The sequence below is a fragment of the Alosa sapidissima genome (genome assembly GCF_018492685.1).
Source record: "Alosa sapidissima isolate fAloSap1 chromosome 19 unlocalized genomic scaffold, fAloSap1.pri SUPER_19_unloc_1, whole genome shotgun sequence".
NCBI classification, from domain to species: Eukaryota; Metazoa; Chordata; class Actinopteri; order Clupeiformes; family Clupeidae; genus Alosa; species Alosa sapidissima.
In genome coordinates, this window is record NW_024582117.1 from 44436 (window position 1) to 116524 (window position 72089).

At 43.0% G+C, this 72089-nt stretch overlaps 2 protein-coding genes and 1 long non-coding RNA gene across 5 annotated transcripts in view; all 3 read right to left on the reverse strand.

Annotated features, from left to right (window-relative positions):
* LOC121700824 overlaps positions 1-5408 on the reverse strand; it is a 9427-nt gene extending 4019 nt beyond the window's left edge. For both annotated transcript variants that reach the window (XR_006027298.1, XM_042084047.1), the window contains exons 1-4: positions 5171-5408; positions 4071-4136; positions 3282-3726; positions 2724-2852 (exon numbers count right to left, since the gene is read on the reverse strand). Coding sequence is in view for 1 of the 2 variants with exons in the window: in XM_042084047.1 (XP_041939981.1) it covers positions 2724-2852; positions 3282-3726; positions 4071-4136 (640 nt within the window). In the remaining variant the exon portion in view is untranslated. The remainder of the gene's footprint in view (positions 1-2723; positions 2853-3281; positions 3727-4070; positions 4137-5170) is intronic.
* Positions 5409-31384: 25976 nt separating this feature from the next.
* LOC121700825 lies at positions 31385-38872 on the reverse strand. Its single transcript, XR_006027299.1, has 3 exons — positions 37618-38872; positions 35629-35694; positions 31385-32070 (listed from the first exon to the last, which is right to left on the reverse strand). It is a non-coding gene; the product is annotated as an uncharacterized LOC121700825 (long non-coding RNA).
* Positions 38873-40686: 1814 nt separating this feature from the next.
* On the reverse strand, positions 40687-45009 carry LOC121700822. Of its 2 annotated transcripts, none has more exons than XM_042084044.1 (5): positions 44956-45009; positions 44349-44464; positions 42396-42658; positions 42153-42301; positions 40687-41660 (listed from the first exon to the last, which is right to left on the reverse strand). In XM_042084044.1, exons 2-5 carry the CDS (start codon positions 44417-44419, stop codon positions 40872-40874), a joined length of 1272 nt encoding a protein of 423 aa, XP_041939978.1. In that variant the 5' UTR covers positions 44420-44464; positions 44956-45009; the 3' UTR covers positions 40687-40871. The 2 variants fall into 2 exon arrangements, with proteins under 2 accessions (XP_041939978.1, XP_041939977.1); XM_042084043.1 differs by lacking the exon at positions 44956-45009 and adding an exon at positions 44641-44921.
* Positions 45010-72089: the final 27080 nt, after the last annotated feature.

Below are 72089 nucleotides of genomic sequence, written 5' to 3' on the forward strand. Positions count from 1 at the left end.
AGGCCATCTCAAATCTGCAGAGCTAAAAGATGCAAAGAACGTGGGTATGGAGAGTTGTCTTATCATGGCAAATAAATCTTTCTGAACTGACATCCAGTATGGAGGTGTGCCACGAATTCCTCGTAAGAACTTGTATCCTTCGTCATTGTGCAATATTTTACTCAATGAGTCGGAGTTCAACAGCATGTCTGGTGATGCATTTTTCAGAGAGAAGTTGCCGCCACCTTTGCGTAATGCCACCGATACACCGGATACAACTTGATGCACCTCTGAAATGTATTGTGCGAAAAAAATGAAGTCTGTGTTCTGTGCAAAACGTCCATCTGCATTGAGAATACGTGTATTCAGGTACCGTGCCAGAGTTATTTTGGACTCTCTTTCATCATGGAATGTAGGTCCACCAGATGGATACAGAACAGGAAAACATTTTGGTTCGTTTGTTTTATCAGACAGCAACCTCACTGGACTGTTACCTTCACCTGGTGCCACATTAAGTATATCCTGAAAATTCTGGTCAATGATCTCTGAACCCAGATCAACAGGTTGTAATGATGTATCTGACAAAAGCCCATTCTGGTCTTTGATATAAGTCAGATCTTCCTCTGCTTGTTCTTCAGGAATATTTTCATCATCACTGTTAGCAGCCGTTTCCTGTTTGGTATTTTCCTGATCAGTGTCATTCAGAGAGTTTACCCATTCATCATTCATGGTTACATCACCATACCACTTATTGTTTGCCATCAAATACTGAAGAGCATTTCTGACACGATCAGTGTGGACATACATGTACTCATAATGACCTTTGAATGTCAATTTCCGTTTCAATTTGACTCGTATCATCTTGTCGTCACATTCATTTCTTGGAAGAATATTGGTCACATCTGTGCTGTTAATAGGAACAGAGACGCAAGGACCATGGCAAGCCCTTTGACGGCCTCGAGGCAAACACAACAGCTTCATAAAGGGAATGTGACGTGCAATAAGATGTTGTTCCAAAGAGTTAAGACATTTCAGTTCTGCTGGAATTTCATCCAAATGCATGTTGTTAACAACACTCTCCTCAGGAAGCTTTTCTGCGAGTATTTTCCGATTACAAGTATAGCAAATCCACAATTTGTTTGATGGGCTATCAGACAAATGGCATCCCTGCTCGCATTCAGGATCACACACATGTAGATATTGCAATGTTATGCATCTATTAGCCAGTGCAGCAACTTCTGCTCCTTTTTTTTCATAACAATGACTTCTACACTCGACCACCTGCTTCCTGAATAGTAAACGATGACATACTGAGCATACATATTCAGGACCACAACTGACCTCCTGACGGAAATAACGAATTGCAAAGTCTATGTCTTTCTGGTTTTTTTTCCACTTTGCATAACTTTTACAACTCCGTTTTATTTTATTTGCACGGGTGTTTTTGTTTTCTCTGTATGTTTTCTTGTTGTCCTCTTTGATTTTGTTCTGAAAAATAATGTTGTTCTTGTATTTTGTACGACTATAACCACAGACAAGAGTCTGGAATGGCTTGTTGGTCTTATATTTGACTTTGGAGTGATCACGGACAAGAGTCTGGAATGGCTTGTTTGTCTTATATTTGACTTTGGAGTGATCACGGACAAGAGTCTGGAATGGCTTGTTTGTCTTATATTTGACTTTGGAGTGATCACGGACAAGAGTCTGGAATGGCTTGTTTGTCTTATATTTGGCTCTAGAAAGCTTGCGTACCATTGCTTGAAAGACAACATTTGTCCTATATCTCACTTTAGAGCAGTCACGCTTCAATGTCTGATATTTGGGATCAGAAGTATATTTATTCCTAAGACAGGCAAGCTTTTGCTCTCTGTGATCACGGTCATTGTGGTATCTCATGCGTTTCTTAGCATTCACATTGTCTGATTTATCTTCCAACTTCCTTTTTCGTGTTGATCTCAAGTTATCATCAATCTTGACTGGCCGGCATGTTCCCGCACAAGGCTTTCCTACATCTTTGTGTTGTACACATGCAACAACTTCATAATGGTTTCCAGTGTGATTCAAATAGATGCAATTCTCTCGACATGCCTGTGAGTCAATAGGTCTGTGCAGATTCCATCTTCCATCATTAAAAGTAATGATAGTTGTTTGCAAAAAGTCAGCGGCAGCAAAAATATCAATTTCTTTTGCCCATGAACCACAGTAGTAGATTCTTGATTTAGTGACGTAGTCCTGCACAGATGTGTATTCATCCCTCAAATATGTTTCAAATTTGGTGCTGTTTGTCTTAAGGTGTCGCACAACAGCCCGTCTGATTTTCAGATGCTTGTCTTGATTGTGACATATAGTGAAGGCCAGGCTACGGTAAAAACAATTCCCATCTGGCTTTATGCTTTCTGTCTTACAAGGACATCCCATGTCATCAACATCAGTTGTTGCCAATAGGCCTACATCAAAATGTACATTTTGAAGATCTAAACATGTGCACAGTGCATCCTGGTCCTGATGAGTTAAAGGTTTAAACGCCCGTTTCTGAACTCTTACATCACTTATAATGACATCACTTGCTTGCAAATTACACATTAAAGGTTGAAAAGAGTGTTTGGAAGATTCCACATCGACAACAATAACATCATCTATTTCAAAGTAATTTTCTTTAACATCCTTACTGATCACTTGTTTTAAAACATCACTGTAGCATGGTCTGCTGTTTCTATGAGAACTTGTGTCTAGTAGAGGCTTACCCTTCATCACATCGCTGTAGACTGGAAGGCAGTTTGCAGAGCTTGTGGTACAGCTGGATGCATTGTTCATCTGGGTGCTGCCATCAATTACTCTTGCATTGACTCCGGTTAATTCAAAGCGTGGTGTGCCTATACCAAAACATCGTGCAAAGTTGTACAGAAAGGTAAACAGAGACTCTACAGAGCTAAAGTAAGCAACACAACTTGCCTCTTGACCTTTCTGATTAACTTTCCCACTGGCATGTGAATCAATAAAGGCAAACCTGGATCCTTCTTTCACAATAGCACACGTATTAGCACATATAGTTAACAGGCAGGCATCATAACTCAACAATGTTCGCTGTATTGCTACATCAAAAGGCATAGCAACATCACGTAATGCATGGTCATAGTCATCAACATGAACAATACCAGTGAAAGGCTCAGCAAAGTCTATAGTAAAAACACAATTCCACAATCTGTGCCGTCTTGGCAGTTCAGACACTGCAATGTAACCCCTTCCATCAACATGGTCTCTTATTTTACCTTGAGCTCTCATGGACCTGTAAAGGACAGTACCTTGGACCAAAACTTCATCTAAATCTTCAGGTTCCCAGGTCAACACACTCTTTATCTTGCACATCAAAACTGCAGTCAGACTGATGGCTCCACACTGCTTGTTACGTGCATTTCCAAACCGTGCATGACCTTGATGAAAAGACCCCATCAGCACAGATCTCTCTGGAACACAAGGCTCAGTTATACAGACACATTCTTTCACAGAATTTGTAACAGTAGGTTGGTTTGTTGGATATTCAGGCACAATTGTAGGCAAGTTTTGACAAGTTTTGACAGTTTTTGGAAGGTATTGGAGGGTATTGGAAGGTATTGGAGGGTATTGGAAGGTATTGGAAGGTATTGGAAGGTTTTTTGAGATTGGTTGGGCTTCACAAGGACGCCCAACCTTGTCACTGGAACCCAGCTCATCCAGTGCATTTCCCACCAGAGACCTCTTACTCTGCATCTGTAACACAGAAAGCCCATCATAAACAATCAAGTCTAACATACTATATTTCCATAATAATATAATACAGTTGCATTGTAATTATTCAAGTAATTCTAATATACACACACACTTTCAGTACAACAACGCATATATTTGTTTGCATAAAAGCTCTTCAACAACTTCTTAATTTAGACATAGGCTTACAGTCTTTCAAATTAAATCAAATATTCAAATTTTTAGCACCACATTTACAAGAAAGAGAGCAATAAGAATGTGAGGCAACATGTGTTCAACATTACATGATTACTATTAAAATCACACCATCATAACTGTGTGGGAAAAATGAACGGAGGACACCTGACCTCTGTGGACCTCAACTCGGCCTGTCTCTTCTTGGCCGCCATGGACCGCTTATTGGGACGCGGCATCTGCAAAGCACACAGAAAACACATCAGTCCAACATGCTACATTTCCTTAGGTGACACTAATAATTTAAATCAGTTATAATTAACACAAAAGATTTTAAACTCCAACATGGGCATATCTACTAGATTTAAACTCTTAAAGATGTAGGCTAGTTGTTACCTACCATCTTGCACTAAATACTTACTGCACAGCATACTTTCTAGTATGAATACTACTGTAATTATTCCAAATATCAATATAAGCCATTTTTCTGTTATCCATTTGTAATCAGTGGAGTGTACACATTTTCAAATTTCACTACAACTTGTATACTGACTGTATACAACAAATAAAACCCTCAAACTTTTAACACTTACCTTCACCAAACTCAAATCTATCTGGAAAGGATACATGTCTCAATAAAAGATTGTCAGATACATCCTTGGCATTTACAATGAAATAGATAGATACGTTGAACTTTAACACACATGTGTTTTCTAGCCAGTCTTAGAATTTACCAACACATTTTCCCAATCAAACACACTTGAAGAAACAATATCAGTCAACATAAAAACAAGAAGAATAGTTAAAGCAGCACTACAGGGTTCTAATCTAAAACCAACAAACTAGCTAAGCCTAATAAGCACACATAACACCCAACAGAAGTGCCAAGGAAAGATCTGTATATTATGCCTTCAAAATGTGCCGAGTTACTATTAACTCACCTGTGACATTCAATTAAAATACACCAAATAACAATGCTATAGCCTCAGTTAATCTAACAGTTTTACAGTTAGTTCACTGAAAGACATCATTACCAACTCAATGTCAAGTATGCTATACAATACACATGTCTTGTACCAAATGTAACAATTTATTAACTCATTAAAATCCAGCAACATCACTTTTAAAGCAGCTATGATATATAGTCAAACTGTAGAAATAAAAGCATATGCCTAACTTCAATTTAGGTAGGCTACTGCACTCATAATGAGAACACATGATTTGCAAACTCAACAATTCAGAATTCAACTCAAAACATATAACACCAACTTACTTCCACTCCACTTCAAGTCGTCTACTGCTTGTATTCACCAGGACACAAACTATGTAGGTAGGTAGCCTAATCCAAAAAACAGTCCGAGGTCGTAGCACGTTAATGAGTAAGGCAGTGAGGGAATCCTTAGTCCAAATCTGTTGAACAGTCCGATGTCTACTCAAATGAGAGTAATGATTTTCAAAATTCACTATTCGTAGAGAGCAGAAACAAGCAATAACTTGTGGTTCGCACAAGATCACACAACAATTCCGCAGAGACTTTTTTCCGCCGATCACAGCTTAGATACTGTGACTGATTCAATCAGCTGATTTCACTCATCAGCTGCAGGTGCATTGACAGCAGACTGTGCAGATTGGAAGCAGGTGGGGTGGCGAGTGCACAATGCAGAGTGATAGGTAGCAGGACAGATAAAACCTGGCTCAGGATCTAGAAGAGCTGGGTCGGTCTCTGATGTGGACTTGTGAACACATCCTGACGACAGACAATACATTTGGTGACCTTCGACCACTAGGGGCGCTATAATTAGGAAGACTTTCTCGTATTGACACCAAACTTGGTACGTTGACTCGTGAACACATCCTAAAGACCCACAATAAATTTGGTGATTATTTGACCACTAGGGGCGCTATAATTATCAACACTTTCACTTATCGCAACCAAACTTGGTATTTGGACTTGGGACTACATCCTGAGGACACACAATTAATTTGGTGTGCTTTGACCACCAGGGGTGCTATATTTATTAACACTTTCACCAATTGAAACTAAACTTGGTATGTGGAGTCATGACCCCATATTAAGACTGCACAATTATTTTGGTGACCTTTGACCACTAGCAGTGCTATAATTATCAATACTTTGACCAATTTAAACCAAACTTGGTATGTGGACTTAGGACTACATCTTGAGGACACACACTAAATTTGGTGACCTTCTAATCCAGTCCAGTCCAATCCAATCCAATCAAGTCCAATCCAATCCTACCTAACACAACACAGTCAAGTCCAGTCCAGTCCAATCCAATCCAATCTAATCCCAACTCCTGCTCAACTGCTTGGCCCCCACATTGCTGCTTGCAGCTATATTTATTATTATTATTATTATTATTATTACGCTTCCGTCATTGAAGTCAATGGCAGCCCATAGAACCGTCTGGTGAAAAGTTCTGAAATTTGGCACACTGATTGGGGACAGTCTCATGATTAATTTCACCAAGTTTCATACCGGCACCTTGAGCGCTCTAGCGCCACCAACAGGCCAAAGTTGGATGTGCGTTCACACACGTAACTTTTGACCCGTTGATCCGATTGTCAAAAATTAGGTATTGTTAGAATCCTTGGACCAAGCCGAGTTCAACGCACCCTATGACGTCAATTTCCGCCATGATGGATTTTCCGCCATTTTGGATTTCATCAAAAACACTAAAAAGTCTTCAAAGGTCACAAATTTTGTCCGATCGACACCAAATCTGACACACTTGATCTTCAGACCAAGCCTCACAAAAGTTATTCATTTTCGTCTTCGGAACTCAAACCGTTCGCCCGTAACAGCCAATCGAAATATGCGGCGAAGCCGCCAAACAGGAAGTGAGCTCATATCTCAGCAACCCTTGCATGTATCAAAGCCAAACTTGGTGCATGGACTCAGGACCCAATCAGGGGGACGCTCAAGAAATCTGGTGACCTTTGACCTCTAGGGGGCGCTGTAATTAAGAAACATGCCTTTTGGCCTGTAGCTGCTGTTGTGCTTAGAATTAAAACGCACTAGTGGTGTCTGGTAATACTGTTGGAGTTCCTTAGGCCGACCCAGGCCAACTTGTGATGTCATCGTAATTGATTCGGCCGCCATATTGGATTTAATCAAAAACACGTACGAATTTTCGCAGGTCACAAATTTCAGCGGATCCTCACCAAAATTGGCACAGAACATCTTCAGACCATGCCTTATCAGTGCATCGCTTTTTGGAACGATTGACAGTAGCATTCGGCTGTAACAGCCAATCGAAACTTGCGGCGAAGCCGCCAAACAGGAAGTGAGCTCATATCTCAGCAACCCTGCCATGTATCATCACCAAACTTACTACATATATTCATGACCCCATTAGGAGGACGCTCAAGAAATTTGGTGACCTTTGACCTGTAGGGGGTGCTGCAATTAGCAATGTTGCATTTTGATCTGTAGTTGCGATGTGTTTTATCGATCTTTTATTTTTGGATGTGAAACAGATGACAACATATTCCATCCAGTCATTCTAATGCGTGCGTGGTAGGGCGGGGCGGGACGGGGTGGGATGGGCAGGGGTGATTTGGTGGGGGGGCTGGCTGGCGGAGGCGGTGGCAGTACTCAGCCCTGTTTCAGCCCTACAAAATCAGTTATGTTTGATGTGACACTTGTTGAAAGTGTTGATCGCGACTGTCTGCTGAGTTCTATCTTGTCGCCGTGGCTACTCCGGCCTATACTGCTTGGCCCCCTCATTGCTGCTTGCAGCTATATTTGGGGGCCAAGCAGCGAAGCTGCGCGGCAACCCATAGTTTTTGTACCTTTTCTTATTATTATTATTATAATTCCTCTCCTCTGGAAGTCTATGGCAGCCCATAGAACCGTACAGTAAAAAGTTGTGAAATTTGGCACATTCATTCCATACATTCCCATATTCCATTTCACAAATTTTCAAGTCTGAACCCCAGGCAGTCTAGCGCCACCAATGTGTCAAAGTTGGCGTTGCATCCATGCACTTAACTTTTGAACCGTATGTCCAATTTTGAACATCCATATATAGTTGGAACCCCTTGACGGACCTGAGTTCAATGACTCCTATTACGTTACTTTCCGCCATATTGGACCTCCGCCATATTGGATTTCATCAAAACCACTTAAAAGTTTTCATAGGTCACAAACTTCATCCAATTTTCACGAAACTTGACACAGATGATCTTCAGACCATGTCTCATAATTACATTGCCTTTGACACCCATACTCAAAGCTGGTCGCCAGCCACGACCAATCAAAATTGGCGGCGAAGCCGCCAAACAGGAAGTGAACTCAGATCTCGGCAAGGCTTTCACATATCAAAACCAAACTCACTACATGGGCTCAGGACCCAATTAAGAGGAGGCTCAATAAATGTCATGACTTTTGACCTACAGGTGGCGCTATAATTAACAAAACTACGTTTTGGCCTGTATGGGGTGATGTGTTTGAAATTAAAACATATTAGTGATCTCTGTTAATACTTTGGGAGGTCTTTAGGCTGTCACATATCAACTTTTGACATTAACATAATTGATTGGACCGCCATATTGGATTTCATCAAAAACACTTAAAAGTTTTCACAGGTCACAAATTTCATCCAATTTTCACGAAACTTGGCACAGATGATCTTCAGACTATGCCTCACAAACGCATTGCTTTTTGGACCTTTATTCAAAATAAGTCAGCCGTGACGACCAATCGAAATTGGCGGCTAAGCCTCCAAACAGGAAGTGAACTGTTATTTCTGCCAAGCTGTCACGTATCAAAACCAAACTCGGTACATGGGCTCAGGACCCAATTAGGAGAAGGCTCAATAAATTTGCCGACTTTTGACCACTATGGGGGCGCTATAGTCAGAGGAAGTAGGCTCATATCTCAGCAACACTTTCACATATCACAACCAAACTTGGTACATGATCTTGGGACCCCATCCTGAGGACACACAATACATTTGGTGTACTTTGACCACTAGGGGCGCTATAATTAGCAATACTTTCTCGCATCAACCTCAAACTTGGTACGTGGACTCGTGGTCACAACCTGAGGATGCACAATAAATTTGGTGACTTTTGACCACTAGGGGTGCTATAATTAGCAAGACTGTCTCGTATCAACACCAAACTTGGGACGTGGACTCATGAACACATCCTGAATAGCTACAATACATTTGGTGTATTTTGACCACTAGGGAAAACTATGACTTGAATTAGGCTCATATCTTACTAACGCTTTCATGGATTGAAACCAAACTTTGTACATGGACTCAAGACCCAATCCCAATTCAATCCAATCCAATCAACAATCACATGAAGTAGGCCTATATTTCAACAATCCAAATCCAATCCAATCCCAATCCAATCAACAATCACATGAAGTAGCCTCATATCTCAGCAATCCCAATCCAGTCCAATCAAATCTAATCCAGTCCAGTCCAATCCAGTCCAATTCAATTCAATCCAATCCAATCCAATCCAGTCCAGTGCAATCCAATCCAATCCAGTCCAGTCCAATTCAATCCATTCCAATCAACAATCACTTGAAGTAGGCTCATATCTCAGCAATGCCAATCCAATCCAGTCCATTCCAATCCAATCCAGTCCTGTCCAATTCAGTCCAGTCCAATCCCAATCCAATCCAATCCAATCCAGTCCAATTCAATCCAATCCAATCAACAATCACATGAAGTAGGCTTATATCTCAGCAATCCCAATCCAGTCCAATCAAATCTAATCCAGTCCAGTCCAGTCCAATCCAATCCAATCCAATCCAATCCAGTCCAGTACAATCCAATCCAATCAAGTCCAGTCCAATTCAATCCAATCCAATCAATAATCAAATGAAGTAGGCTCATATCTCCGCAATCCCAATCCAATCCAGTCCAGTCCAGTCCATTCCAATCCAATCCAATCCAATCCTGTCCAATTCACTCCAGTCCAATCCCAATCCAATCCAGTCCAATTCAATCCAATCCAATCAACAATCACATGAAGTAGGTTCATATCTCAGCAATCCCAATCCAGTCCAATCAAATCTAATCCAGTCCAGTCCAGTCCAATCCAATCCAGTCCAATCCAATCCAATCCAGTCCAGTCCAGTACAATCCAATCCAGTCCAGTCCAGTCCAGTCCAGTCCAATTCAATCCAATCCAATCAACAATCACATGAAGTAGGCTCATATCTCTGCAATCCCAATCCCAATCCAGTCCAGTCCAATCCAATCCAATTCAATCCAATCCAATCAACAATCACATGAAGTAGGCTCATATCTCAGCAATCCAAATCCAATCCAATCCATTCCATTCCAATCCAATCCTGTCCCATTCAGTCCAGTCCAATCCCAATCCAATCCAGTCCAATTCAATCCAATCCAATCAACAATCACTTGAAGTAGGCTCATATCTCAGCAATCCCAATCCAATCCAATCCAGTCCATTCCAATCCAATCCAGTCCAGTCCTGTCCAATTCAGTCCAGTCCAATCCCAATCCAATCCAATCCAGTCCAATTCAATCCAATCCAATTAAATTCAATCCAATCAACAATCACATCAAGTAGGCTCATATCTCTGCAATCCCAATCCCAATCCAGTCCAGTCCAATCCAATCCAGTCCAGTCCAATTAAATCCAATCCAATCAACAATCACATGAAGTAGGCTCATATCTCTGCAATCCCAATCCCAATCCAGTCCAGTCCAATCCAATCCAGTCCAGTCCAGTCCAGTCCAGTCCAGTCCAATCCAATCCAATCCAATCCAGTCCAATCCCAACTTCTGCTTATTTGCTTGGCCCCCACATTGCTGCTTGCAGCTATATTTATTATTATTATTCCGCCATTAAAGTCAATGGCAGCCCATAGAACCGTCTGGTGAAAAGTTGTGAAATTTGGCACACTGATTAGGGACAGTCCCATGATTAATGTCACCAAGTTTCATGATGGCACCTCAAGCACTCTAGCGCCACCAACAGGCCAAAGTTGGACTTGCGTTCACGCACGTAACTTTTGACCCGTATGGCCGATTGTCAAAAATGAGGTATCGTTGGAATCCTTGGACCAAGCCGAGTTCAACGCAGCCTATGACGTCAATTTCCGCCATGATGGATTTTCCGCCATATTGGATTTCATCAAAAACACTAATAAGTCTTCACAGGTCACAAATTTGGTCCAATCAACACCAAACTTCACAGATATCATCTACAGTCCATGCCCAATTAATGTATTGCTTTTTGTATTCAGAACTAAAACCGCTCGCGCGTTACAGCCAATCGAAGTTTGCGGCGAAGCCGCCAAACAGGAAGTGAGCTCATATCTCAGCAACCCATTCATCTATCATAACCAAACTTAGTACATGGACTCAGGACCCAATCAGGGGGACGCTCAAGAAATCTGGTGACCTTTGACCTCTAGGGGGCGCTGTAATTGAGAAACAGGCCTTTTGGCCTGTAGCTGCTGTTTTGCTTAGAATTAAAACGCACTACTGGTGTCTGGTAATACTGTTGGAGGTCCTTAGGCCGTCCCAAGCCAATTTGTGATGTCATCGTAATTGATTCGGCCGCCATATTGGATTTAATCAAAAACACGTAAAAATTTTCGCAGGTCACAAATTTCGGTGGATCCTCACCAAAATTGGCAGAGATCATCTTCAGACCATGCCTTATCAGTGCATTGCTTACTGGAACAATTGACAGAAGCATTCGGCTGTAACAGCCAATCGAAATTTGCGGCGAAGCCGCCAAACAGGAAGTGAGCTCATATCTCAGCAACCCTTGCATGTATCAAAGCCAAACTGGGTGCATAGACTCAGGACCCAATCAGGGGGACACTCAATAAATCTGGTGACCTTTGACCTCTAGGGGGCGCTGTAATTAAGAAACATGCCTTTTGGCCTGTAGCTGCTGTTGTGTTTGGAATTAAAATGCACTAGTGGTGTCTGTTAATACTGTTGGAGGTCCTTAGGCCGACCCAAGCGAATTTGTGATGTCATAGTAATTGATTCGGCCGCCATATTGGATTTAATCAAAAACACGTACAAGTTTTCACAGGTCACAAATTTGAGCGGATTCTCACCAAAATTGGCAGAGACCATCTTCAGACCATAATCTATCAATATATTGCTTTTTGGAACAATTGGCAAAAGCATTCGCTTGTAACAGTCAATCAAAATTGGTGGCGAAGCCGCCAAACAGGAAGTGAGCTCATATCTCAACAACCCTGCCATGTATCATAACCAAACTTACTATATGGATTCATGACCCCATTAGGAGGACGCTCAAAACATTTGGTGACCTTTGACCTGTAGGAGGTGCTGCAATTAGCAATATTGCATTTTGATGTGTAGTTGCTGATGTGTTTTATCAATCTTTTATTTTTTGATGTGAAACTGATGACAACATGTTCCATCCAATTAATTCTAATGCGTGCGTGCAAGGGCATGGCAGGACGGGGTGGGACGGGCTGGGGTGATTAGGTGGGGGGGCTGGCTGGCGGAGGCGGTGGCAATACTCAGCCCTGTTTCAGCCCTACAAAATCAGCTATGTTTTGATGTGACACTTGTTGCAAGAGTTGATAGCGGGTGTCTGCTGAGTTCTATCTTGTCGCCGTGGCTACTCCGGCCCATTCTGCTTGGCCCCCTCATTGCTGCTTGCAGCTATATTTGGGGGCCAAGCAGCGAAGCTGCGAGGCAACCCATAGTGATTCTATGTTTTCTTCCCTATTATTATTATTACGCTTCCGCCATGGGAGTCTATGGCAGCCCATAGAACCGTATGGTAAAAAGTTGTGAAATTTGGCACACCGATTGTGGACAGGCCCATGATTAATTTCACCAAGTTTCATGTCGGCTCCTCGAGGGCTCTAGCGCCACCAACAGGCCAAAGTTGGACGTGCGTTCACGCACGTAACTTTTGACCTGTTTATCCGATTTTGAAAAATGAGGTACCGTTGGAATCCTTGGACCAAGCAGAGTTCAACGCACCCTATGACGTCATTTTCCGCCATGATGGATTTTCCGCCATTTTGAATTTCATCAAAATCACTTAAAACGTATCAGAGGTCACACATTTTGTCCGATCGACACCAAACTTCATAGATATCATCTACAGACCATGCCTCATTAATGCATTGCTTTTTGTCTTCGGAACTAAAACCGTTCGCGCGTAACAGCCAATCGAAATTTGCGGCGAAGCCGCCAAACAGGAAGTGAGCTCATATCTCAGCAACCCATTGATCTATCATAACCAAACTTATTCCATGGACTCAAGACCCAATCAGGGGGACGCTCAAGAAATTTGGTGACCTTTGACCTCTAGGGGGCGCTGTAATTAAGAAACATGCCTTTTGGCCTGTAGCAGCAGTTGTGCTTAGAATTAAAACCCACTAGTGGTGTCTGGTACTACTGTTGAAGGTCCTTAGGCCGACCCAAGCCAACTTGTGATGTCATCCTAATTGATTCGGCCGCCATATTGGATTAAATCAAAAACACAAAAAAGTTTTGGCAGGTCACAAATTTCATCTGTTCCTCACCAAAATTGGCAGAGACCATCTTCAGACCATGCCTGATGAGTGCATTGCTTTCTGGAACAATTGACAGAAGCTTTGGCCTGTACCAGCCAATCAAAATTTGCGGCGAAGCCGCCAAACAGGAAGTGATTTCATATCTCCGCAACGCTTTCATGTATCAAAACCAAACTTAGTACATGTACCTCAGACCACATCGGGAGGACGCTCAAGAAATTTGGTGACATTTGACCTCTAGGGGGCTCCGTAATTGACAAAAATGCATTTTGGCCAGTAGTTGCTGATGCGCATTATTTTGCAATAGAAGTCAATGGCAGCCCATAGAACCGTCTGGTAAAAAGTTATACAATTTGGCACACTAATTAGGGACAGTCCAATAATTCATTTCACCAAGTTTCATGCCGGCACCTCCAGCGCTCTAGCGCCACCAACAGGCCAAAGTTGGACGTGCGTTCACACACGTAACTTTTGACCTGTTGATCCGATTTTGAAAAATGAGGTACCGTTGGAATCCTTGGACCAAGCCGAGTTCAACGCACCCTATGACGTCATTTTCCGCCATGATGTATTTTCCGCCATTTTGGATTTCATCAAAATCACTTAAAACGTATCAGAGGTCACACATTTTGTCCGATCGACACCAAACTTCATAGATATCATCTACAGACCATGCCTCATTAATGCATTGCTTTTTGTCTTCGGAACTAAAACCGTTCGTGCGTAACAGCCAATCGAAATTTGCGGCGAAGCCGCCAAACAGGAAGTGAGCTCATATCTCAGCAACCCTGCCATGTATCATAACCAAACTTACTACATGGATTCATCACCCCAATAGGAGGACACTCAAAAACTTTGGTGATCTATGATTTGTAGGGGGTGCTGCAATTAGCAATATTGCATTTTGATCTATAGTTGCTGATGTGTTTTATCGATCTTTTATTTTTTGATGTGAAACTGATGACAACATGTTCCATCCAGTTCATTCTAATGCGTGCGTGCAAGGGCGGGGCGTGCCAGGACGGGGTGGGACGGGCAGGGATGATTAGGTGGGGGGCTGGCTGGCGGAGGCAGTGACAATACTCAGCCCTGTTTCAGCCCTACAAAATCAAGTATGTTTTCATATTAAACTTGTTGAAAGTGTTGATGGCGGGTATCTGCTGAATTCAATCTTGTCACCGTGGCTACTCCGGCCTATACTGCTTGGCCCCCTCATTGCTGCTTGCAGCTATATTTATTATTATTATTATTCCGCCATTAAAGTCAATGGCAGCCCATAGAACCGTCTGGTGAAAAGTTGTGAAATTTGGCACACTGATTAGGGACAGTCCCATGATTAATGTCACCAAGTTTCATGATGGCACCTCAAGCACTCTAGCGCCACCAACAGGCCAAAGTTGGACTTGCGTTCACGCACGTAACTTTTGACCCGTATGGCCGATTGTCAAAAATGAGGTATCGTTGGAATCCTTGGACCAAGCCGAGTTCAACGCAGCCTATGACGTCAATTTCCGCCATGATGGATTTTCCGCCATATTGGATTTCATCAAAAACACTAATAAGTCTTCACAGGTCACAAATTTGGTCCAATCGACACCAAACTTCACAGATATCATCTACAGTCCATGCCCCATTAATGTATTGCTTTTTGTATTCAGAACTAAAACCGCTCGCGCGTTACAGCCAATCGAAGTTTGCGGCGAAGCCGCCAAACAGGAAGTGAGCTCATATCTCAGCAACCCATTCATCTATCATAACCAAACTTAGTACATGGACTCAGGACCCAATCAGGGGGACGCTCAAGAAATCTGGTGACCTTTGACCTCTAGGGGGCGCTGTAATTGAGAAACAGGCCTTTTGGCCTGTAGCTGCTGTTGTGCTTAGAATTAAAACGCACTACTGGTGTCTGGTAATACTGTTGGAGGTCCTTAGGCCGTCCCAAGCCAATTTGTGATGTCATCGTAATTGATTCGGCCGCCATATTGGATTTAATCAAAAACACGTAAAAATTTTCGCAGGTCACAAATTTCAGTGGATCCTCACCAAAATTGGCAGAGATCATCTTCGGACCATGCCTTATCAGTGCATTGCTTTCTGGAACAATTTACAGAAGCATTCGGCTGTAACAGCCAATCGAAATTTGCAGCGAAGCCGCCAAACAGGAAGTGAGCTCATATCTCAGCAACCCTTGCATGTATCAAAGCCAAACTGGGTGCATAGATTCAGGACCCAATCAGGGGGACACTCAATAAATCTGGTGACCTTTGACCTCTAGGGGGCGCTGTAATTAAGAAACATGCCTTTTGGCCTGTAGCTGCTGTTGTGTTTGGAATTAAAATGCACTAGTGGTGTCTGGTAATACTGTTGGAGGTCCTTAGGCCGACCCAAGCGAATTTGTGATGTCATAGTAATTGATTCGGCCGCCATATTGGATTTAATCAAAAACACGTACAAGTTTTCACAGGTCACAAATTTCAGCGGATTCTCACCAAAATTGGCAGAGACCATCTTCAGACCATAATCTATCAATATATTGCTTTTTGGAACAATTGGCAAAAGCATTCGCTTGTAACAGTCAATCAAAATTGGTGGCGAAGCCGCCAAACAGGAAGTGAGCTCATATCTCAACAACCCTGCCATGTATCAAAGCCAAACTGGGTGCATGGACTCAGGACCGACTCAGGGGGACACTCAATAAATCTGGTGACCTTTGACCTCTAGGGGGCGCTGTAATGAAGAAACATGCCTTTTGGTCTGTAGCTGCTGTTGTGTTTGGAATTGAAACGTACTAGTGGTGTCTGGTAATACTGTTGGAGGTCCTTAGGCCGACCCAGGCCAACTTGTGATGTCATCGTAATTGATTCGGCTGCCATGTTAGATTTAATCAATAACATCGAAAAGTTTTCACAGGTCGCAAATTTCAGCTGATGTTGGCAGAGACCATCTTCAGACCATGCCTTATCAATACATTACTTTCTGGAACAATTGATGAAAGCATTCGCCTGTAACAGCCAATTGACATTGGTGGCGAAGCCGCCAAACAGGAACTGAGCTGATATCTTAGCAACCCTTTCAGGTATCAAAACAATTCTCGGTACATGGACTAAGGACCCAATTAGAAGGATGCTCAAGAAAAATTTTGACCTTTTGGTTGCTGTAATTAGCAAAAATGCATTTTTCCTTGTAAATATTGATGTGTTTGGAATTACAACTTACTAGGAATGTCTATTAACACATTGAGTACCAATGCAGTATTGCGTTTTTTGTTCCCATGCGTTGAGTGCCAAAAATGCAATATTGTGTTTTTAGCTTTTTTTTATTACAAAAATAAACACTCTAACACACTTTATGTGTTATTTGGGGAACTCTATGATAAATAGAACTGACATATATGACCATCAAAAACTCATGAAAATGCACAATCTGGACATTTTATCAGGACATTAGCTTAAAATTCTGCTTTTGATGGTTGTCGCTTTGGGTTGAATCAGTGACACATGCACGTCAGGTCAAAACCAGGCCATTTTCGTGGGTTTGTCACTAGGTGGCAGTCTCGCCAGGTCACTTCCTGGAAACTTTACAGGCAACACTTCATATTTCATCAAAGATGATAAATCTCCAGGGCAATTCCATGGAAAATTACATTTTTTGTAACATCCATAACGCCAATAAAATGTCATGGTATGGTATGTTATGAATGATTACATGAAATTTGAGCATTTGCTTTTTTTGGCTGAAGAATGTAAATGAGAAAAAAATGCACAAAAAATGAATGTTATCATTCACATCATACAAATGCCAAGGCATTTCACTGGCGTTATTTGTGTGACAAAAAGTCAATTTTTCGTGGAATTGCCCAACTTTAATATGTTTGTTTATTTGTATGGAATTGCCATCCACTAGCCACTGTTTAGCTTGGGATTTCTTAGGAACAGAAGCATGTAGAAATAAACGGTTTGTACAGACTGAGAGCTTAATGTCTTGCCTTTCAAACAAGCTATAGCATGTGTCCATAGCTATAACATAGAATATGCTGTGGCTCTACAAAATTGTCAACAATTATCTAGATTGTTGGCACTCTGGGCCAAAGCTTCCGAAAACAGTGAGGCATTCAAAGTGTTAGTAGCCTACTCTTGAAGTTCCTAAGACTAACGCATACCAACTTGTGACCTCAACATAACTGATCTTGCCACCATCTTAGATTTTGTTCAAAAAAGATTTTGTTTCACAGGTCATAGATTTTGTCTGTTTGTCAAGTTGGCACAGACAATCTTCAGACTGAGCCTTACATATGTCTTGATTTTTGAAGCCATATTCAGAACCGTTCAGAACCGTATTCAGAACTTAGCCAATCAAACAGGAAGTCAGCTCATATCATAGCAACCCTTTCATGTATCAAAACCAAAGGCTGAAGGCTCAAGAAATTTGATGACCTTTCACCTACAGAGGGCACTGCGATTTGCAGAAATGCGTTTTGGCTTGTAAGTCTTCATGTGTTTTCATTTAAACTTTACTGGCTGGCTATTGAAAAAGGTCCTTTGGCTGACACGTGGCAATGTTTGATGTTGATGCAATTTAGGTTGATAACAGTTTTTGTATAAGAATGTAAAACTTGCTGTATTTATTCGTATATTCATTTAAAAAATCACAGAGTACTCAAAGTCTTTTTTGAGTAAATAGAAATATAGGCAAAAACATTTGTACTTTATTAATCACAATTTCATAATAGCATAGCTAGTGATGTGTAATTCAATTTTACATAGATTTTACAATCTTACAATCTCAAAATTTACATAGATTTTACAATCTTACAATCTCAAAATGTAGGCTAGTTAATCCCGGAGTGTACTTAGTCTGTTAACTGTCAGGGTTATGGACTAAAAGTAATTACTGCAGTCATTGATAATCTGCTACATCTCTGTGGTAGACAAAACCATCTTTAAATATGTTTTGTGATCAAAGGTGTCAAACTTTTTTTCATGTGATTCACATCATCATATGTTTTCTATGCTTAATATATTAACATCTTATCATATTTTCTGAATTATTCTGGTTTGTTATTAAAACATTATTAACAATAAGTGTTCCAATTGATTGCATGATGTTATGCAAACAAATACCCTGAAAACTAACCTCCTAGATATAGTATGATAGTATGACATTTTTTTAGAATTATTGTATTCAATTTAAAGGAAGAAATAGAAAGCACTACATAAAACAATCATGGAACAAAAAGCAAAGATGTCCAAAATAGTAAAAAATAAAACTGAGAAAAACATGAAGTCATTAAATCCCCATTACTTCTATTTCCCTTGGATTACTAAACGGTAATTAGATTAGATTCAAAGCCAACGAAGTACAAAGCCAACGAAATGCAGTTTGTGCCTTGCGTCAGAAAAGTGCAATGTTATAAACAAAGTATAGAAAGGTGGGGCATAGGCAGGACAAGAAAGTCCAGTTTAGACAGTAGTATGCAGTTTGTTTACATAAGGTGTTTTATAATAATATAAATTAGATATAAATATGTGCAGTGTATTAGCAGTTACTTTATAAGAACAGAGTAAATAAGGCTATGTGATATGAATAAATATGGCTATGTGATATGAATATATGCTAATAATCTACAGCACAAAGTCAATATTCTTAACCCGGCTTGTCAGCCCTTATTCAGTAGATGGCCCCATGTACAACTCATTGACATTTGTAATGCTGTCCTGTAGTGCTGTTGTAGATTGCCAAGATCAGCTATGAGCCTTAGCAGGTGACAATGTTGGTGTGGGTCCATGAACCTCAAGGCACTCTGACAAGTACAAGTGTGTCTGCACTACCACAACCACCAAGCGAAAAGGAAGATGAGTCTCAGCAGGCTCTCCATCTGGTACACGTGGTTCGATAGGCTGTGTGGCTTGTGAATGTCCATGAGCCTCAACAGTCCTAACCATTGGTGTGTCCCATGGAACAGACGTATGGAGCAGTTGTGTGCATACCCATGGCAGTGGTCACACCACAGCTTTGAAACATCTGAGAAGGTATATTTTTTGAAACTGGGCAAACATTATCTGTAAGGTAATTTTAGAGCAGTTGTAAATTTACAATAAAGGTATACATTATTTTGTCCTACAGGTTTAAGAAAGCAAAATGTCTATTCATTAACAGTGTATAAAACGTAGGTTACATCCTACTAAAATATCCTCAACAGGCCCTGTGTTTGGTGCAGGTCACTCGGAAGGCTGCGTAGTCAACGGATGTCCGTGCTATTGCTGGCGGATGTCTGTGATCAGCAGCAGGACTGGTGCAGGTCACTCGGAAGGATGCATGGCTGGCAGATGTATGTGATCCACAACAGGACTGGTGCAGGTCACTCGGAAGGCTGTGAGGCTGGTAGATGTCTGTGATCCTCAACAGGCCCTGTGTCTGGTGCAGGTCACTTGGAAGGCTGCGTTGCTGGCGGATGTCTGTGATCAGCAGCAGGACTGGTGCAGGTCACTCGGAAGGATGCATGGCTGGCAGATGTATGTGATCCACAACAGGACTGGTGCAGGTCACTCGGAAGGCTGTGAGGCTGGTAGATGTCTGTAATCCTCAACAGGCCCTGTGTCTGGTGCAGGTCACTCGGAAGAGTGCGTTGCTGGCGGATGTGACCGGTGCTGTTCATTGGGAAGGCTACGTTGCTGGCGGATGTCTGTGATCCGCAGCAGGACTGGTGCAGGTCACTCAAAAGGCTACGTTGCTGGTGGATGTCTGCAGCAGGCCCTGTGTCTGGTGCAGGTCACTTGGAAGGCTGCATGGCTGGCAGATGTCTGTCATCCGCAGCAGGCTTTGTGACTGGTGCAGTTCATTGGGAAGGCTACGTTGCTGGTGGGTGTCCGTGATCCGCAGCAGGACTGGTGCAGGCCAATCAGAAGGGTGGAAGGATGTTGCTGTCTTTTTTTTTTTTATCCAAATGGTATTCTTCTGAATGTTTCCTCTCAATTTGCCCCCTTTACACATCAGCTGCCTCCAGAACGCGTGTTTACTCACATGCTTCTCTGATTGCATTGCTGTCCATGGCATTCATGTCATTCAAATGTCCTAGTGCTGGTGGCAACTCCACCAATAAAACTGAGAAAATGCAAAAACATGTAGTCATTAAAGCCCTAATTACTTCTATTTCCCTTGTATTACTAAATGGTTCTATAATAATCTACAGCACAAAGTCAATCTTCTTAACTGGGCTTGTCCACCCTTAGTCAGTAAATGGCCACATCTACAGCTCATTGTCCTTTGTAACGCTGTCCTGTAGTGCTGTTGTAGATTGCGAAGATTAGGTGCATGAGCCTCAGCAGGTCACAAGGCAGGTGAGGGTACATAAGCCTCAACAGGCACTGTGACAAGTAAAAGCCCCTCTGCACCACCACAACCACCAATGGAAAAGGAGGATGAGTCTCAGCAGGCTCTCCATCTGGTACAGGTGGTTCAATAGGCTGTGTGGCTTGTGCATGTCCATGAGCCTCAGCTGTCCTCACGATTGGTGTGTCTGATGGACAAGTTCTGTGCACACCTGTGGTAGTGGTCACACCACAACTCTGAAGCATCTCAGCAAGTATATTCTTTGAAACCTAGTCAAACATTGGGAAGGCTGCGTTGCTGGCAGATGTCCGTGATCCTCAACAGGCACTGTGTCTGGTGCAGGCCGCTCGGAAGGCTGCGATGCTGGCGGATGTCCGTGATCCGCAGCAGGTCTGGTGCAGGCCACTCGGAAGGCTGCGATGCAGGCGGATGTCCGTGATCCGCAGCAGGAATGGTGCAGGCCACTCGGAAGGCTGCGTTGCTGGCGGATGTCCGTGATCCGCAGCAGGACTGGTGCAGGCCACTCGGAAGGCTGCGATGCAGGCGGATGTCCGTGATCCGCAGCAGGACCGGTGCAGGCCACTCGGAAGGCTGCGTTGCTGGCGGATGTCCGTGATCCGCAGCAGGACCGGTGCAGGCCACTCAGAAGGCTGCGATGCTGGCGGATGTCCGTGATCCGCAGCAGGACCGGTGCAGGCCACTCGGAAGGCTGTGAGGCTGGGCCTGGGCCAACATTTTCTGTATAGTCATTTGAGAGCAGACGTACATTTACAATAAAAGTCTACATGCTATACAGAGGTGAAATAAAGCAGCATGTCTTTTTCTTAAAGTTCACATCCTGTCAAATATGGATGAATCAGAATTAGGATGCCTGTCTTTGAAAAAATGTACAGTTAAATATAATAGGTACTCACATAAAGTCAATATGCCAGAAGATCTGATGACAGCATTTTCGACTCCACACCTCTGAAGTGGTTGGTTCAGTTTTGTCACAAAGTAAGACTTCTTACACTCAGTCCATTGTATTGTGGTGGTGAATTGTACAGATCCAGCAGTACATTTTAGCAATATGTTAGTGAAGATTCCATATATACCATTATGAAATGCAATGTATAGAGCATTAGTAACTCTTCTGATATAACATCAATAACTCTTCCTTCTTTTTCCTTCTTTGTAATTATCCATGCCAAAACATACTTCACAATAATTCACAATAATATAACAAAACAAAACAAATTAAAAATAGTTAATGCAATATCAACAAGTAAAGTAACATGTTACACACCATCTAAATTACAATCCTTGGTGTGGTACTTATAGTATTTTAATAAAAATAGTACAGTCACAGCTAAAACAAATCAGTCCCACAAAACCAGGTCCAAATGAAAAACTTAAAACTTGAACAACTTAAAACTTAAACCATTCAATATGTCTTATTTCAAGTAGTTGTACAGGACTAATGGCTGAACATTGTCCTGGGTTGATTAAGTAGCCAACTGAATTGTCCTCACCCAATCTAAAAGTTAGAAACAAAAACAAACTTTCTTCTCTGAATTCTGCATGGCAAAAAATAGCATTTTTTACATAAACAAAATAATTATCTAAAGTCTGTCAATATATTGTCACATTTGTAAATGAAATGATCAACTGATGCGTATTTGAACTACTTTATCAATGCAATTTAGTTTGATTTACCATGTGTATTAGACCCTGTTTACAGAACTGCATACCAAGTGGACAGTGGTAAATATGTAAATGACTTCTAACATGCAGTTTCATCACTCAAACAAAAATGGTAAGGTGTTCAGTTCAATTGGTATGAAAGATATACACAGTGCTAAGATGCACCTGTCAGCCTCGACAGACATAGAAATCACTTCTTAGAACGGCTGTGTAGTCCCACACAGTAGCTGTTGTTGCCGTCTTTTTTTTATTAATCCAAATGGTGTTCTTCTGAATTTGTCCTCTGAATTTGACTCCTTTACACATCACCAGTCTCCAGCAAGCATGTTTACTCACATGCTTGTCTCAGCAGATTGCATTGCTGTCCATGGCTTTCATGTCATTCAAATGCCCTGGTGCTGGTGACAACTCCACCAACCAGAATGTCCTTGGAGAACCTGCCCTTTTCCAAGAAATATTGATGTTGCAGCGAGATGTAGGCTGGGCCTCTGACCTGTGTTAACTTAAAGGCAACAGAACTGATCCCACAGTAAATGACAGAGATTGTCTGTAATCAGCACTATTTAAGTGATCTTGTACATATGGTATCATGACTTTACTGTGCCAAAGCATATGTCATTAAGACAACAATAAGGGTGACGCAGTAACACTTTTTGTGTCACACTACTGTATATGTTGAAAACTGTGAGTTAGCTGCAAATTGGTGGTGATTTGGACACCTTTGATATGCATGATAAACAGCAATGGCATGACTGTCCACTTGGTATAATTCCAACATTCATGAAAATGTTGACCAAAAAAGTTCCCTGTATAGGGGCCATTTTCCAAAAGAAGTTACACTTTTAAGATGCACTTGTTGTTTTCTTCTCTGTTTTTTCACCATTCTTACACAATCTCTAGACAATTCATTCATACACAATTTTTCATTCACTTCATTGAAGATTTAAGGTATTGTTGTCCTTCAACTCAGTGTTGCAATAATAATACCAGTCTTCAACTGACTGTAATATCTGTAAAATAATATGGTTAATTTTATTTTACAGCACTGAAATTGAACAGCTGTGTTTGCTGTTATTGACTGTTATCATCTTAACTGTAATTCACTGATAATGTTAAGGTTCACAATAACGGTAAAGATAAAAAAACATTTATTACGCTATATGTGCTATGTCTGTCCATTCATTATAACTTTAATTTGGACTCTTGTTAGCATTTAAAGCATTACACATAACTTGGTGTAATGGTGGTGTAATACAACCAAAATGAAATAATTTGACAAACATTAACAAGACATATAGCTTAAAATACTTGAGACAATTAAAGAACGATCCACTATCACCTAGATAGTAAATCAGCTGTATTATTTTCTGATATTTACACATTCATCTGTATATCTTTACCGTTATTTGCAACTTCTTTTGGAAAATGGCCCCCATACCCCTCCCATGCCCTGCAAGGAGCCGTCCAGTGTATGCTCTCTCCTTGCCACCACCCACCCACCCAAACCCCACTTAGCGGACGGACTATGGAGTAAACTCATAATGACATCATAACATACCCAGAATATAAATGCCTACCTATTCAAAGACAAATGTCATTAATCACAGAAAACATTACAACAGTGAGATCAGTATCGCTTCATGAAAACTGTAGTATGTCTGCACAACTTCAACAACAACATCTTCTGTGCCTTTAACGTAAACATGATCTATCAATGTACCTTTTTCAGTTGTAGCTGCTTGCACGTGCTGATTGTATCCATGCCATTCCAGTAACTTGAGAATTGTAGAAGATACAAAGATATCCTCATTGAAGTCTCCCATGATGAGTTTCCTCCCTGGATGTTTCTCAAGTTCAAAAATGACCTGTAATAACTGCTCTCGAAACATGTCAATCTTATAAGAGCTGGGCCTGTACAACACAGCAGCAGTCATATTTGCATGAGGTATTTCAAAATAAAGACATTCCAAATTGCATCTTTCTGGAATTGACACCTGCACGTCAATGTTTTCTGAACAATACACACCAACTCCACCTCTTTGTTGTTGTTTCAGCGCTGCAAAAGCTGGCTCGGAGTCATCATAACAGTTCCCCCTCGGATTGTGTTTGAAGACGTATCCTGGAAGTTGCGGCTCTTCATCAGTGTCTACATTGAGCCACGTCTCTGTTAAGCAAATACAGTCAGCATTCATAAGGGCTTTATGAGATTGAACATCCTGAATGTGAGCATTCAAACTCTGCACATTGTGAAGTGCTACTGTGCACACAGGGTTCATGTTGGATGAAACAGACATTCCAAAGTTAAACTCAGGCAAGCTTTTCATAGCGGAATCTACTTTGTTATCACAAAATATGGCAGATTCTTTGAAGTCCTCAATTATCAGCCCACCAAGAGTTCTCACGCGACTCAACGCAACATATGCTTGCCCTGGAGCAAAGATCTTCTTGAGTGACACAACAGCCCTTTCAACAGTAAGCCCTTGACATTTATGTACAGTTACTGACCAGGCCAGGCTAATCGGCAGTTGCCTTCGTACTCCACCATTATTAGCCACTTGTTCCTCTTGCACTTCCACTATCGTTGAACGTTCGGAAACCCTTTTTGCTTTTGACCTCTGGATCTTTCCTACATTAGGGTCTTCAAACTCCACGTGGATAGCTGCAGGCATGTCATCGTCTTGTTGACTTTGAATAATGTCCACTACAGTGCCACATGCTCCGTTGACAAGGCCATCAGACACATCTATGTTTTTCTTCAACATGACCCTTGCTCCAACACCCAACGAAACACATTTAGGCAAGCAAGAGTTGAAAACTTTTGTGTGAAAGCCAACTTTCCGTTCCATTCTTCCAGTTTTGGGATTTCGGACAAAGTCTTGAGCACGTATGCTGATTGCGTCTGGGCAGGTCTCTTGCAGTCTCCTCACGTTATATTCATCAACCTCTGCATTTGTAGCATACACATGAATGTCTGTAGATTCCTCACCAGTTTCACGCTGCCTCAGTGTGAGAACATCACAGTCGGTGAGAGGTTCATTCTTTTTACGGACTCTGAGACGATTAAGCATTTCCGCAAATGTTGCATTTTCTTGTCTAACAACTTTAGTCAGTTCTGCAACCTCAAAGTTACTGTCCCACAGGTTGGCTCCTTTGTTTTCAGCAAAAAGAGGTGTGCCTTTCACGGGCTTGAGTTGGAAAAAATCACCCACACAAATCAGGGAAACGTTTGCGAACAAGGAATAATCACCAGTCTGCTTGATTTGACGCAGTCTACCATGAATGTAGGCCAAAAGACGGTGGTCGACCATGGACACTTCATCAATGATCAGAATTTGCAAGCTGCCCATTTTGGTTCGCAAAGAATTGACTTTCTCATCACCTAGTGGTTGATATGGCAGTTTGACATTTGCACCAATGGAGAATGTATTGTGAATTGTTGCAGCACCAATGTTATATGCAGCCACTCCTGTAGGTGCTGTTAGAAGCACAGTGAGATCCTCAGGATTTTCAGCAATCTGTGACAACAGCCTGGTAGATTCGTAATGTATCGCCTTGATTAAATGACTTTTCCCCGTTCCTGCTCCACCAGTAATGAATAATCGCAACGGTTCAGGATTTTGTCCAAACAGTTTCTGCAAACACCACTTACGAACAGCATAGAATATGGCAGACTGTTCTTCATTTAATGATCGTAATAAATGCAATGCATCTTGTCTGGGCATTGACACATGATTTGTTTCCAAAGTGCATGTAGTCTGTGGGTTTGCTGTCAGGTCAGGAATGAGTTTGTCCTCATCACCTTCATCATCTACAACTTTGTCTTTCATCAGATCCAAACAACGAAGACGCTCCCTTTCTGTTTCAGGACATATCTGAGCCCAGGCATCTTCCAAATCAATGTTTTCTTCCAGCAACTGTTTAGCTCTGTCAATCTCATCACTTTCTTTTTCAAATAAAGCTTTGTTGGTATCCACAATCGACTGCACTCTTTGAACATCAACACCACATTTCACTGCACCATTTTTATAGAAATGTTCATATGTATCAAACTGGGGCGGTTTGAGGTGATAGTCTTCATAGTAAGGCAGAAACAGTTGCAGCAACGAATGGAAGTACTTTTCAGGGTTTTTTGTGGGAGAAAATCTGGGATACCTAACAACAGCAGGTTCAGTTCGGGTCCTTCGTTTCACAAAGCCGCAGTTGTTGTTGAGCTGTATTATGTCATGTGAATCTCTTTCAGTCGGAACCTGTGACTTTGATAGAACTCTGTATTCAGAACAAAAACTGGCCAGACATAAATCCTCAAATTGTGCATTCTGGGGTCTGCTCTTATACCTCTCGATCACATTGGTCATCCAAATGCTGCTTTCATCATTACACTGTTGGAATTGGGCTTTACTTTGGAGTATGTGCAATGGTAAACTCATCCTAACAGGATTATCACCAACAGGAATGAACTGTACGTCACGAGAGCATTCTTTCAAGTGCATGTGTGTTAATCGATACACTGCCTCTTGGGCTGAAACTTCTCTGTTGTGTAGGTATACACTTCCAAGCTGTTTGAATGCTGCTTTTGCATCAAGGTTGCCATTCATTGACTCGTCTTGGGCACGTTGTAAGAGCAAACCCATTTCTTGTTCTGCTTTTGTGATGTAGGAAAGTATGTAGACCACAACTGAAAAGGCATCTGTGACATACTGGATATCCATATTGCCTTGCCAAGCACGGAGTAAGTCTTTGTTGTACTGGTTCACCCAAATGTCTACAGGATTTCGTTTCAGGACAATGCTTTTCTTTTTGGAACATATGTTGTACGCCTTTTCAAACAAACCTTGATCTATCCCAAGAGACTCAAAAAATGCATCGGCTGTATCAAAATTCATGTCAGGCATGGTCAACGCAGTTTTAACATTCTTTATTATTGCACTAGCACTTGCATTGTCATCATTGCCATTCAAGTCCTCACAGTTACCGCCTCTTGTGATGAAAGTACAGCTTGATGGTGGCCGTGGGAAATTGAACCTGCACACTGTGTTTTTCTTGCGGCAAGTCTTAGAGTGTCTTGTGCTGTGCCTCTGTACACTGCTCACAACGTCGTAGAGCTCTGCATCTGTTTCTGGTGGCATTTCACAGGTAATGTATGTGTCTATGAACTGTGCCACTTCATCATCACTCTCTTTATCAATCTTGGGAGCATTTTCAACCCAAAAAAGACAGTGGACATGAGGAGAACCACGCTGTTGAAATTCAACACGATAAAAGTAGTCCTTTATTTTCCCTATGGGTTCTGCTGGTGACATGATTACATCACGGAGAAAGCAATGCCATCTGTGATCAAACATTCTTGCCGCTGTCACAGGGTTTCGACGTATGAGTCCACATTTGTTAGACCAGTCAAGATCGTCAACAGACGTCTGTTTACCTTCTATTCTTAGAATAGAGTTCAGCATTTCAGGCCATCTCAAATCTGCAGAGCTAAAAGATGCAAAGAACGTGGGTATGGAGAGTTGTCTTATCATGGCAAATAAATCTTTCTGCACTGACATCCAGTATGGAGGTGTGCCACGAATTCCTCGTAAGAACTTGTATCCTTCATCATTGCGCAATATTTTACCCAAGGAGTCTGAGTTCAACAACATGTCGGGTGATGCGTCTTTCAGAGAGGAGTTGCCGCCACCTTTGCGTAACGCCACTGATACATTAGATACAACTTGATGCACCTCTGATATGTATTGTGCGTAAAAAATGAAGTCTGTGTTCTGTGCAAAACGCCCATCTGCATTCAGAATGCGTGTATTCAGGTAACGTGACAGAGTTATTTTGGACTCTCTTTCATCATGAAATGTAGGTCCACCAGATGGATACAAGACAGGGAAACATTTTGCCTCATTGGTTTTATCGGACAGCAACCTCACTGGACTGTTACCTTCGCCTGGTGCCACATTAAGTATATCCTGAAAATTCTGATCAATGATCTCTGAACCCAGATCGACAGGCTGTAATGATGTATCTGACAAAAGCCCATTCTGGTCTTTGATATAAGTTACGTCTTCCTCTGCTTGCTCTTCAGGAACATTTTCATCATCACTGTTATCAGGTGTTTCCTGTTTGGTACTTTCCTCATGTTGGTCAGTGCCATTCAGAGAATTTACCCATTCGTCATTCATAGTCACATCACCGTACCATTTATTGTTTGCCATCAAATACCTCAGTGCATTTCTGACACGATCAGTGTGGACATACATGTACTCGTAATGACCTTTATATGTCAACTTGCGTTTCAGTTTCACTCTTATCATCTTGTCATCACATTCATTCCTTGGGAGTATATTTGTCACATTTGCGTTATTAACAGGAACAGAGACGCAAGGACCATGGCAAGCTCTCTGGCGGCCTCGAGGCAAACACAACAGCTTCATGAAGGGAATGTGAAGTGCAACGAGATGTTGTTCCAAAGAGTTAAGACATTTAAGGACTGCTGGAATATCATGCAAATGCATGTTGTTGGTAACACTCTCTTCGGGAAGTTTTCCTCCGAGTATTTTACGATGACATGTATGGCAAATCCATAATTTACTTGATGGACTATCAGACAAATGGCATTTCTGCTCACATTCAACATTACACACATGTAAATATTGCAATGTTATGCATCTATTGGCCAATGCAGCCACTTCCGCTCCTTTGCTTTCGTAGCAATACCTTTTACACTCAACCACCTGCTTCCTGAAGAGTAAACGATGACAGACTGCGCATACATATTCAGGACCACGGCTGACCTCCTGACGAAAACGATCAATAGCCAAATAAATGTCTCCCTGTTTCTTCTGCCATGTTGAATAATTCTCACGTCTTTTTTGTATTTTATTTACACGGATGTTTTCATTTTCTTGATACCTCCTCTTATTATGTTTTTTAATTTTGTTCTGGAATCCAATATTTTTCTTGTATTTTGTATGACTGTATTCACGGACAAGATTCTGAAATGGCCTGTTTGTCTTATATTTGGCTTTGGAGTAATCACGCACATAAGACTGGAATGGCCTGTTTGTCTTATATTTGGCTTTGGAGTAATCACGCACATATGTCTGAAATGGCCTGTTCGTCTTATATTTGGCTTTGGAGTAATCACGCACATACGTTTGGAATGGCCTGTTCGTCTTATATTTGGCTTTGGAGTAATCACGCACATAAGTCTGGAATGGCCTGTTCGTCTTATATTTGGCTTTGGAGTAATCACGCACATGAGTCTGGAATGGCCTGTTCGTCTTATATTTGGCTTTGGAGTAATCACGCACATAAGTCTGGAATGGCATGTTCGTCTTATATTTGGCTTTGGAGTAATCACGGACAAGAGTCTGGAATGGCCTGTTCGTCTTATATTTGGCTTTGGAGTACTCACGGACAAGAGTCTGAAAGATCTTGTTTGTCTTATATTTGACACTAGAATACTTGCGTACCATTGCTTGAAAGGAGTCACTTTTCCTATATGTCATTTTAGAGTAGTCGCGCAGCAATTTTTGATATTCAGGATCAGAAGTATACTTATTCCGAACATATGCACGCTTTCTCTCTCTATAATCGCTGTCATTGTGATATCGCTGGCGATCTTTCTTTGCCTTCACATTTTCTGATTCATCGTTCAACTTTCTTTTTCGTGTTGACCTCAACTTGTCATCAATCTTTACAGGCTGACATGTTCCTGCGCAACGTCTTGCATCTTTGTGTTGAACACATGGTACAACTTCATAATGACTGCCAGTGTGATTTAAATAGATGCAATTCTCTCTACATGTGTGTGAGTCTGCAGGTCTGTGCATATTCCATCTTCCATCATTGAAAGTAAAGATAGTTGTTTGCAACAAGTCAGCAGCAGCAAAAATATCAATTTCTTTTGCCCACGAACCACAGTAATATATCCTTGATTTAGTGACATAATCTTGCACAGATGTGTATTCATCCCTCAAATATGTTTCAAATTTGGTGCCGTTTCTCTGAAGGTGTTGCACGACAGCCCGTCTTATTTTCAAATGCTTGTCTTCATTGTGGCATATGCTAAAGGCTAGGCTGCGGTAAAAGCAATTCCCATCAGGTTTTATACTTTTTATCTTACAGGGACATCCCATGTCATCAATATCAGTTGTTGCCATTAGGCCTACATCAACATTTCCATTTTGAAGCTCTAAACGTCTGCACAGTGCATCTTGGTCCTGACAAGTTAAAGGTTTAAAAGCATGTTTGGGAACTCTTATATCACTTATAATGACATCATCATTTGCTTGCACATCACACTGTAAAGGTTGAAAAGACTGTTCGTGCGCACCTGCATCAATAAGAATGACATCGTCTGTTGCAATTGTGTTTCGCTTAACACCCTTACTGGGAACTCGTCTCAAAACGTCACTGAAGAGTGGTCTACAAGCATTTGTGTCTGGTATGGTCTGTGAACATTCTGTGTCACTTGTGAAATTAGCTGCAACTGTAGACGACCCACTTACAACTCGTTCACACACTTTAGGTTTACGCTTCACCACATCGCTGTAGAGTGGACGGCAACTTGCAGAGCTCGTTGAACAGCTGGATGAATCGTCCATCTGAGCGTTGTCATTAGTTACTACTGTGACTCCAGTTACCTCAAACCTTGGTGTGCTTATGCCAAAAGATCGTGCAAAGTCGTAAACATATGTGACCAGGGAGTGTATAGAGCTGAAGTATGAAACACAACTTGTCCTCTCACCTTTCTGGTTGACGTTTCTGTTAACGTGTGAATCAACAAACGCAAACCTTGCTCCTGCATTCACTACAGCACATGTGTTGGCACAAATGGTTAACAAACAAGCATCATTGCTAAACAGCGCCCGCTGCAGTGCTACATCAAAAGGCATGGCAACATCACGTAAAGCATCGTCATAGTCATCAACCTGAATAAATCCAGTGTAAGAATCAGCAAAGTTTATTGAGAAATCACAATTCCACACTTCATATTGTCTAGGCAATTCAGACACAGCAATGTAACCCCTTCCTTGGTCTCTTATTTTACCCTGTGCACTCATTGACCTGTAAAGAACAGTTCCCTTAATCAAAACATCATCAAGATCTCGAGTTTCCCAACTCCACACGTTCTTCATCTTGGACTTCAAAACAGCAGTCAAACTGATGGCACCACACTGCTTGTTGCGCACATTTCCAAACCGTGAATCGCCTTGATGAAAGGACCCCATCAGCACAGATCTCTCTGGGAAGTCAACAGATTCAATCAAACAATCATTAGTAGCATTAGAAGTCAAAGTATTTGACAGTGGGTTTGCAGAGTCATGGCACATATTCAGAGAGTCAGCAGTTTGGCTGAGTTTGAGCAGAGTTTCAGCAGAGTTTGGCTGAGTTTGAGCAGTACGTGAACAGTACGGGAGCAGTACGGGAACAAAGTTGGCGTCCGAAGACTGCGGAGCACTGGCCTTTTTTTTACGAGGTAGCGCTGGCAAAACCTCGGCCCTTGCTTTATTTTTACGAGGTAGCGGTGGCAAAACCTCGGCCCTTGCTTTATTTTTACGAGGTAGCGGTGGCAAAACCTCGGTATCTCGGTCCACTGTAGTCTGTCCTGACTCAGCAACATCAGCCGGCATCTACAACAAAACACATTAGTCAGTCACATGTAATGATACCATGGTTGTTTGACCATTCAACTGTTGCAACAAAAACCCAGCGTAATTGACAATGTCTTTCCACTTCTATGAAAACATGCAATCATTCACATTTGTTATGGTATTTAGCAGACACTTTCATCCAAACATATAATTACACTAATTCATGTAAAATTATAATGACTCAAGTAAAGAATACATGTTGATACAACTTTGCTCAAACTTGCTCAATTTTGGAACGCAGTGGTCTAGAAGGAATGTAAGGCGGGATCATATTATTACGATAAGATGGAGCTGATCCAGTAAAAGCCATATATGTCAATGTCAGGGTTTTGAATGTAATTCTGGCTGCAATAGGAAGCCAATGCAGACAACAAGAAGCATGTGTCCTCTTAGGCTGAGAAAGTATCAGACATGCTGCTGCTGCATTCTGAATCATCTCCAAAGCTTTTACAACACATGCAGGGAGGCCAACTAGAACTGACAGTAGTAGTAGTAGTAGTAGTAGTAGTATGTTTAGAAAGAACCATAGCTCACATTTATACAGTATGCCTTTACAAAAGTTCAATCTATAGAGCTAATAAACCACTTTTTCCATTCACCAAAGTTGGACAACTTGGCCATAGAAAACATTTCTACTGTTTGCATGCCAATAACACAGTCATGACACTATCTAAGTGTAAAGCGTTACAAACAGTGCACCATCCTGAGTCCATTCCTAACATAGCTCCTTCTCTGCATCAAGATTACTGTAACACAAGTGTTTATGGTACAAGAGCCATCACATTACAAAGTACAATGCCTATCCTGGTAACAACCACTACATCGATCTTGAGGTCAGGCCAGCATTTTATAAATCATCTGTGAGGAACTGGACAGCCAACAATGACCCTCCTACCACTGACCATGACCAAGCGATATCTGACCATATCAGTGTTGAATAATCTGTCTCTTGAGTCTCTAAATTCTACATAAAAGAATACATCTATGCTATAAAACAACCCATACATAACACATTTTTGATACGGCACTTACATGAACCTGAACTCAACCATCATACTAAAAAGATTTAATATACAATTATGATCCTATTGACAATGAACTCAGACTTGCACTCAACTACCTGACTCTGTACATCTACTAGAGAATTGTTATTCAACATTCATATAATGCATATATCAAACCACCAAGTGTCACTAATAAAAAACAGAAAGCTGAAACATCATGTAATCTGTACTGTACCATCTCAAAAACATTGTGAGGATAAAACTGCAGCATATGTATGTGTATCAAACATCTACTTAGAAGGAAGGAACACACCTCCTACTCTTTCACAAACCTGCATACATGACCTGATATACATGGTTGCACACAGCCTACCTGTTTTCCCTTAAACATTCAAGCAAATGTCAGGGGTGTGATTGGCAAAGGTAAAAAAAAAAAAAAGGAAAATATACGTAGCACGGAGTGACCCCCTCGATGGTTCGAGTACTTTAGTGTACTATAGTGTTGGCTACCATATATATTTACATCACCTACACTTCATAAAATTCATGAGGCAAATCCTATGCAAGGGTGGCACTGGAAAAGGGCCTTAAAGAAAATATATTTGGGGCAAATACTAGGGGGGTCCGGGGGCATGCTCCAACGTAAGAACATTTTGTGTGAAGTGAAATTCAAGAATTGAATTGGAATTTAAGAGCCAGTTTCAATTCAATTCTGGAATTTTGCACAAGCCTGCTCACTGCCACTTGCAACACCTTTGAATGCAATCCGCTGCCCTGTTTACCGGCAATGCTACAGCAGACTTACACTGCCATCTTGTGGCGATAAGTTGTAATACATTTCAGCTGCGTAAATCACGGAAAGCGCAAATGAAGTGGCCATTTCTAAATGGGACCCACTGAAGGCTATGTGGTAACACAGCCAATATATTTTTTTAAATGTGCTTCATAAACATACAATACTGCACTACAAAAACATAAACACCTGAATCATACTTTTCCCTTCACCCAAATAATGAAGGTGAAAGGAAGTTATTAAGCCTTGGCTGTATATATTTAGCTGTATTGGCTGTGGTATCTCTTTTTTTGTGGGATGTCCAATTTATATGTAGAAATGCACATTTGCAAAGGTGACTTAGTATGTTGTCGTAAAAGTGGCTCTCCTTTTGATTTTACACTGCCAATGTGAGGATCACTGCTATAGACCTACACAAGACTAAACCAAATATGGCTAAAATATATAGCCCATCATGATCATTTTGCCAACAGTGACGCAGAACCATATATTTTTTCCATTTATAACATGTTTTGTTTATAACTTAAACCAACATTGAGTTAAAATGTTGACTAAATTATTTACTATACTCCTACTTGATAATATATAGCCTGCCCCCTAACAGTCCTCTGGGCCTACGTACAAAATAGTGAATCATCTGATAGGCCTACTGATATTTTGACGCTGATTGAAGAGGTTGCAACTTGAAGGTTGTTGATATTTCAGTTCCAAAGATAATCAAATTACATCGATTCCTCTCTGCCCAAAGTAACACTGTAGGTCCTACACCACTCCTCCTAAAATAAATGGTAGCGACTGCGCCTTTAAATTGGCAACTTTTTATCCATCAGTACAATGCTACAGTAGGCCATTTCCACTAAATATTCAGCTCAATGTTATGTGCAAGACGTTTACTAAGTATGCCAAAGCTTTGATCTCGCACCATCACCATAAAGTTACGTTTTCTCATGGTGAGATGGCATCCTGAAATATGTTTTAGACAAGGGGCGCAAGGTTCACGGAGGTGAACGGCTGGACAAACGCAAAATGACAAGGTGTTAACTAAACAATGTAGTAGGCCTAAGGTAGACAGGCTTTGAAAACCTGTAAGGTTAGGCTAGTCTGTCACAGCTAACTTCAAGCACAGCTTACACGCGCAGAAGTTAAAATTCAATATCAGCATCACGAGATTCATTATCGGAAAATCCTGACAGCGAACCCGATGCAAAGCCAAAACGAGGGGGGAAAAAAACTTCATACATGATGTCTTTTTAAATTAATTTGTTGACCTTTACCGTTTCATGGCTTCTGCTGAGGAGTGCGCCACACACACTGAACTTGAATCAAGCATTCTTCAGAATGCAGCTGATCAACCCGTCTACTTTCACTTTCAATGAAATCCACTAATAAACGGAATACACTACAAGCGGCGTGACATCCGGAAAGATGTGAAGCACAAAACCAGTCATTGTCAGCGACCTGTTGTAATGATGGCCTGTGTAATGCAGAAATATAGCCTACCTCTTATCAAGACCCCCTCTCCCTCTAAAAAAAAAAAAAAATCATCATATCTGTACGAATTGCGTGGGTCTCATTTTCAAGTCGAAAAAAACGGAATTCCGTTTAAAAAAACGGAAGAATCACACCCCTGAAATGTAAAAACTACTGCAATTGCTAACTGGAAGCAACATTTAAACAGGTTTTCTATCATACACACAATCATAATATATCAGGACAGAATGAAAAGTTGACCAGCCTGACCTTACTGGACCTCAAATCAGCCTGTCTTTTTTTGGCTGCCCTGGAGCGCTTGTTTGGACACGGCATCTGCAAAACACACAGCACACATCAGAAACAGGCAAGTCTGGCATGCTACATTTCCTTAAGCATCTCATAAGTTACACTGTACTAATTTCATCAGTTCTGATAAATAAGCAACAACAATGTACACAATTACATCATAAATATTCTTTAACTTCTTTATACATTCAAAAGTGAAACTATACAACACTTAAAAGCATGAGCAGAGCATACTGAAATCAAAAAATACTTTATGAGACTAATAACCGAGTCTAGCATTTCAGATGTTTTCAACAAATTTCCCAATAAAATCACACATTGACGCACACAATGATTACTGTTTATATAGTCTGCAAACCCAGACCAGATGTTCAAAACATTTTCAATAATTGAAAAACAAGGTGTCGAATCACTGCCAACTAGGTGACGAGTGCAAATTACCATCAACTCACACAGCCTTGAACTGTCGCTGACACCCTGATGGCAATGCCAAAGAGCCAGTGTTGTGTCAAATTAGGCTGCCCATCAAGTTGTGCTATAGCGCAAGTAGGGTTTCAGTAGAAGTACTGTCATTTTTGCTCTCAACGCACATTTCATATATATTTGTTAATCAATATCAAAAACCAAACAAAACAAAACTTCAGGGTTGTTAGTGTATTTCACCTATCTGTTTTGATAAGATGGTGCTGCTCCTAAATCAAAACATTGGATACTGGTGGCTAAAAGCAGCATTTTAGCCTGCATCCTTAAACAGAACAGTGCCATTTTCATAAAATACTATTCATTTGTGCTACAGTATATCTCAACAAAGCAGTATACCTTGACATAACACCAACATCGTTGATAAGGAACATTATATCATAATGTGGATACTGTACATTTAATTACAACAATACTGCTTGTTTTAACAACGTACAATCTTGTTTCTTTAACTCATTGAATGCCAAGCTGTTTTCAGAAGCTTTGTCCTAGAGTGCCAGCAATCTAGACCATTGTTGATGATTTTTGTACAGCCACAGCATATTCTGTGTTATAGCTATGAACACATACAATGGCTTGTTTGAAAGGTGAGACTTTAAGCTCTCAGTGGGTGCAAACCGTGTATTTCTACACACTTCTGTTCCTGAGAACTCACAAGCTAAACAGTGGCTAGTTTTCATCAACATCGCTGTTTTTTTTTCTAGAAATGGAGATATAACGTCCTTCATGAAATATGAAGTGTTGCCTGTAAAGTTTCCGGGAAGTGACCTGGCAAGACTGCCACCTAGTGATAGAAGCACGAAAATGGCCTGGTTTTGAGCCAACGTGCATGCGTCACTGATTCAACCCAAAGAGGCAACCGAGTTATGATAAAATGTCCAGATAAAATGTCCAGATTGTGCGTTTTCATGAGTTTTCGATCGTCATATATTTCAATTTGACATCAGGATTGTTATACCATTAGGCCTACGCACAAGTACCATGAAACGTATGATACAGCTATACCATACTGAGGCATACACTTTGTTGACCTACAGCAAAAGCCATATGAGACAGGAATAAAACTAATGAAAGCAACCCAGCTCTACAACTCTTAAATCCTACTTACTTGCTTTCATATGCATGACACACCACATTCATCCATAACACAAGTAATGGCACACATCACCACTGAAAACTACTTAAAACTACAGCTGGAGTCCCTGCAGTGATTCTCATGACTTTATACTCTGAGACCATCAAAACTATTCTGAATAAAGCAGAGCAGTATACTAGTTTTTTTTCATCCAGGACTGTAAGGCACCTCAGAGTCATACACAATTATAAATATTCCAAATATCAACATGACATATTTATTACTAGTATTGCCGCTTTGCAGTCAGTACAGCAAACAATTTTTTAAATTCCCCTTCAAGTTGTACTGTTTATGTGAATGTATGTGACAAAAGTTATGAAACATTTCATGCTTACCTTCAATATAAAACTTCACTCAAATATCCAGATTCTGGAAAACAGTTTAAAACAAAAATATATATAGATTATTTAAGATACATACTTAGCATTTACAATAATATGTACTTTGAACTTGCAAACGTGTGATGTGGCTTGTAGTCATTCTTAATATACCAATACACTCTCCCAATTTACAGAAAATTGTTAAAGCAGCACTACAGGATTTTGGTGTAAAACCAGCAAATTAGCTACCTAAAAGGTAGAACCTCTTGGCATTGCCACATTCTAGAAGTAGACATTCTATTTGTATTGAGCCAAGGAAAAATCTGTATATTATGCATTCACAATTTACATTTACAAATATAATTCCTATCCCCAGTGAAATCTATTCCCATATCTAAAACCATGGTCTGAACCAAACAAAGACATCTCATAGCAGGAATTGGTGGTCATACAAAAAAGGTTAGGCTTATGAATTTTATAAAACAATTGTATTGTTGTTTAATTTATGAAGTAATTGGTACATTATATAAAGCCATTTGAGATTGGGTAATCCAAAACAGTACGAAATAGGCTACCGTTTGCCACCTAAAAGAGCCAACAGAAAAGAATCATTTAGACGAGTCATGTACAACAGAATGGTTTGTGGCCTTATGTGAGCTTGTGCCCTCCCTTCATAGTTCAAGACTATTTTAGCCATAACCTAACATTACATTCATCCACGATTTTAACCTCACAATCCACCCTGACATTTGAATGCACGCTGTCAAATCAGACCAATTTAACCTAAGCCAACATTGCATCCTGTTTATCATTACTTAAATTACTTATTTGCTAAGAATTGCACATGCTTGCCTGCCTTCACAAACACGTGCCTGACAACGTTAACGTTAGCCTCAATCATCATGGCGTGAAGCATCGTGCCAGCGTTAGCCTATAAAGTAAGCTTAATTCGACGATACAACGTATTTCATAAGATAACGGCCTGTTCTCAACACACTGCCTGCTTAAATCTGATAATAACATTTTAAAGTATTAACGTTACGAATCCACGCTTCCACAATCGCTAACGTTACCTTTCCTGCCTGTCTAACTGTAGAGTTTATCGTTCATGGTGTGATACTAATACGTTAGCAAATCTGAATAAACTAACTATACAGATACATCCGCTAAACATAGTTTCATATTTTCGTTTTTCCGTGTGTTCATTCTGTTATAAATGGCTCAAAGCCAAATATGCAGACATATCAATTACTTTTCTCGACACATTGTATAGACGTCCTACCTCTGATTATCAGTTCGCGAAAAGAAAGACGGTGCGTGGTCGTAGTCGAACTGATGGATGTTACTTGTCATAATAAAAGTCCCTAAACTTTTTCAACATCATCTGTTAATGGAAATCTGACATCAAAATATTCAAAATATAACCAAATGTACAATCCACACAATGGATTAAATGCAATGACTGAAAGTGAACAATTCGGTTGCCACCTAAATAAAACCACCACATTTTACATTAGGCTTCTATTCTTTAGAACATACTGAAGTTAGACTATGGACCCAAAAGAAATGTAGAACATTTTTCACAGGTCACACATTTTATAATACGCCTAATAATGAGGAAAAGAAACATATCAGTCTACATACAACTATACAGTCAGTAAATCTCATGTGTCGAAGATATTTCATGAAACTGAACGTATAATACAAACGATGCAATAGCCTACCAAAGACCTCTGTGCTGCCACTAGCTGGGCACCCATAGCACAACCCCTATCAGTGTCACAGTCAGATAGTAGGCCATTGTTTAAATATTAAACAAAACGGTAAATAATGAATAATTAAAATATACCTTTTCTGTAAACCATTAACAATACCTGAATAATATTATTTTTTCGCACAAACTAAGTGGAAAAGGCGCACAGAACATCCATAAAAATCAAACACAACAGTCTTGATACTTAGCCTACAAGTATACAATCAACCAATCAATCTGATGAAGAGAAAATGTACAATGCATACACAGGACCCATCTTGTTACCCAGGACATAACTCCTTACTGAGTAGGCGTCCTATAAAAGCCTGTCGTCTTCTTCGTGGCCAGTAAGTGGCACCGCGAAGCAAGTTCAACTCCAACCTCAACACATTGGCTCTACGAGCTGTAGAACGCCAAACTGTCAATAAACAAAGAATTCTTTCGTTTTGTCTGGCCAACATGATATCAATCTGATTGCCATCTTGTTTCATGAAATGTAAGCTATACAGCTTGTGACATGTACTCTAGATTTTCGCCTGGACTGTGGTCATAAACCCTGCTGGATTTTCAATCTATATCTCCACCTTTATGCCTACTACCTGTTGTTCTACGGTCCTTAGAGTACATCACCATTGTTCCTAAAGTATAATTATTTCAAACCATTCATGTGCATACTCTTGTTCTCACACCATTTGCATATCTCATTTCCTTCCTGTCCAGAGAAGATATGTGTCAAGATGGGTTTGCAGGACTTTCACCTCGCAGTATAAAAGCACAGGACCTTGTATCTCAGCAACGCTGCCATGCTCTTACCTTGCTGGCAACTGACTGGCTCAGTTAATCGTACCACTCGTTTCTGCACTCCCACTGTATATTCTAAAGGGGGAGCAACATTTGTTGTTACACTGAGCTCTGTGTTACAAGCAACTTGAAAGTTGTCTGCTGTTATGACTAAATGAAGGAACTTTATAAAAACCAAATGGATACATTCATTTACTACAGCCTATATAGTCACCCAGGCCACGTAGTATTTGATTTCAAAAGTAGCCTCATCCTGGTATTGCGCATTGCAGGCACATGCACGTGGAACTATGAATGAAAAACAATATTAAGCCTTTGCCTACAGCCATTTTTCTCCAATGTTTTTTGTTTGTTCATTGCCCTTAAGATTAACGTTGTAAATCTACATGAGAAGGAAAGTCTTCCTGTTAAAAAAACAAAAACATAAGCTATATGTCACACCCTAACAGCTAAGGCTCCGCCAATGGCTACGGTATCTAAGTCTAACCACAACCCAAAACCCTTTGTAAGACAAAACACAACACAACCGCTTAAATCAGAACAGGAGCTTTACTCATCCCTTTTTTTCCCCCCTCCACATTTACAGAATAATCACACGGTAAATCAACAATAAATTACACACAAATAGAACAAGAAAAAAAAAAAAAAAAAAAAAACACACCAATGAACGATATTAAAAAAGCACAACAGAACACATCAATAATGATACACAACTTCAGTCGGTCATCTCCTTGGCAAGGACCTCATCCAACCCATCCAGCACCTCGTCCTCGGTGGTACTCCCTCCTGCCGCATCAGCACACTTGGCACCGTCCTGCTCCACAGATGGCCCTGCTGGTGCAAACTTGCCAAAACGGACAACTGACCCATCTCTACTCACGGTGACCTCCACCTCCTCCAGCGCCATCACCGACTCCTCCAGCGCCGCGCCGTCGTGTCCACAGCTGGACAGGAAGTTGTCCCTCACGTACGCGAACACTGCCGAGTTGGTCAAGGCCATGGATCGCTCCTCCCCCTTCTGGCTAAGCACTATCACCATGCCAGAGTAGGTGATGATGTAGGCCATTGTGCGCTGCAGAAGGCCGCAGCGCTCGCAGCGGTGCGTGGAGCACCTGGCGACCAGGTTCTCCTGCCCCGCGTGGCACCTCGGGCACCTTGGCTTGGCCACAATCTTCACCCCCACCACCGCTCCGCAGACTACCTCCTCACCGCCGGCAGACGCGGGCCTCAGTACAGTGGGCCGACCCACCTCGGCGCAAGTAGTCACCTGTGTGGACGGGGTGGTGGTCACTACCGTCCGGTCTCCCTCCTTCCTCGTGGTGAGCGTGGTGAAACGGTAGGACCTCCCCTCCTGCACTGACAGGATGACTCTGTCCCACACCGTCAGTCCCGTCTGTCCCGTGGCGTCGCAGACCTCGAACACCTTCAGCTCTACCGGCGTCCCACGGACCGGCACAACCCTGTTGCCCGTGGCCTGCACCACCCTGAGTTCCATGGTGCCAACCTGTTGAAAAAGAAGACAGACACAAACAAAGGTGTCATTAGGGTTTGGTCTGCGTCTCTTGTCGAAACACTTTTCTTTGAAACAAAAATAACAATAATTACCAAAACAGTAACACCAGGGCTCCCAGTCTAAGTTAAAAGTAAGATTCCATGACTTTTCCCTGACAAAAAAAGCCCTGAATTTCCATGACTGGTTATATCATTAATTGTACAATATACCGACCAATGACTTCGAAGCAGACGTGCAGCATTCAAGAATCAAGCCAACAGTAAAGCGAATAACCAAACATACTCCCAATTCGGCAAGGAAATACTTGAATGAATTATATCTGGCAAGTACATTTTAAACTGCTACAACAAAATTCCCTGATATTCCATGACTTTTGCCCCAAAAATGATAAAATTCCCTGACTTCCCATGTCTGAAACAGACTTTCCAAAATGCCATGATATTCCAGAAGTTCCATGACCCGTGGGAACCCTGTAACACTCACTCTTTGCATCGGACCCAGGGCAAGCACTTGGGCCACGGTCAGCTGGTCAACATCAGGCGGCGTCCTCCTGGGAAAGTCCAGGTCGTCAAGCACACCCACGCTGCTGGCACTTGAGAGGAGGACGTCATATCCACCAGGGTTGCCAAAGCCTGTGGAAACAACATGAAAAGAGATGCAACCTGACCATAACGCGGTGCTCAGCCCGTTGAAAAACAACCACGTGAAGGCCAGACAGATACGTACTGATGCTCTTCCGCGCGCGTGACAGCCGCACCGCCTGGCTGTTATCGGACGCCTGGATGAACTCGCTCCTCTTCTCCAGCGCAAAACAGACCACCCTGTTGAACTCCTCCCTGCCGGTCTGGAGGGTGGCCTCAAAGTAACGCACGTTCTGCCGCGACGTCTTCACAGGCGACACGGCGTGCACGTGGCCAACCACGGTCTCCTCTTCGACCTTGGTCTTTTTTGCGGGGCTGGCCATGATTATTGGGCGGTTCGTCTGCAACCTTTTAACAAGACATAACCACAAATCAGCTTTGAAACATTGTTTCTATCTCTGCTGACAAACACCAGACACCAACCAAAAGAAACTTAGCTGTAGCAAATGTCCCTCTCAAGCTGATTGCTTCCTCTACCTTCAGATAGATTAGACTCTCAGTAGCATACAGACATCACACAGAACATGCACTTACAGTACACAAAGTAATATACATAAGAAAACTCCACTGTACAATAGAAACAGTAGGAGATAAACGTGATACTAAAATACTAAATATACTATAAAAACTAAATCAAGTATCAACATAGTGTGCTTAAGGATGAGCAAGCATCTAGCTTTCTTCCTTTCTTTCCGACATGGCTGGTACGACTAATTGTGGTTTAGACATTGTTAGGAACCAATTCCCAAAGGCACCCGTTGATCCACCATGGGAGACTATGGCAGCTGATTGGGGACAATCCCATTAGTTAATTCACCCAAGTTTCATATCGATCTCTCAAACGCTCTAGCGCCACCAACTAGCTTTCACGCAATTAACTTTTGCCGTTATCAGTCAACATAAATTGATCCAGCCATGGGGAAATCCCAATACTATGCCTTCAAAACGTACCGACATAACCTCATGACTAATAAACATGTTTCATCATGAAGTCAGAAACAAGAGTCAGAAACAAGAAGGTTCCAATTTCATGAAACAATTGTCAAAACAGGGTTACATTTATATCTTACTCGATATCCATTAAATGCAGCCATTTCAGCGAAGGTAATCTATCCGAACCCAGCAGAAATACTGTTGTACAACAGGCCGTTTGCCACCTGCATATATACCATGCAGATAATAATCATGTATGCCCGTCAAGTGCAACATGTGTGTCGCCTGCGTGAGCTTTCGCAGTAGCCCTCAAACTTCACAAGTCTTTTAGCCATAGCCTACTATCCATAGCTATGATTTAGCCGCATGTCACATTCCACCCTCGCATTTGAATTCTTGCTGCCAAACCTGACCAATAACCTAGGCTACATCCTCTGTTTAGGATTAATTAAATAACGATATTTGTTAAGAATCGCATCAACTCATGCGAGTTCGCCCCCTAGCTAGGAACACTTCCAGGAGTCTGCCTCTGACTTAGGATAGCATGCTAACAACGTCAACTTGCATTCCTAACAATTCTCAAAAAAACAGACCGGACTCCAAAACTCAACCACCTTTACAGTGTTCCACGTTTCTAACACATATTTATTCAAGAAACAAAGGTGAGCTCAATTATCATAATGTCAATTGCTAACAATCATCCGACAGTGGGGAAACACGTGCCTGGCACCGTTAGCCTGCAGCATGGCGTGAAGCATCTTCACAGCTAGCCGTGTAACTTCATTCGACGATACAACGTATTTCATGGCATAACGTTCAATTCTCAACACACTGCCCGCTTCAACCTGATAACATTTTAATGCATTAACGTTACTAATGCACACTTACACAATCGCTTCTACCTTTTTTGCCTGTCTAACTGTAGAGTTTATCGTTCATAACCTGACACTAACACGTTCACAAATGTAAATAAACTAAATCCCCAGATGCACATCAGTTAAACATCTTTTCATATTTTCGTGTGTTTATTCTGTTACAAATGGCTCAAAACCAAATATGCAGACATATCAATTAGTTTTCCCTACAGATTTCATACACGTCTTACCTCTGATCATCCGTCCGCGAAAAGAAAGACGGTGCGTGGTCGTAGTCTAACTGATGGATGTCACTTGACATAATAAAAGTCCCTAAACTTTTTCCACTTCATCTGTTAATGGAAATCTGACAGCAAAATATTCAAAATATAACCAAATGTACAATCCACACAATGGATTAAATGCAATGACTGAAAATGAATAACTCAGTTGCCACCTAAATAAAACCACCACATTTTACATTAGGCTCCTATTCTTTAGAACAGTGTTTTTCAACCTTTTTTGAGCCATGGTAGGACCTACATTTTTTTTTTTATCTTAAACCAAATCCTGCGGCGCACCACCAACCAAAAATGTAACAGAATTACACAGCTGTGGCCTAATATAGTAGGCCTAAAAATAATGACAAAAAGTCTCATTTGTTTACAGTTCAGTTCAGAGTCTGTATTTTTTCTTTTCAAGGAGGCCTATTTATTTATGTTTAGCCTATTGATTTGCTGTTTTAAGCCCTATGTCTTTTCACCCATATTAGAAAGCTAGATACTGTCCGTCCAGCTCTAGCCTATTAAGTGGCATAGGCTACGTGAACGCGGCCGTCATATTGCTGGAAGCAAGCACCTGCACGCTCTGGGCAACACTAGCTGACAATCAGAGACACCTGTCTGATTTCCAATCAGAGACACCTGTTTCTCCATTGGCCTCCACTAATTGTTGCCCCCCTGATGGCATCGCTATTTACGTATGTTCTGGACCCAATGCGTTATCTAGCTTACCAATATCTATTTCATCGCCAGTTCTCGTGCGCATCACTTGATTAACAAGGTCTCTCTCTCAAGGTTGACTCACTGTGGTCATTAAAGATCCCATGGCACTTATCGTAAAGAGTAGGGGGTTCCCCAGTGTCCTGGCTAAATTCCCAACCTGGCTCATTCAATCTGGCCTCCTAATCATCCCCCACTGTAATTGGCTCATTCACTCCCTCACTCTCCACCTCAAGCTGGTGTGTGGTGAGCGTTCTGGCGCATAATGGCTGCCGTGCATCACCCAGGTGGGTGCTACACATAGGTGGTGGTTACTAGTGAATTCCCCCTTCCATGTGTTGTAAAGCGACCTTGGGTACCATGAAAGGCGCTATATAAGTCCAAGGTATTATTATTATTGATTAACAAGGTCATTATTGCGCTATTACTGTCACCCACAGACATGAAAGAGTATTTATTTAGCAAATCACTACATTGCAGGCACAGATGCTCAACAATGGCATATCCTAGCCTACTATTTGCAATAACTAAAGTTTTTGAACCAATTACATGAAATTGGACAATTTCCCACGGCACACCTGATGATCTCTCACGGCACACTGGTGTGCCACAGAACACTGGTTGAAAATCACTGCTTTAGAACATAGGCCTACTGAAAGTTTTTAGCCTATATGGACCCAAAACAAATGTAGACAATGTCCACACAGAACACAAAACACTTTTTATGTGAAGGTTCAGCCCTGTTGATCCCGTCTGCTGAGTTCTATCTTGTCGCCGTGGCTACTCCGGCCTATTCTGCTTGGCCCCCTCATTGCTGCTTGCAGCTATATTTATTATTGGGGGCCAAGCAGCGAAGCTGCGAGGACCTCATTGTGTTTCTATGTTTTCTTCCCTATTATTATTATTATTCCGCCATGGAAGTCTATGGCAGCCCATAGAACCGTCTGGTGAAAAGTTTTGAAATTTGGCACACTGATTAGGGACAGTCCCATGATTAATGTCACTAAGTTTCATGATGGCACCTAGAGCACTCTAGCGCCACCAATAGGCCAAAGTTGGACGTGCGTTCATGCACGTAACTTTTGACCTGTATGGCCGATTGTCAAAAATGAGGTATCGATGGAATCCTTGGACCAAGCCGAGTTCAATGCACCCTATGACGTCATTTTCCGCCATGATGGATTTTCCGCCATATTGGATTTTAGTGAAAGTGAAACTAAAACTTCACAGGTCACAAATTTTGTCCGATCGTCACCAAACTTGACACACATGCTCTTCAGACCAAGCCGCACAAAAGTTATTCCTTTTCGTCTTCAGAACTAAAACCGTTCGCGCGTAACAGCCAATCGAAATTTGCGGCGAAGCCGCCAAACAGGAAGTGAGCTCATATCTCAGCAACCCATTCATCTATCATAACCAAACTTAGTCCATGGACTCAGGACCCAATCAGGGGGATGCTCAAGAAATCTGGTGACCTTTGACCTCTAGGGGGCGCTGTAATTAAGAAACATGCCTTTTGGCCTGTAGCAGCAGTTGTGCTTAGAATTAAAACCCATTAGTGGTGTCTGGTACTACTGTTGAAGGTCCTTAGGCCGACCCAAGCCAACTTGTGATGTCATCGTAATTGATTCGGCCGCCATATTGGATTAAATCAAAAACACAAAAAAGTTTTGGCAGGTCACAAATTTCATCTGTTCCTCACCAAAATTGGCAGATACCATCTTCAGACCATGCCTGATGAGTGCATTGCTTTCTGGAACAATTGACAGAAGCTTTGGCCTGTACCAGCCAATCAAAATATGCGGCGAAGCCGCCAAACAGGAAGTGATTTCATATCTCAGGAACGCTTTCATGTATCAAAACCAAATTTAGTACATGTACCTCAGACCCCATCGGGAGGACGCTCAAGAAATTTGGTGACATTTGACCTCTAGGGGGCACCGTAATTGACAAAAATGCATTTTGGCCAGTAGTTGCTGATGCACATTATTTTGCAATGGAAGTCAATGGCAGCCCATAGAACCGTCTGGTAAAAAGTTATACAATTTTGCACACTAATTGGGGACAGTCCAATAATTCATTTCACCAAGTTTCATGCCGGCACCTCAAGCGCTCTAGCGCCACCAACAGGCCAAAGTTGGACTTGTGTTTACGGACGTAACTTTTGACCTGTTGACCCGAATGGCAAAATGAGGTATCATTGGAATCCTTGGGCCAAGCCGAGTTCAACACACCCTATGACGTCAATTGTTGACCTCTATGTTTAAATCACGGCAAGTGTGATCATATCTCAGTCAATCTTTTATTTTTGATGTGAAACTGATGACAGCGAGTTCCATCCAGTTAATTCTAATGCGTGCGTGCAAGGGTGGGGCGGGATGGGCAGGGGCGGTTGTGGCGGTGGGCTGGCTGGGGGAGGGGGCGGCGACACTCAGCCCTGGTTCAGCCCCACAAAATCAGTTATGTTTTGATGTGAAACTTGACCTTGTAACTCAGCCAATCTTGGGTTGTATGGCATGGAACTTGCTGTGACTGCTTAAGGCTATATGTCTGATGCAACGGCATTGACTTACATGGCAAATCTGGCCTGCTGATCTCACTGCTTGGCCCCCTCATTGCTGCTTGCAGCTATATTTGGGGGCCAAGCAGCGAAGCTGCGAAGGCACCCATTGTTTTTCTATTTGTTCTTATTATTATTGGGGGCCAAGCAGCGAAGCTGCGAAGCCCCATTGTTTTTCTATGATTTCTTATTGGGGGCCAAGCAGCGAAGCTGCGAAGCCCCATTGTTTTTCTATGATTTCTTATTATTGGGGGCCAAGCAGCGAAGCTGCGAGGCAACCATTGTGTTTCTATTTGTTCTTATTATTATTGGGGGCCAAGCAGCGAAGCTGCGAAGGCACCCATTGTGTTTGTTAGTTTTCTTATTATTATTATTATTATTATTATTATTACGCTTCCGTCATTGAAGTCAATGGCAGCCCATAGAACCGTCTGGTGAAAAGTTCTGAAATTTGGCACACTGATTGGGGACAGTCTCATGATTAATTTCACCAAGTTTCATACCGGCACCTTGAGCGCTCTAGCGCCACCAACAGGCCAAAGTTGGATGTGCGTTCACGCACGTAACGTTTGACCCGTTGATCCGATTGTCAAAAATTAGGTATTGTTAGAATCCTTGGACCAAGCCGAGTTCAACGCACCCTATGACGTCAATTTCCGCCATGATGGATTTTCCGCCATTTTGGATTTCATCAAAAACACTAAAAAGTCTTCAAAGGTCCCAAATTTTGTCCGATCGACACCAAATCTGACACACTTGATCTTCAGACCAAGCCTCACAAAAGTTATTCATTTTCGTCTTCGGAACTCAAACCGTTCGCCCGTAACAGCCAATCGAAATATGCGGCGAAGCCGCCAAACAGGAAGTGAGCTCATATCTCAGCAACCCATTCATCTATCATAACCAATCTTAGTACATGGACTCAGGACCCAATCAGGGGGACGCTCAAGAAATCTGGTGACCTTTGACCTCTAGGGGGCGCTGTAATTAAGAAACATGCCTTTTGGCCTGTAGCTGCTGTTGTGCTTAGAATTAAAACGCACTAGTGGTGTCTGGTAATACTGTTGGAGGTCCTTAGGCCGACCCAAGCCGACTTGTGATGTCATCGTAATTGATTCGGCCGCCATATTGGATTTAATCAAAAACACGTACACGTTTTTGCAGGTCACAAATTTCAGCGGATCCTCACCAAAATTGGCAGAGACCATCTACAGACCATGCCTGATGAGTGCATTGCTTTCTGGAACAATTGACAGAAGCATTGACCTGTACCAGCCAATCGAAATTTGCGGCGAAGCCGCCAAACAGGAAGTGATTTCATATCTCAGCAACGCTTTCATGTATCAAAACCAAACTTAGTACATGTACCTCAGACCACATCGGGAGGACGCTCAAGAAATTTGGTGACATTTGACCTCTAGGGGGCACCGTAATTGACAAAAATGCATTTTGGCCAGTAGTTGCCGATGCGCATTATTTTGCAATGGAAGTCAATGGCAGCCCATAGAACCGTCTGGTAAAAAGTTATACAATTTTGCACACTAATTGGGGACAGTCCAATAATTCATTTCACCAAGTTTCATGCCGGCACCTCAAGCGCTCTAGCGCCACCAACAGGCCAAAGTTGGACTTGTGTTCACGGACGTAACTTTTGACCTGTTGACCCGAATGGCAAAATGAGGTATCATTGGAATCCTTGGGCCAAGCCGAGTTCACACCCCCACACACCCTATGACGTCAATTTTTGACCTCTGTGTTTAAATCACAGCAAGTGTGATCATATCTCAGTCAATCTTTTAGTTTTTGATGTGAAACTGATGACAGCAAGTTCCATCTAGTTCATTCTAATGTGTGCTTGCAAGGGTGGGGCGGGGTGGGATGGGCAGGGGCGGTTGCGGCGGTGGGCTGGCTGGGGGAGGGGGCGGCGACACTCAGCCCTGGTTCAGCCCCACAAAATCAGTTATGTTTTGATGTGAAACTTGACCTTGTAACTCAGCCAATCTTGGGTTGTATGGCATGGAACTTGCTGTGACTGCTTAAGGCTATATGTCTGATGCAACGGCATTGACTTACATGGTTAATCTGGCCTGCTGATCTCACTGCTTGGCCCCCTCATTGCTGCTTGCAGCTATATTTGGGGGCCAAGCAGCGAAGCTGCGAAGGCACCCATTGTGTTTCTATGATTTCTTATTATTATTATTTAACATCTTTCTTCCGCCATGGGAGTCTATGGCAGCCCATAGAACCGTCTGGTAAAAAGTTGTGAAATTTGGCACATTGATTGGGGACAGGCCAATAATTAATTGCACCAAGTTTCATGCCGGCACCTCCAGCGCTCTAGCGCCACCAACAGGCCAAAGTTGGACGTGCGTTCACGCACGTAACTTTTGACCTGTTGATCCGATTTTGAAAAATGATGTACCGTTGGAATCCTTGGACCAAGCCGAGTTCAACGCACCCTATGACGTCATTTTCCGCCATGATGGATTTTCCGCCATTTTGGATTTAATCAAAATCTCTTAAAACGTATCAGAGGTCACAAATTTTGTCCGAATGACACCAAACTTAAAAGATATCATCTACAGACCATGCCTCATTAATGCATTGCTTTTTGTCTTCGGAACTAAAACCGTTCGCGCGTAACAGCCAATCGAAATTTGCGGCGAAGCCGCCAAACAGGAAGTGAGCTCATATCTCAGCAACTCATTGATCTATCATAACCAAACTTAGTCCATGGACTCAGGACCCAATCAGGGGGACGCTCAAGAAATTTGGTGACCTTTGACCTCTAGGGGGCGCTGTAATTAAGAAACATGCCTTTTGGCCTGTAGCAGCAGTTGTGCTTAGAATTGAAACCCACTAGTGGTGTCTGCTACTACTGTTGGAGGTCCTTAGGCCGACCCAAGCCAACTTGTGATGTCATCGTAATTGATTCGGCCGCCATATTGGATTAAATCAAAAACACAAAAAAGTTTTGGCAGGTCACAAATTTCATCTGTTCCTCACCAAAATTGGCAGAGACCATCTTCAGACCATGCTTGATGAGTGCATTGCTTTCTGGAACAATTTACAGAAGCTTTGGCCTGTACCAGCCAATCAAAATTTGCGGCGAAGCCGCCAAACAGGAAGTGATGTCATATCTCAGCAACGCTTTCATGTATCAAAACCAAACTTAGTACATGTACCTGAGACCACATCGGGAGGACGCTCAAGAAATTTGGTGACATTTGACCTCTAGGGGGCTCCGTAATTGACAAAAATGCATTTTGGCCAGTAGTTGCTGATGCGCATTATTTTGCAATGGAAGTCAATGGCAGCCCATAGAACCGTCTGGTAAAAAGTTATACAATTTGGCACACTAATTGGGGACAGTCCAATAATTCATTTCACCAAGTTTCATGCCGGCACCTCAAGCGCTCTAGCGCCACCAATAGGCCAAAGTTGGACTTGTGTTCACGGACGTAACTTTTGACCTGTTGACTCGAATGGCAAAATGAGGTATCATTGGAATCCTTGGGCCAAGCCGAGTTCAACACACCCTATGACGTCAATTTTTGACCTCTGTGTTTAAATCACAGCAAGTGTGATCATATCTCAGTCAATCTTTTATTTTTGATGTGAAACTGATGACAGCAAGTTCCATCTAGTTCATTCTAATGTGTGCGTGCAAGGGTGGGACGGGGTGGGATGGGCAGGGGTGGTTGCGGCGGTGGGCTGGCTGGGGGAGGGGGCGGCGACACTCAGCCCTGGTTCAGCCCCACAAAATCAGTTATGTTTTGATGTGAAACTTGACCTTGTAACTCAGCCAATCTTGGGTTGTATGGCATGGAACTTGCTGTGACTGCTTAAGGCTATATGTCTGATGCAACAGCATTGACTTACATGGCAAATCTGGCCTGCTGATCTCACTGCTTGGCCCCCTCATTGCTGCTTGCAGCTATATTTATTATTATTCCTCTGCCATTGAAGTCTATGGCAGCCCATAGAACCGTCTGGTAAAAAGTTGTGAAATTTGGCACACTGATTGGGGACAGTCTCATGATTAATTTCACCAAGTTTCATGTTGGCACCTTGACCGCTCTAGCGCCACCAACAGGCCAAAGTTTGACTTGCGTTCACGCACGTAACTTTTGACCCGTATGGCCGATTGTCAAAAATGAGGTACCGTTGGAATCCTTGGACCAAGCCGAGTTCAACGCACCCTATGACGTCATTTTCCGCCATGATGGATTTTCCGCCATTTTGGATTTAAGTGAAAGTGAAACTAATTTTTCACAGGTCACAAATTTTGTCCGATCGTCACCAAACTTGACACACATGATCTTCAGACCATGCCTCATTAATGCATTGTTTTTTGTCTTCGGAACTAAAACCGTTCGCCCGTAACAACCAATCGAAATATGCGGCGAAGCCGCCAAACAGGAAGTGAGCTCATATCTCAGCAACCCTTTCATCTATCATAACCAAACTAAGTACATGGACTCAGGACCCAATCAGAGGGACGCTCAAGAAATTTGGTGACCTTTGACCTCTAGGGGGCGCTGTAATTAAGAAACATGCCTTTTGGCCTGTAGCTGCAGTTGTGTTTAGAATTAAAATGCACTAGTGGTGTCTGTTAATATTGTTGGAGGTCCTTAGGCCGACCCAAGCCGACTTGTGATGTCATCGTAATTGATTCGGCCGCCATATTGGATTTAATCAAAAACACGTACAAGTTTTCGCAGGTCACAAATTTCATCTGTTCTTCACCAAAATTGGTAGAGACCATCTTCAGACCATGCCTGATGAGTGCATTGCTTTCTGGAACAATTGACAGAAGCATTGACCTGTACCAGCCAATCGAAATTTGCGGCGAAGCCGCCAAACAGGAAGTGATTTCATATCTCAGCAACGCTTTCATGTATCAAAACCAAACTTAGTTCATGTACCTCAGACCCCATCGGGAGGACGCTCAAGAAATTTGGTGACATTTGACCTCTAGGGGGCTCCGTAATTGACAAAAATGCATTTTGGCCAGTAGTTGCTGATGCGCATTATTTTGCAATGGAAGTCAATGGCAGCCCATAGAACCGTCTGGTAAAAAGTTATACAATTTTGCACACTAATTGGGGACAGTCCAATAATTCATTTCACCAAGTTTCATGCCGGCACCTCAAGCGCTCTAGCGCCACCAACAGGCCAAAGTTGGACTTGTGTTTACGGACGTAACTTTTGACCTGTTGACCCGAATGGCAAAATGAGGTATCATTGGAATCCTTGGGCCAAGCCGAGTTCAACACACCCTATGACGTCAATTGTTGACCTCTATGTTTAAATCACAGCAAGTGTGATCATATCTCAGTCAATCTTTTATTTTTGATGTGAAACTGATGACAGCGAGTTCCATCCAGTTAATTCTAATGCGTGCGTGCAAGGGTGGGGCGGGGTGGGACGGGCAGGGGCGGTTGCGGCGGTGGGCTGGCTGGGGGAGGGGGCGGCGACACTCAGCCCTGGTTCAGCCACACAAAATCAGTTATGTTTTGATGTGAAACTTGACCTTGTAACTCAGCCAATCTTGGGTTGTTTGACATGGAACTTGTTGTGACTGCTTAATGCTATATGCCTGATGCCACGGCATTGAGTTGCATGCCAAATCTGGACTTCTGGACTGCTGAACTGCCTGCTTGGCCCCCTCATTGCTGCTTGCAGCTATATTTGGGGGCCAAGCAGCGAAGCTGCGAAGGCACCCATTGTGTTTCTATCTTTGGGGGCCAAGCAGCGAAGCTGCGAAGGCACCCATTGTGTTTCTATGTTTTCTTATTGGGGGCCAAGCAGCGAAGCTGCGAGGCAACCATTGTGTTTGTTAGTTTTCTTATTATTATTATTATTCCGCCATGGAAGTCTATGGCAGCCCATAGAACCGTCTGGCAAAAAGTTGTGAAATTTGGCACACTGATTGGAGACAGTCCAATGATTCATGTCACCAAGTTTCATGTCGGCACCTCCCGCGCTCTAGCGCCACCAACAGGCCAAAGTTGGACTTGCGTTCACGCACGTAACTTCTGACCCGTTGACCCGATTGTCAAAAATGAGGTACCGTTGGAATCCTTGGACCAAGCCGAGTTCAACGCACCCTATGACGTCATTTTCCGCCATGATGGATTTTCCGCCATTTTGGATTTCATCAAAATCACTTAAAACGTATCAGAGGTCACACATTTTGTCCGATCGACACCAAACTTCATATATATCATCTACAGACCATGCCTCATTAATGCATTGCTTTTTGTCTTCGGAACTAAAACCGTTCGCGCGTAACAGCCAATCGAAATTTGCGGCGAAGCCGCCAAACAGGAAGTGAGCTCATATCTCAGCAACCCATTGATCTATCATAACCAAACTTAGTCCATGGACTCAGGACCCAATCAGGGGGACGCTCAAGAAATTTGGTGACCTTTGACCTCTAGGGGGCGCTGTAATTAAGAAACATGCCTTTTGGCCTGTAGCTGCAGTTGTGTTTAGAATTAAAATGCACTAGTGGTGTCTGTTAATACTGTTGGAGGTCCTTAGGCCGACCCAAGCCAACTTGTGATGTCATCGTAATTGATTCGGCCGCCATATTGGATTTAATCAAAAACACGTACAAGTTTTCGCAGGTCACAAATTTCATCTGTTCTTCACCAAAATTGGTAGAGACTATCTTCAGACCATGCCTGATGAGTGCATTGCTTTCTGGAACAATTGACAGAAGCATTGACCTGTACCAGCCAATCGAAATTTGCGGCGAAGCCGCCAAACAGGAAGTGATTTCATATCTCAGCAACGCTTTCATGTATCAAAACCAAATTTAATACATGTACCTCAGACCCCATCGGGATGACGCTCAAGAAATTTGGTGACATTTGACCTCTAGGGGGCACCGTAATTGACAAAAATGCATTTTGGCCAGTAGTTGCTGATGCGCATTATTTTGCAATGGAAGTCAATGGCAGCCCATAGAACCGTCTGGTAAAAAGTTATACAATTTTGCACACTAATTGGGGACAGTCCAATAATTCATTTCACCAAGTTTCATGCCGGCACCTCAAGCGCTCTAGCGCCACCAACAGGCCAAAGTTGGACTTGTGTTTACGGACGTAACTTTTGACCTGTTGACCCGAATGGCAAAATGAGGTATCATTGGAATCCTTGGGCCAAGCCGAGGTCAACACACCCTATGACGTCAATTGTTGACCTCTATGTTTAAATCACAGCAAGTGTGATCATATCTCAGTCAATCTTTTATTTTTGATGTGAAACTGATGACAGCAAGTTCCATCTACTGTAGTTCATTCTAATGTGTGCATGCAAGGGTGGGACTGGGTGGGATGGGCAGGGGCGGTTGCGGCGGTGGGCTGGCTGGGGGAGGGGGCGGCGACACTCAGCCCTGGATCAGCCCCACAAAATCAGTTATGTTTTGATGTGAAACTTGACCTTGTAACTCAGCCAATCTTGGGTTGTATGGCATGGAACTTGCTGTGACTGCTTAAGGCTATATGTCTGATGCAACGGCATTGACTTACATGGTTAATCTGGCCTGCTGATCTCACTGCTTGGCCCCCTCATTGCTGCTTGCAGCTATATTTATTATTATTATTCCGCCATTGAAGTCAATGGCAGCCCATAGAACCGTCTGGTGAAAAGTTGTGAAATTTGGCACACTGATTAGGGATAGTCCCATAATTAATTTCACCAAGTTTCATACCGGCACCTTGAGCGCTCTAGCGCCACCAACAGGCCAAAGTTGGACTTGCGTTCACGCACGTAACTTCTGACCTGTTGACCCGATTGTCAAAAATGAGGAATCGTTGGAATCCTTGGACCAAGCCGAGTTCAACGCACCCTATGACGTCATTTTCCGCCATGATGGATTTTCCGCCATATTGGATTTTAGTGAAAGTGAAACTAAAACTTCACAGGTCACAAATTTTGTCCGATCGTCACCAAACTTGACACACATGCTCTTCAGACCAAGCCGCACAAAAGTTATTCTTTTTCGTCTTCGGAACTAAAACCGTTCGCGCGTAACAGCCAATCGAAATTTGCGGCGAAGCCGCCAAACAGGAAGTGAGCTCATATCTCAGCAACCCATTGATCTATCATAACCAAACTAAGTCCATGGACTCAGGACCCAATCAGGGGGACACTCAAGAAATTTGGTGACCTTTGACCTCTAGGGGGCGCTGTAATTAAGAAACATGCCTTTTGGCCTGTAGCTGCAGTTGTGCTTAGAATTGAAACCCACTAGTGGTGTCTGGTACTACTGTTGAAGGTCCTTAGGCCGACCCAAGCCAACTTGTGATGTCATCGTAATTGATTCGGCCGCCATATTGGATTTAATCAAAAACACGTACACGTTTTTGCAGGTCACAAATTTCAGCGGATCCTCACCAAAATTGGCAGAGACCATCTACAGACCATGCCTGATGAGTGCATTGCTTTCTGGAACAATTGACAGAGGCATTGGCCTGTACCAGCCAATCAAAATTTGCGGCGAAGCCGCCAAACAGGAAGTGATGTCATATCTCAGCAACACTTTCATGTATCAAAACCAAACTTAGTACATGTACCTCAGACCACATCGGGAGGACGCTCAAGAAATTTGGTGACATTTGACCTCTAGGGGGCTCCGTAATTGACAAAAATGCATTTTGGCCAGTAGTTGCTGATGCGCATTATTTTGCAATGGAAGTCAATGGCAGCCCATAGAACCGTCTGGTAAAAAGTTATACAATTTGGCACACTAATTGGGGACAGTCCAATAATTCATTTCACCAAGTTTCATGCCGGCACCTCAAGCGCTCTAGCGCCACCAACAGGCCAAAGTTGGACTTGTGTTCACGGACGTAACTTTTGACCTGTTGACCCGAATGGCAAAATGAGGTATCATTGGAATCCTTGGGCCAAGCCGAGTTCAACACACCCTATGACGTCAATTTTTGACCTCTGTGTTTAAATCACAGCAAGTGTGATCATATCTCAGTCAATCTTTTATTTTTGATGTGAAACTGATGACAGCAAGTTCCATCCAGTTCATTCTAATGTGTGCGTGCAAGGGTGGGACGGGGTGGGACGGGCAGGGGCGGTTGCGGCGGTGGGCTGGCTGGGGGAGGGGGCGGCGACACTCAGCCCTGGTTCAGCCACACAAAATCAGTTATGTTTTGATGTGAAACTTGACCTTGTAACTCAGCCAATCTTGGGTTGTTTGACATGGAACTTGTTGTGACTGCTTAATGCTATATGCCTGATGCCACGGCATTGAGTTGCATGGCAAATCTGGACTTCTGGACTGCTGAACTGCCTGCTTGGCCCCCTCATTGCTGCTTGCAGCTATATTTGGGGGCCAAGCAGCGAAGCTGCGAAGCCCCATTGTTTTTCTATGATTTCTTATTATTATTATTATTATTTAACATCTTTCTTCCGCCATGGGAGTCTATGGCAGCCCATAGAACCGTCTGGTAAAAAGTTGTGAAATTTGGCACACTGATTGGGGACAGGCCAATAATTAATTGCACCAAGTTTCATGCCGGCACCTCCAGCGCTCTAGCGCCACCAACAGGCCAAAGTTGGACGTGCGTTCACGCACGTAACTTTTGAACTGTTGATCCGATTTTGAAAAATCAGGTACCGTTGGAATCCTTGGACCAAGCCGAGTTCAACGCACCCTATGACGTCATTTTCCGCCATGATGGATTTTCCGCCATATTGGATTTTAGTGAAAGTGAAACTAATTTTTCACAGGTCACAAATTTTGTCCGATCGTCACCAAACTTGACATACATGATCTTCAGACCAAGCCTAACAAAAGTTGTGGTGTTTTGTCTTCGGAACTAAAACCGTTCGTGCGTAACAGCCAATCGAAATTTGCGGCGAAGCCGCCAAACAGGAAGTGAGCTCATATCTCAGCAACCCATTGATCTATCATAACCAAACTTAGTCCATGGACTCGGGACCCAATCAGGGGGACGCTCAACAAATTTGGTGACCTTTGACCTCTAGGGGGCGCTGTAATTAAGAAACATGCCTTTTGGCCTGTAGCAGTAGTTGTGCTTAGAATTGAAACCCACTAGTGGTGTCTGCTACTACTGTTGAAGGTCCTTAGGCCGACCCAAGCCAACTTGTGATGTCATCGTAATTGATTCGGCCGCCATATTGAATTTAATCAAAAACACGTACAAGTTTTCGCAGGTCACAAATTTCATCTGTTCTTCACCAAAATTGGTAGAGACCATCTTCAGACCATGCCTGATGAGTGCATTGCTTTCTGGAACAATTGACAGAAGCTTTGGCCTGTACCAGCCAATCAAAATTTGCGGCGAAGCCGCCAAACAGGAAGTGATTTCATATCTCAGCAACGCTTTCATGTATCAAAACCAAACTTAGTACATGTACCTCAGACCACATCGGGAGGACGCTCAAGAAATTTGGTGACATTTGACCTCTAGGGGGCTCCGTAATTGACAAAAATGCATTTTGGCCAGTAGTTGCTGATGCGCATTATTTTGCAATGGAAGTCAATGGCAGCCCATAGAACCGTCTGGTAAAAAGTTATAAAATTTGGCACACTAATTGGGGACAGTCCCATGATTAATGTCACCAAGTTTCATGCCGGCACCTCAAGCGCTCTAGCGCCACCAACAGGCCAAAGTTGGACTTGTGTTCACGGACGTAACTTTTGACCTGTTGACCCGAATGGCAAAATGAGGTATCATTGGAATCCTTGGGCCAAGCCGAGTTCACACCCCCACTCACCCTATGACGTCAATTTTTGACCTCTGTGTTTAAATCACAGCAAGTGTGATCATATCTCAGTCAATCTTTTATTTTTGATGTGAAACTGATGACAGCGAGTTCCATCTAGTTCATTTTAATGTGTGCGTGCAAGGGTGGGACGGGGTGGGATGGGCAGGGGCGGTTGCGGCGGTGGGCTGGCTGGGGGAGGGGGCGGCGACACTCAGCCCTGGTTCAGCCCCACAAAATCAGTTATGTTTTGATGTGAAACTTGACCTTGTAACTCAGCCAATCTTGGGTTGTATGGCATGGAACTTGCTGTGACTGCTTAAGGCTATATGTCTGATGCAACGGCATTGATTTACATGGTTAATCTGGCCTGCTGATCTCACTGCTTGGCCCCCTCATTGCTGCTTGCAGCTATATTTGGGGGCCAAGCAGCGAAGCTGCGAAGGCACCCATTGTGTTTCTATTTGTTCTTATTATTATTATTATTATTATTATTCCGCCATTGAAGTCAATGGCAGCCCATAGAACCGTCTGGTGAAAAGTTGTGAAATTTGGCACACTGATTAGGGATAGTCCCATAATTAATTTCACCAAGTTTCATACCGGCACCTTGAGCGCTCTAGCGCCACCAACAGGCCAAAGTTGGACTTGCGTTCACGCACGTAACTTCTGACCTGTTGACCCGATTGTCAAAAATGAGGTATCGTTGGAATCCTTGGACCAAGCCGAGTTCAACGCACCCTATGACGTCATTTTCCGCCATGATGGATTTTCCGCCATATTGGATTTTAGTGAAAGTGAAACTAAAACTTCACAGGTCACAAATTTTGTCCGATCGTCACCAAACTTGACACACATGCTCTTCAGACCAAGCCGCACAAAAGTTATTCTTTTTCGTCTTCGGAACTAAAACCGTTCGCGCGTAACAGCCAATCGAAATTTGCGGCGAAGCCGCCAAACAGGAAGTGAGCTCATATCTCAGCAACCCATTCATCTATCATAACCAAACTTAGTCCATGGACTCAGGACCCAATCAGGGGGACGCTCAAGAAATTTGGTGACCTTTGACCTCTAGGGGGCGCTGTAATTAAGAAACATGCTTTTTGGCCTGTAGCTGCAGTTGTGCTTAGAATTAAAACGCACTAGTGGTGTCTGGTAATACTGTTGGAGGTCCTTAGGCCGACCCAAGCCAACTTGTGATGTCATCGTAATTGATTCGGCCGCCATATTGAATTTAATCAAAAACACGTACAAGTTTTCTCAGGTCACAAATTTCATCTGTTCTTCACCAAAATTGGTAGAGACCATCTTCAGACCATGCCTGATGAGTGCATTGCTTTCTGGAACAATTGACAGAAGCATTGACCTGTACCAGCCAATCGAAATTTGCGGCGAAGCCGCCAAACAGGAAGTGATTTCATATCTCAGCAACGCTTTCATGTATCAAAACCAAATTTAGTACATGTACCTCAGACCCCATCGGGAGGACGCTCAAGAAATTTGGTGACATTTGACCTCTAGGGGGCACCGTAATTGACAAAAATGCATTTTGGCCAGTAGTTGCTGATGCGCATTATTTTGCAATGGAAGTCAATGGCAGCCCATAGAACCGTCTGGTAAAAAGTTATACAATTTTGCACACTAATTGGGGACAGTCCAATAATTCATTTCACCAAGTTTCATGCCGGCACCTCAAGCGCTCTAGCGCCACCAACAGGCCAAAGTTGGACTTGTGTTCACGGACGTAACTTTTGACCTGTTGACCCGAATGGCAAAATGAGGTATCATTGGAATCCTTGGGCCAAGCCGAGTTCAACACACCCTATGACGTCAATTGTTGACCTCTGTGTTTAAATCACAGCAAGTGTGATCATATCTCAGTCAATCTTTTATTTTTTATGTGAAACTGATGACCGCAAGTTCCATCTAGTTCATTCTAATGTGTGCGTGCAAGGGTGGGGCGGGGTGGGATGGGCAGGGGCGGTTGCGGCGGTGGGCTGGCTGGGGGAGGGGGCGGCGACACTCAGCCCTGGTTCAGCCCCACAAAATCAGTTATGTTTTGATGTGAAACTTGACCTTGTAACTCAGCCAATCTTGGGTTGTATGGCATGGAACTTGCTGTGACTGCTTAAGGCTATATGTCTGATGCAACGGCATTGACTTACATGGTTAATCTGGCCTGCTGATCTCACTGCTTGGCCCCCTCATTGCTGCTTGCAGCTATATTTATTATTATTATTTAACATCTTTCTTCCGCCATGGGAGTCTATGGCAGCCCATAGAACCGTCTGGTAAAAAGTTGTGAAATTTGGCACACCGATTGGGGACAGGCCCATGATTAATTTCACCAAGTTTCATGTCGGCTCCTCGAGGGCTCTAGCGCCACCAACAGGCCAAAGTTGGACGTGCATTCACGAACGTAACTTTTGACTTGTTGATCCGATTTTGAAAAATGAGGTACCGTTGGAATCCTTGGACCAAGCCGAGTTCAACGCACCCAATGACGTCATTTTCCGCCATGATGGATTTTCCGCCATATTGGATTTTAGTGAAAGTGAAACTAATTTTTCACAGGTCACAAATTTTGTCCGATCGTCACCAAACTTGACATACATGATCTTCAGACCAAGCCTCACAAAAGTTGTGGTGTTTTGTCTTCGGAACTATGACCGTTCACCCGTAATATCCAATCGAAATTTGCGGCGAAGCCGCCAAACAGGAAGTGAGCTCATATCTCAGCAACCCATTGATCTATCATAACCAACCTTAGTCCATGGACTCACGACCCAATCAGGGGGACGCTCAAGAAATCTGGTGACCTTTGACCTCCAGGGGGCGCTGTAATTAAGAAACATGCCTTTTGGCCTGTAGCAGCAGTTGTGCTTAGAATTAAAACACACTAGTGGTGTCTGGTACTACTGTTGAAGGTCCTTAGGCCGACCCACGCCATCTTGTGATGTCATCGTAATTGATTCGGCCGCCATATTGGATTTAATCAAAAATACGTACAAGTTTTCGCAGGTCACAAATTTCAGCGGATCCTCACCAAAATTGGCAGAGACCATCTTCAGACTATGCCTGATGAGTGCATTGCTTTCTGGAACAATTGACAGAAGCTTTGGCCTGTACCAGCCAATCAAAATTTGCGGCGAAGCCGCCAAACAGGAAGTGATTTCATATCTCAGCAACGCTTTCATGTATCAACACCAAACTTAGTACATGTACCTCAGACCACATCGGGAGGACGCTCAAGAAATTTGGTGACATTTGACCTCTAGGGGGCTCCGTAATTGACAAAAATGCATTTTGGCCAGTAGTTGCTGATGCACATTATTTTGCAATGGAAGTCAATGGCAGCCCATAGAACCGTCTGGTGAAAAGTTGTGAAATTTGGCACACTGATAAGGGACAGTCCCATGATTAATGTCACCAAGTTTCATGCCGGCACCTCAAGCGCTCTAGCGCCACCAACAGGCCAAAGTTGGACTTGTGTTCACGGACGTAACTTTTGACCTGTTGACCCGAATGGCAAAATGAGGTATCATTGGAATCCTTGGGTCAAGCCGAGTTCACACCCCCACTCACCCTATGACGTCAATTTTTGACCTCTGTGTTTAAATCACAGCAAGTGTGATCATATCTCAGTCAATCTTTTATTTTTGATGTGAAACTGATGACAGCGAGTTCCATCTAGTTCATTCTAATGTGTGCGTGCAAGTCGTGGGGCGGGGTGGGACGGGCAGGGGCGGTTGCGGCGGTGGGCTGGCTGGGGGAGGGGGCGGCGACACTCAGCCCTGGTTCAGCCCCACAAAATCAGTTATGTTTTGATGTGAAACTTGACCTTGTAACTCAGCCAATCTTGGGTTGTATGACATGTAACTTGCTGTGACTGCTTAAGGCTATATGTCTGATGCAACGGCATTGATTTACATGGTTAATCTGGCCTGCTGATCTCACTGCTTGGCCCCCTCATTGCTGCTTGCAGCTATATTTGGGGGCCAAGCAGCGAAGCTGCGAAGGCACCCATTGTGTTTCTATTTGTTCTTATTATTATTATTATTGGGGGCCAAGCAGCGAAGCTGCGAAGGCACCCATTGTGTTTGTTAGTTTTCTTATTATTATTATTATTATTGGGGGCCAAGCAGCGAAGCTGCGAAGCCCCATTGTGTTTCTATGATTTCTTACTATTATTATTATTATTTAACATCTTTCTTCCGCCATGGGAGTCTATGGCAGCCCATAGAACCGTCTGGTAAAAAGTTGTGAAATTTGGCACACCGATTGGGGACAGTCCCATGATTAATTTCACCAAGTTTCATGTCGGCTCCTCGAGGGCTCTAGCGCCACCAACAGGCCAAAGTTGGACGTGCGTTCACGCACGTAACTTTTGACCTGTTGATCCGATTTTGAAAAATGAGGTACCGTTGGAATCCTTGGACCAAGCCGAGTTCAACGCACCCTATGACGTCATTTTCCGCCATGATGGATTTTCCGCCATATTGGATTTTAGTGAAAGTGAAACTAAAACTTCACAGGTCACAAATTTTATCCGATCGTCACCAAACTTGACACACATGCTCTTCAGACCAAGCCGCACAAAAGTTATCACTTTTCGTCTTCGGAACTAAAACCGTTCGCGCGTAACAGCCAATCGAAGTTTGCGGCGAAGCCGCCAAACAGGAAGTGAGCTCATATCTCAGCAACCCATTCATCTGTCATAACCAAACTTAGTACATGTACTCAGGACCCAATCAGGGGGACGCTCAAGAAATCTGGTGACCTTTGACCTCTAGGGGGCGATGTAATTAAGAAACATGCCTTTTGGCCTGTAGCTGCTGTTTTGCTTAGAATTAAAATGCACTAGTGGTGTCTGGTAATACTGTTGGAGGTCCTTAGGCCGACCCAAGCCGACTTGTGATGTCATCGTAATTGATTCGGCCGCCATATTGGATTTAATCAAAAACACGTACACGTTTTTGCAGGTCACAAATTTCAGCGGATCCTCACCAAAATTGGCAGAGACCATCAACAGACCATGCCTGATGAGTGCATTGCTTTCTGGAACAATTGACAGAAGCATTGACCTGTACCAGCCAATCGAAATTTGCGGCAAAGCCGCCAAACAGGAAGTGATTTCATATCTCAGCAACGCTTTCATGTATCAAAACCAAATTTAGTACATGTACCTCAGACCCCATCGGGAGGACGCTCAAAAAATTTGGTGACATTTGACCTCTAGGGGGAATCGTAATTGACAAAAATGCATTTTGGCCAGTAGTTGCTGATGCGCATTATTTTGCAATGGAAGTCAATGGCAGCCCATAGAACCGTCTGGTAAAAAGTTATAAAATTTTGCACACTAATTGGGGACAGTCCAATAATTCATTTCACCAAGTTTCATACCGGCACCTTGAGCGCTCTAGCGCCACCAACAGGCCAAAGTTGGACTTGCGTTCACGCACGTAACTTCTGACCTGTTGACCCGATTGTCAAAAATGAGGGATCGTTGGAATCCTTGGACCAAGCCGAGTTCAACGCACCCTATGACGTCATTTTCCGCCATGATGTATTTTCCGCCATATTGGATTTTAGTGAAAGTGAAACTAAAACTTCACAGGTCACAAATTTTGTCCGATCGTCACCAAACTTGACACACATGCTCTTCAGACCAAGCCGCACAAAAGTTATTCCTTTTCGTCTTCGGAACTAAAACCGTTCGCGCGTAACAGCCAATCAAAATTTGCAGCGAAGCCGCCAAACAGGAAGTGAGCTCATATCTCAGCAACCCATTCATCTATCATAACTAAACTCAGTATATGGACTCATGACCCCATCAGGGGGAAGCTCAAGAAATTTGGTGACCTTTGACCTCTAGGGGGCGCTGTAATTAAGAAACATGCTTTTTGGCCTGTAGCTGCAGTTGTGCTTAGAATTAAAACGCACTAGTGGTGTCTGGTAATACTGTTGGAGGTCCTTAGGCCGACCCAAGCCAACTTGTGATGTCATCGTAATTGATTCGGCCGCCATATTGGATTTAATCAAAAACACGTACAAGTTTTCGCAGGTCACAAATTTCATCTGTTCTTCACCAAAATTGGCAGAGTCCATCTTCAGACCATGCCTGATGAGTGCATTGCTTTCTGGAACAATTGACAGAAGCATTGACCTGTACCAGCCAATCGAAATTTGCGGCGAAGCCGCCAAACAGGAAGTGATTTCATATCTCAGCAACGCTTTCATGTATCAAAACCAAATTTAGTACATGTACCTCAGACCCCATCGGGAGGACGCTCAAGAAATTTGGTGACATTTGACCTCTAGGGGGCACCGTAATTGACAAAAATGCATTTTGGCCAGTAGTTGCTGATGCGCATTATTTTGCAATGGAAGTCAATGGCAGCCCATAGAACCGTCTGGTAAAAAGTTATACAATTTTGCACACTAATTGGGGACAGTCCAATAATTCATTTCACCAAGTTTCATGCCGGCACCTCAAGCGCTATAGCGCCACCAACAGGCCAAAGTTGGACTTGTGTTTACGGACGTAACTTTTGACCTGTTGACCCGAATGGCAAAATGAGGTATCATTGGAATCCTTGGGCCAAGCCGAGTTCAACACACCCTATGACGTCAATTGTTGACCTCTGTGTTTAAATCACAGCAAGTGTGATCATATCTCAGTCAATCTTTTATTTTTGATGTGAAACTGATGACTGCGAGTTCCATCTAGTTCATTCTAATGTGTGCGTGCAAGGGTGGGACGGGGTGGGATGGGCAGGGGCGGTTGCGGCGGTGGGCTGGCTGGGGGAGGGGGCGGCGACACTCAGCCCTGGTTCAGCCCCACAAAATCAGTTATGTTTTGATGTGAAACTTGACCTTGTAACTCAGCCAATCTTGGGTTGTATGGCATGGAACTTGCTGTGACTGCTTAAGGCTATATGTCTGATGCAACGGCATTGATTTACATGGTTAATCTGGCCTGCTGATCTCACTGCTTGGCCCCCTCATTGCTGCTTGCAGCTATATTTATTATTATTACGCTTCCGTCATTGAAGTCAATGGCAGCCCATAGAACCGTCTGGTGAAAAGTTCTGAAATTTGGCACACTGATTGGGGACAGTCTCATGATTAATTTCACCAAGTTTCATACCGGCACCTTGAGCGCTCTAGCGCCACCAACAGGCCAAAGTTGGATGTGCGTTCACGCACGTAACGTTTGACCCGTTGATCCGATTGTCAAAAATTAGGTATTGTTAGAATCCTTGGACCAAGCCGAGTTCAACGCACCCTATGACGTCAATTTCCGCCATGATGGATTTTCCGCCATTTTGGATTTCATCAAAAACACTAAAAAGTCTTCAAAGGTCCCAAATTTTGTCCGATCGACACCAAATCTGACACACTTGATCTTCAGACCAAGCCTCACAAAAGTTATTCATTTTCGTCTTCGGAACTCAAACCGTTCGCCCGTAACAGCCAATCGAAATATGCGGCGAAGCCGCCAAACAGGAAGTGAGCTCATATCTCAGCAACCCATTCATCTATCATAACCAATCTTAGTACATGGACTCAGGACCCAATCAGGGGGACGCTCAAGAAATCTGGTGACCTTTGACCTCTAGGGGGCGCTGTAATTAAGAAACATGCCTTTTGGCCTGTAGCTGCTGTTGTGCTTAGAATTAAAACGCACTAGTGGTGTCTGGTAATACTGTTGGAGGTCCTTAGGCCGACCCAAGCCGACTTGTGATGTCATCGTAATTGATTCGGCCGCCATATTGGATTTAATCAAAAACACGTACACGTTTTTGCAGGTCACAAATTTCAGCGGATCCTCACCAAAATTGGCAGAGACCATCTACAGACCATGCCTGATGAGTGCATTGCTTTCTGGAACAATTGACAGAAGCATTGACCTGTACCAGCCAATCGAAATTTGCGGCGAAGCCGCCAAACAGGAAGTGATTTCATATCTCAGCAACGCTTTCATGTATCAAAACCAAACTTAGTACATGTACCTCAGACCACATCGGGAGGACGCTCAAGAAATTTGGTGACATTTGACCTCTAGGGGGCACCGTAATTGACAAAAATGCATTTTGGCCAGTAGTTGCCGATGCGCATTATTTTGCAATGGAAGTCAATGGCAGCCCATAGAACCGTCTGGTAAAAAGTTATACAATTTTGCACACTAATTGGGGACAGTCCAATAATTCATTTCACCAAGTTTCATGCCGGCACCTCAAGCGCTCTAGCGCCACCAACAGGCCAAAGTTGGACTTGTGTTCACGGACGTAACTTTTGACCTGTTGACCCGAATGGCAAAATGAGGTATCATTGGAATCCTTGGGCCAAGCCGAGTTCACACCCCCACACACCCTATGACGTCAATTTTTGACCTCTGTGTTTAAATCACAGCAAGTGTGATCATATCTCAGTCAATCTTTTAGTTTTTGATGTGAAACTGATGACAGCAAGTTCCATCTAGTTCATTCTAATGTGTGCTTGCAAGGGTGGGGCGGGGTGGGATGGGCAGGGGCGGTTGCGGCGGTGGGCTGGCTGGGGGAGGGGGCGGCGACACTCAGCCCTGGTTCAGCCCCACAAAATCAGTTATGTTTTGATGTGAAACTTGACCTTGTAACTCAGCCAATCTTGGGTTGTATGGCATGGAACTTGCTGTGACTGCTTAAGGCTATATGTCTGATGCAACGGCATTGACTTACATGGTTAATCTGGCCTGCTGATCTCACTGCTTGGCCCCCTCATTGCTGCTTGCAGCTATATTTGGGGGCCAAGCAGCGAAGCTGCGAGGCAACCATTGTGTTTCTATTTGTTCTTATTATTATTATTATTATTCCGCCATTGAAGTCAATGGCAGCCCATAGAACCGTCTGGTGAAAAGTTGTGAAATTTGGCACACTGATTAGGGACAGTCCCATGATTAATGTCACCAAGTTTCATGATGGCACCTAGAGCACTCTAGCGCCACCAACAGGCCAAAGTTGGACTTGCGTTCACGCACGTAACTTCTGACCTGTTGACCCGATTGTCAAAAATGAGGTATCGTTGGAATCCTTGGACCAAGCCGAGTTCAACGCACCCTATGACGTCATTTTCCGCCATGATGGATTTTCCGCCATATTGGATTTTAGTGAAAGTGAAACTAAAACTTCACAAGTCACAAATTTTGTCTGATCGTCACCAAACTTGACACACATGCTCTTCAGACCAAGCTGCACAAAAGTTATTCTTTTTCGTCTTCGGAACTAAAACCGTTCGCGCGTAACAGCCAATCGAAATTTGCGGCGAAGCCGCCAAACAGGAAGTGAGCTCATATCTCAGCAACACATTCATCTATCATAACCAAACTTAGTCCATGGACTCAGGACCCAATCAGGGGGACGCTCAAGAAATCTGGTGACCTTTGACCTCTAGGGGGCGCTGTAATTAAGAAACATGCCTTTTGGCCTGTAGCTGCTGTTGTGCTTAGAATTAAAACACACTAGTGGTGTCTGGTAATACTGTTGGAGGTCCTTAGGCCGACCCAAGACGACTTGTGATGTCATCGTAATTGATTCGGCCGCCATATTGGATTTAATCAAAAACACGTACACATTTTTGCAGGTCACAAATTTCAGCGGATCCTCACCAAAATTGGCAGAGACCATCTACAGACCATGCCTGATGAGTGCATTGCTTTCTGGAACAATTGACAGAAGCATTGACCTGTACCAGCCAATCGAAATTTGCGGCGAAGCCGCCAAACAGGAAGTGATTTCATATCTCAGCAACGCTTTCATGTATCAAAACCAAATTTAGTACATGTACCTCAGACCCCATCGGGAGGACGCTCAAGAAATTTGGTGACATTTGACCTCTAGGGGGCTCCGTAATTGACAAAAATGCATTTTGGCCAGTAGTTGCTGATGCGCATTATTTTGCAATGGAAGTCAATGGCAGCCCATAGAACCGTCTGGTAAAAAGTTATACAATTTTGCACACTAATTGGGGACAGTCCAATAATTCATTTCACCAAGTTTCATGCCGGCACCTCAAGCGCTCTAGCGCCACCAACAGGCCAAAGTTGGACTTGTGTTTACGGACGTAACTTTTGACCTGTTGACCCGAATGGCAAAATGAGGTATCATTGGAATCCTTGGGCCAAGCCGAGTTCACACCCCCACACACCCTATGACGTCAATTTTTGACCTCTGTGTTTAAATCACAGCAAGTGTGATCATATCTCAGTCAATCTTTTATTTTTGATGTGAAACTGATGACAGCGAGTTCCATCTAGTTCATTCTAATGTGTGCGTGCAAGGGTGGGACGGGGTGGGATGGGCAGGGGCGGTTGCGGCGGTGGGCTGGCTGGGGGAGGGGGCGGCGACACTCAGCCCTGGTTCAGCCCCACAAAATCAGTTATGTTTTGATGTGAAACTTGACCTTGTAACTCAGCCAATCTTGGGTTGTATGGCATGGAACTTGCTGTGACTGCTTAAGGCTATATGTCTGATGCAACGGCATTGATTTACATGGTTAATCTGGCCTGCTGATCTCACTGCTTGGCCCCCTCATTGCTGCTTGCAGCTATATTTATTATTATTATTATTATTATTATTATTATTATTCCGCCATTAAAGTCAATGGCAGCCCATAGAACCGTCTGGTGAAAAGTTGTGAAATTTGGCACACTGATTAGGGACAGTCCCATGATTAATGTCACCAAGTTTCATGATGGCACCTCAAGCACTCTAGCGCCACCAACAGGCCAAAGTTGGACTTGCGTTCACGCACGTAACTTTTGACCCGTATGGCCGATTGTCAAAAATGAGGTATCGTTGGAATCCTTGGACCAAGCCGAGTTCAACGCAGCCTATGACGTCAATTTCCGCCATGATGGATTTTCCGCCATATTGGATTTCATCAAAAACACTAATAAGTCTTCACAGGTCACAAATTTGGTCCAATCGACACCAAACTTCACAGATATCATCTACAATCCATGCCCCATTAATGTATTGCTTTTTGTATTCAGAACTAAAACCGCTCGCGCGTTACAGCCAATCGAAGTTTGCGGCGAAGCCGCCAAACAGGAAGTGAGCTCATATCTCAGCAACCCATTCATCTATCATAACCAAACTTAGTACATGGACTCAGGACCCAATCAGGGGGACGCTCAAGAAATCTGGTGACCTTTGACCTCTAGGGGGCGCTGTAATTGAGAAACAGGCCTTTTGGCCTGTAGCTGCTGTTGTGCTTAGAATTAAAACGCACTACTGGTGTCTGGTAATACTGTTGGAGGTCCTTAGGCCGTCCCAAGCCAATTTGTGATGTCATCGTAATTGATTCGGCCGCCATATTGGATTTAATCAAAAACACGTAAAAATTTTCGCAGGTCACAAATTTCAGTGGATCCTCACCAAAATTGGCAGAGATCATCTTCAGACCATGCCTTATCAGTGCATTGCTTTCTGGAACAATTGACAGAAGCATTCGGCTGTAACAGCCAATCGAAATTTGCGGCGAAGCCGCCAAACAGGAAGTGAGCTCATATCTCAGAAACCCTTGCATGTATCAAAGCCAAACTGGGTGCATAGACTCAGGACCCAATCAGGGGGACACTCAATAAATCTGGTGACCTTTGACCTCTAGGGGGCGCTGTAATTAAGAAACATGCCTTTTGGCCTGTAGCTGCTGTTGTGTTTGGAATTAAAATGCACTAGTGGTGTCTGGTAATACTGTTGGAGGTCCTTAGGCCGACCCAAGCGAATTTGTGATGTCATAGTAATTGATTCGGCCGCCATATTGGATTTAATCAAAAACACGTACAAGTTTTCACAGGTCACAAATTTCAGCGGATTCTCACCAAAATTGGCAGAGACCATCTTCAGACCATAATCTATCAATATATTGCTTTTTGGAACAATTGGCAAAAGCATTCGCTTGTAACAGTCAATCAAAATTGGTGGCGAAGCCGCCAAACAGGAAGTGAGCTCATATCTCAACAACCCTGCCATGTATCATAACCAAACTTACTATATGGATTCATGACCCCATTAGGAGGACGCTCAATAAATTTGGTGACCTTTGACCTGTAGGAGGTGCTGCAATTAGCAATATTGCATTTTGATGTGTAGTTGCTGATGTGTTTTATCAATCTTTTATTTTTTGATGTGAAACTGATGACATCATGTTCCATCCAGTTAATTCTAATGCGTGCATGCAAGGGCATGGCAGGACGGGGTGGGACGGGCTGGGGTGATTTAGGTGGGGGGGGCTGGTTGGCGGAGGCGTGGCAATACTCAGCCCTGTTTCAGCCCTGTTGATCGCGGGTGTCTGCTGAGTTCTATCTTGTCGCCGTAGCTACTCCGGCCTATTCTGCTTGGCCCCCTCATTGCTGCTTGCAGCTATATTTGGGGGCCAAGCAGCGAAGCTGCGAAGGCACCCATTGTGTTTCTAGCTTTTCTTATTATTATTATACCTTCTTCCGCCATGGAAGTCAATGGCAGCCCATAGAACCGTCTGGTGAAAAGTTGTGAAATTTGGCACACTGATTAGGGACAGTCCCATGATTAATGTCACCAAGTTTCATGATGGCACCTCAAGCGCTCTAGCGCCACCAACAGGCCAAAGTTGGACGTGCGTTCACGCATGTAACTTTTGACCTGTTGATCCGATTTTGAAAAACGAGGTATCGTTGGAATCCTTGGACCAAGCCGAGTTCAACGCACCCTATGACGTCATTTTCCGCCATGATGGATTTTCCGCCATTTTGGATTTCATCAAAATCACTTAAAACGTATCAGAGGTCAGACATTTTGTCCGATCGACACCAAACTTCATAGATATCATCTACAGACCATGCCTCATTAATGCATTGCTTTTTGTCTTCGGAACTAAAACCGTTCGCGCGTAACCGCCAATCGAAATTTGCGGCGAAGCCGCCAAACAGGAAGTGAGCTCATATCTCAGCAACCCATTCATCTATCATAACCAAACTTAGTCCATGGACTCAGGACCCAATCAGGGGGACGCTCAACAAATTTGGTGACCTTTGACCTTTAGGGGGCGCTGTAATTAAGAAACATGCCTTTTGGCCTGTAGCAGCAGTTGTGCTTAGAATTGAAACCCACTAGTGGTGTCTGCTACTACTGTTGAAGGTCCTTAGGCCGACCCAATCCAACTTGTGATGTCATCGTAATTGATTCGGCCGCCATATTGGATTAAATCAAAAACACAAAAAAGTTTTGGCAGGTCACACATTTCATCTGTTGCTCACCAAAATTGGCAGAGACCATCTTCAGACCATGCCTGATGAGTGCCTTGCTTTCTGGAACAATTGACAGAAGCTTTGGCCTGTACCAGCCAATCAAAATTTGCGGCGAAGCCGCCAAACAGGAAGTGATTTCATATCTCAGCAACGCTTTCATGTATCAAAACCAAACTTAGTACATGTACCTCAGACCACATCGGGAGGACGCTCAAGAAATTTGGTGACATTTGACCTCTAGGGGGCTCCGTAATTGACAAAAATGCATTTTGGCCAGTAGTTGCTGATGCGCATTATTTTGCAATGGAAGTCAATGGCAGCCCATAGAACCGTCTGGTAAAAAGTTATACAATTTTGCACACTAATTGGGGACAGTCCAATAATTCATTTCACCAAGTTTCATGCC

What these genes read in the sequence shown, in the direction of transcription:
- LOC121700822 (XM_042084044.1), bottom strand. Translation starts at nt 44,419, where the DNA reads ATGTCAAGTGACATCCATCAGTTAGACTACGACCACGCACCGTCTTTC. An exon ending in TCGCGGACGGATGATCAGAG is followed by an intron (nt 42,659 to 44,348) that starts GTAAGACGTGTA and finishes TCTTGTTAAAAG; the next exon opens with GTTGCAGACGAACCGCCCAA. An exon ending in ACGCGCGCGGAAGAGCATCA is followed by an intron (nt 42,302 to 42,395) that starts GTACGTATCTGT and finishes TTGTTTCCACAG; the next exon opens with GCTTTGGCAACCCTGGTGGA.